The sequence below is a fragment of the Tamandua tetradactyla genome, chromosome 3, assembly GCF_023851605.1.
Source record: "Tamandua tetradactyla isolate mTamTet1 chromosome 3, mTamTet1.pri, whole genome shotgun sequence".
Classification (NCBI taxonomy): domain Eukaryota; kingdom Metazoa; phylum Chordata; class Mammalia; order Pilosa; family Myrmecophagidae; genus Tamandua; species Tamandua tetradactyla.
In genome coordinates this window covers 213,630,186-213,701,333 of record NC_135329.1, presented here as the reverse complement: position 1 = coordinate 213,701,333, position 71,148 = coordinate 213,630,186, and the positions used below count along the sequence as shown (strand labels likewise).

General features: G+C 52.0%; 1 protein-coding gene across 1 annotated transcript; it reads right to left on the bottom strand.

Moving 5' to 3' along the window:
• Positions 1 to 57,470: 57,470 nt before the first annotated feature.
• On the bottom strand, positions 57,471 to 68,569 carry ACKR3 (atypical chemokine receptor 3). Its single transcript, XM_077155537.1, has 2 exons — positions 68,439 to 68,569; positions 57,471 to 59,352 (listed from the first exon to the last, which is right to left on the bottom strand). The coding sequence occupies exon 2, from the start codon at positions 59,307 to 59,309 to the stop codon at positions 58,221 to 58,223; it is 1,089 nt and encodes a 362-aa protein (XP_077011652.1). The 5' UTR covers positions 59,310 to 59,352; positions 68,439 to 68,569; the 3' UTR covers positions 57,471 to 58,220.
• Between the last annotated feature and the right edge of the window lie 2,579 nt (positions 68,570 to 71,148).

Here is a 71,148-nt window from a genome sequence, read left to right as displayed (position 1 = left end):
TCTCTCTCAACTCTGTGTCCCTTGTGAAGATACTTGTCATTGAATTGAGGGCCCACCCAGTTAATCCAGAGTGATCTTGACATAATTACATTGGCAGAGACCCCTTTGCCCAGTGAGGTCCCATCCACAATATAGCAATTAGGATGTGGCATATGTTTTGGGAGCCACCCAATAGCCCATTCCATGTGCTTTGCATATATCTTAATAAAATGTGTCCTTCTACTTTCTCATGGGGGGAACATGGGGTGTGGTTTGAGCTCTCCGGGAAGACTAACTCTTGGAGTGTGAGTGAGGTGAACAGATGACCCCTGGAGGGGTGAGGTGGGCCTAGTGGTGTCATTCAGGAGACCAGGTGGCCAGAAGCTTGTCCCCCAGGGGCCTTGGGAGCCAGCGATGGCAAGGGCTGCAGTGGCAGTAGGATGACTGTCGCAGTTCATTGGACACCAGACAAGTCCTTCCCAACCATCACCTGAGAGAAGAGATGAGGTGTTTGCCTGAGACGCTGGGAGGGGACAGGCAGGTGCTGTTTTGACATCAAGACATGTTTTGACATCAAGACATGTTCTGACTTGATGAACGTATTCTGACTTCATGGATGAGTTCCGTCTTCATAGACATGATCTGGGGTAGTTCATTGTGTTCTGATGATGGAGTTCTTTATTCAAGCTTAAACTGATGCCAACAGTAGGAGAAGCAAAGTCTGCTATCCCAGAAGTCTTAGGATAACCAGTCTACAATGCACTAACGCTGCTTAGTTTCCTATTTTGAAATTTTGTGTATAATACACACAAAAAAAACATGTCAAAGACCAAGCCTCGGCTTTTCCTTGGAAAGGGCATGACTCAAAGAAACCCAGAGACCGATTGTGAAATCCGAATGAGCTATTATGACTCAGTGCTCAAAGGGGAAACCAGGCCTGTCCTGGGGTCTGAAAACAGACTTCTTTGTAGTCAAATCCATTCGTCATCTCACTCTTTTCCTTAGAGCACCAGGCATTCAGGTTCAAATGACCCTTCAGAAGGGGAAAGGTCAGAGGATGAGTGTGAAAATGTCCCTTCCCTTGGGCCGAGAGGCCTCATCAGGGATGAGTTGTGGTGAACAGAAGCTTCAGTGACTCAACCCCACTTAGAAGGAACACGCACCACCCAATCATTGAGTCAACTTCTTCAGTGTTGTTTTGCAGAACGAGGAGATGTTTTGTAAGCCACGCAATGGCCCCACCTCTGGAAAAAGCTTCTGGGACTTCATTCTGAGCTTGAGGTTCTCCAGCAGACACGTGTGTTAGGATAATCTGTGGATTTTCAAAGCACATGTGCTTAGGCCCCACCCCAGATCTGCTGAGCAAGAGTCCCATGGAAGCAGGATCTAAGAGTATTTTTGTTGTGTTGAGCTTTATTTTGTTTTAATGTTCCATGAGTGACTCAGACATTTACCGCCAACTAAGAACTATGAAATCCACTGGCCTTACGGAACCAGCAAGCACGCCACAGCCCAGGGAAGCAAAATGCCTGGCCCCAGGTCCAGGATGGGCTTGTTAAGACCCAGATCCCCCACCCCAGGTGTATACCCCTTTCACATACCCACAGCCTTTTGGGGGAGAATCAACCCAATTTATCTGAGAATGAAGAAGGCCTCGTCCTCACACACCCAATCCAACCTATGTGAGAAAGCAAAGAAATGATACTTAGCTTGGAAAAGAGAAAATCATGACCCCCTCATATGGAAGGGGGATTTATGAGCAGGAAACCCACCAGTTCAGAAAACTGTTGTGTCCTTCCCAGGAGGGCTTAGAGACTCCAGAGTAACCTTCTTTCATAGAGTTTAAGCATTTGAGAGGGACCAGTTACAGGAAAATTGAATAGAGCAGATCAGTCATTCACATGGTGCCCAGCCACAGGAGACTGCCCAGGGGAACCGGCCAGGAGTCCCCACATAAGCAGGCTGCAGCATGTGTCCAGACTCCTTCTTGAGTGGATGCGACACCCTTTCACTGGCCACGAAGCCTTCTCAGCTAGCACGGACTGAGGGAGCCCTCCCAACGCCAGCATGGGGAAGCTGCAGGGTAGATGCCTGGTCAAGAGAACAAGAGTATTCTCCTAGGAGTCCCAATGCCTCAAGCACAGCTTAGGAAAGGAGCAAGCATTTAATAATCCCATCCACTGTACGGATGGGATTATTACATTTCCCCAATTGTCCCAATGTGGTTTTAATAGTGATTTTATGTTTTGACCCAGGATCCAACTAAGCTGCTTTCACTGCATTAGGTTATTATTTTTTTTGTTTCTTTTATTTAAGATCAGTTTCCATCCCCCATCTTTTGTTTGCTCTTCATGGCATCAGAAAATTCTTAGGGAGTCGAGGCTAGTTGTCTTTAGAACATATGGCATTCTGGATTTGCCTGATTGTTCCCTCATTATTAACATTTTGGGAAAGAATACCACATAGATGAATTTGTTGCAGCCTATGATGATTCTTTTTGATGGGCAAATGTCCCAAGCTTGGCCGTTGGGAGCCCTTTCCAGCAAGCTTCTCTGTCTTTACGACATGTTCCTATCAGCCCTTCAGTACACCCTTGATTTTGAAATTAAATGTTATAAACTCATGGTGGACACTCCCTACTTGACATTGGTCAATTCTCTAAAGACCCTCCTTTCCTGTAGTGGGCCATGCTATTTAGAAACAAAGATTTGACTGCTGGGTGTACCCATGGCTACTGGGATGTCAGTGCTTTGGGGCATTTCAGAGGAAGAGTTAGGACAGAAGTAGGTATTCCATTCTGACAGCTCTCGTGGAAACCAACACCACAGGTTCTTCCTCATCTCCCCATGCCATCGTTTTCTCCCTCTCCACCACTAAGAGTCCTGGACCCCAGCAATAGCAACACATTTACCTATTTGATCTCTCCTACAAGACTCACAAAGGAATTTTGCAATTATAGAGCTATAACAGATATGCCATGATCAATAACAGACCAACTTTGGACAGTTCAAAGGTATTTGAATCAACTCTTTTCTTGTGTGGCTTAGCATCGTCAATTAAACATAGAGCTAAGTTCATTTATTTCCGCCTGTATACAATCAGAGAGTTTACTTTTTCTTGACCTTTCTGTTTTTAACTTTATATTTTGAATATTAAAAGATATGGTACAAAATCAAACTATACACAGTCGGACTCTAAGAAACCTTACTCCCATTGCTTTCGCTTTACTTCATTTTCACTTGATCCCTGTATGCCACTCTGTTTCTCAAATGCCAGTTTCTCTTTTTATGTGTCTCCTTTAGCAAAAATCTGAAACCCCCCCTCACACACATACTGCCTTCTTTCTTATATTCTTTGGCACCTTGAGTTATTACCTAACAATAAGGCCTGGAAATCCCTCATATCAGTTCTTTAAAGATCTTCCACATTATTTTTTTTACGTGCCTATTACTTCGTTGATTGTTAATTCACCCCATTTCCAAGCAAAAGCACTTCAGTCAGAATTCATCTCGGACAGAATTCCCACTCAGAAATCAGTTGACAAGGGCAGAATGGAGGTTGATGAAGTCGTAGAAAGGTGGGCTAGAGTTGGGACAAGGGAACTGGGGTGAGCCGGGGAGGGTGGCTGGCAGCGTCCCCAGACAGACTGCAGTACCGCGCGCCCTCCCGACGGAAGGACTGTCTCACAGGACAGACTGGAGAAGGGGTCCCGCGGTGCCCCAGCAGCAGACAGGCTCTGTGAGTGTCCCAAAGGGCTGCAGCAGTGAGTAGAGGGGCTTCCCAGGCTGTGCCAGGGACTCGGGCCCACTCAGCCAGATAACCAATGCTGAGAATGCAGCGGGAATCAATTTATAAAGTCAGTTTCGCAAATTCAAATTTTGGAGCATTTTTTGGAGGGCTCCATGTGGACGTGGCACAGTGACAAGACGGCAGCCACGGAGGCAGCCCTGTCCCCCAGAGCAGGGAGGCTGACCTCAGGACTGTGCGAGCCCTCGGAAGCTCCCACTACCGCGTATGAGGGAATTTCAGGGGGAGGCCTGGATAATCTCCATCAGGTTTCAAGTTTACGACTCAAAAAATAAACAAGGTTTGTGAACACTGATGCAGCCAAATGAACGGCTAAGCAGATGGTGATGTCCACTCTATTGTGTGTCACTGTGCAGTCAGACCGACTTTCATGGGTTTCAAACATTGCAAATATAAGTGCCCGTTGCATGCACTATTTTACAAAATCCTTATAACAAATGTTGACATTGCCCCTGTCCAAGAGGGGCTGGTAACTCAAAGGCCATGACACTGGTAAATGAAAAGGCTGGATTTGAACCCAAGCCTGCCTGTTCCAGCAACCACCTCTTGTAGGCTAGTATTAAACGGCCTCAAATGAGTCTGGCCACTGCTGGGGCACCACATCAGGCCTGTGTTTCTTATTAGAGACCCAATGGGAACCCACTCACCTGGTGTGCAAACCCACAACTCATGATTACCAAGGCCAGTTTGGCGCTGTCCTAGTTTGAAAAAGCTGCCAGAATGTGATATACCAGAAATGGAACAGCTTTTAAAAAGGGGAATTTATTAAGTTGCAATTTTACAGTTTTAAGGCTGTGAAAATGCCCAAATTAAGGCAAGGAAATGTCCAAATTAAGGTATCCAGGGAAAAATACCTTTGTTCAAGAAGGCCCATGAAGTTCAGGGTTTCTCTCTCAGTTGGAAAGTCATATGGTGACATCTGCTAGCTCTCTCTCCAGAAATCTTCAACGGCTTCCCTGGGGCTCTGTCTCTTCTGTTGGCTCTATTGGTTCTGTTGGTTCTCCAAAAAGGTTTCTTCTTAAAGAATTCAAGTAAGCAGCTCCATCTTGAATGGGTGGAGACACATCTCTATGGAAACCATCTAATCAAAACTTACCACTCACAATTGGGTGGGTCACATCTCCATGGGAATAATCAGAAAGTTTCCACCCAGCAATATTGAATGGCTTTTCTGGGGTGCACAACAGATTCAAACTGGCACAAATGCCCTTCCCCAAACTCTCCTGCCCTCCCAACTGTAGCTACCCAAGCCCACCTGCAGCCCCCTCCCACCCAGCTCCTTCCCCATGGGCTTCAGTATGCAGAGAAGGCAGGCTGGGGCCCCAGCAGGCTTGGCCCCAGGGCAGGGCTGCTACAAGCCCTGCTCTAGCCTGCTCAGTTCTCCAGCTCCTGGGCCATCACCTTTTATCACTCTGGCAAATGGGTCCCCCCACATGCATCTGCACTCCTAGTCCCTTGAAACTCCTCTTTTTGGTTCTCTGACCCTGTGTCCAACTCACCAGCCTGGAGGCTGCTCCTGCCTTCCAGGAAGCTGCCGCCAACTTCTCTACCCACATGCCTGGACTTCGGCCCCCATCCAAAACCCTGTCGTTATACCCACTCCCTCTCCAGGGATGGCTCTGCTGGGCCGTCCCACCCTCGACACGGTGGGGCTTCTTTCAAATGGAATTCCTCCCAGAGCCTGCAGCCAGGGCTGCTATTTCCAACAGCACCTGTGGAGTTGTCCCCACTACATCGTGTCTTTAAAAAAAAAGGCTGCAAAATGAGCTTTTCTTGCAGAAATGCATCACATCAGCCCTCATCAAATTGATTCCACAAGCCACACTAGAGTTGTTTTTTAAAGCGTATTATGAAACTCTATCTAAATTGTCTTCTCCACCTTGCAGTGGAGGAAGCGGCCCCTCCAAGGCTCCCCCACAGGCCCAGCGCTCCTCGTGAATACTGACGCGGACAGGTAAGAAGGTGCTTTGGATGCTGGAGCGTCCGATGGGAATACAATAAATAATGAACGGAGAGAATCCACCGATACGAAATTATTATAGCAAAAAGTCATAATTCCACTTCTATTTGGCTGCACTTCCTTGAAATTGGTCTTTTTTCCACAGCTTCTCTCTTGAGGGAAGTTATGAATATTTCTCAGTTTTTAATAAAGAGTCACCCCCTCCTAAGGGCCCCTTCTGTGCCAGATCGGGTGTTTGCCCTCCAGCTGAGCGGATGGGACATGCCATTAGGTCCTTTCTGAGAAAACTTGGATTCTGTGTGTGTGCCACCAGTCCTGTAACCCTACCTCTCCTGATAACACAGCCACTTAGAGAGCCCATGAGAAAACGCCTGGACGGCTCTTCCTGAGAGCCAGACCCTGTGGGAGCTCCTCACCGATCTTATCCCAGGGCGATGCGTCTCTGCTGCAGCCCCCGGCGCAGAAGCAGCCTGCCTGAGAGGCGCGTCTGCAGCCCTGGAGTTCTATGGGGGGTTGGCTGTTTACCGGAGCAATGTATTCTTTACATCTCAGACCAGCCTAGGCGAAAACATAAAATATGTATACCTAGAAGCTAACAGTATAGGAGGGGGCAAATGGGGTGCTTAACAGACACTGGGGTTCTTTTTGGGGTGACAGAAGTGTGGAATTAGAGAGTGGTGATATTGCACAAATTTGCGAACATGCTAAAACCACTGACCCATCCACTCTCAAAGGGTGACTTTTAAGGTACGTGAATTAGGTTTCAACACTGCAAAGACGTTAACGGGGTAAGAAGGGAAGAAAGCTCCGGTTCTTTCTCCTTCTCGTGTTCCCATTACTTCCGCCCTCCTTTCCCACTCTGGACAGGACTTCTTCCCATTTGCTGGGACTCAGACACAGAGAGAGGAAATAATAAAACCGAAGAAAGAGAGAAGCTAGAGCCTTAAAGTGTTGCGAGAGAAACCAGAGCAGGTGTCGCCCCTTCAGAGTGGAAAACAAGATGTAACTCGGTGAGAACACAACTGCTCTCCCGCCTCTCGCATTCCAGCCGCTCCTTCCAGCAGCGCTCACCAGCAGCCCCCCCCCCCCGCCCCCCCGGCCCTGGGCACTGGAATGAAGCTGGGGGCAGGGGTAGCCCACGCCAGGCGCACGATGAAGGCCACCTTGCACGAAGCCCCACAGTCTGCAGGGCGAGAAACAGAAGCCGATCCGTCACAATGAGACACTGGCAGGACAGCGCCGCAGCTCAGAGTGGAGGAAGTGATGGATCCCACTGGGGACTCAGGGAGCGCTGCCGGGAGTGGTAACACTTGCATGGGCCCCTGAAGGATGATTAGAAGTTCACCCGGAGACCAGGTGGCCCCAGTGGAGTCAGGAGTGGCGGCGGCGCGCTCGGGGAACATGCATTCTCAGTGCACACGGAGCCTGAGTGCCTGAGACCCGGGAGGGGACAGAGAGGGAGACAATTCCGTCCAGTCGCTCCCTGGCGTGGCAGACGCTGGAGCCATTTGTGGAGAGGGAGCAAGAGAGGAGACACAGGTGTGGGAGGAAGGGCCACGGGGTCCACATGGACAGGTTGAGATTGACATGAGGACGGGCGTCCCGGTGAAGGCGCCCTGTGGATGTGTGCACGTGGGGTCAGGCCGGGGCGGGGTGAGGGGCAGCCTAGATGGAGATGGGGCCAGGGCCGCAGCCTGCCCACAAGCATGGGAGCTCCGCAGGGGTGAGGTTAGCAGGGAAAGGGGGGAGGGAGAAAGAGAAGGGGATTAGGGACGGAATTGCCAAGGTGTGAGACAGAGACGAGAAGGCGGGGTGGGATAAGCAAGGGCAACGGGAGGGGGGGGGCGAGGAGCTCCCCCAGGAGAGCTCCCCAGCGGAGTGCTGAGCAGAGAAACCCAGGCTCCAGGGAGGCCCCTCAGATGTGATAAGGGAGGCTCTGCAGAAGGTGAACTCTGTCCCGAGGGCAGAAACCAGACTGCTTCATGCATTCCCTAAATATGTCAGGAATTCTCCTAGACAGACAGCTCGGTCTGGCACTTTCTAAGAGAAAGGGATGAGCCCAGACACATCCCACGACTGCCCAAGACTGGGCTGGGGCCAGGAATGGAAGGCAGCTCTCCTGACAGGCTTACCGGTTTGCTCTGCTCACTTCAGAGAGAGGATCCATTTCTGAGCCAAATTTGCACTTTGGATTCAGGCCACAGAGCATCCACGGAGCAGCCACGGAGCAGCCACCAATCGGCCAGGGAGCAGCGTGCCACTGTGCTAAGTCTCTGCAGTAATAGAGACGCTTCCTATAGCCTGAGTCCCATGTAGAAATAAGAATCCTCTCCAAACATACTCTCAGAGAACATATTCTCAGCAGGCTTGTTCTAATGGCAAGAGTTTGGTGACAAAAGGATGTGCTGAAAAAGAACCAATCGTCACATAAGAATGAGATTAGAGTGGCATCTGTACGTGGTTATAGAGATAACAGTTTAAACGGGGCACACACGTACACACACACACACACAAACACACACACCATAACCTCCCGGTCATTCCCCACTAAATGACCAATGGCATACGCTGTTCTATTCTGATCTGGACTCTCATTTCCTATTTCCCATTCATTGATCACAGACTGGCTGAGCTGAAATTGGCCGTTCTGTGTTTAAAGCCTTATCTCTATTTGTAAAGCTCGATTAGACTTTGCATCTGAAACTGCCCAGAGCCCCTTTTTAAGTCATTCTTTATTCACAGGTTTCTGCAAGTTCTGACTCTGCCAAAGAACCTCCAGAGTTCTTTCCTGCCGGGTGCCTGGAATGAGCTCTGCACCTCTCCCTTGCAGTGTCCCGGGAACCAGGGCCTTGTCTCCGCGTCTCTGCCCTGCCACGTGGACAGGCAGCCCCTTCCCCAGCGGGAGCCCGTCCAGGACCATGGCCGCATGCCACTGGCTGCAGCAGCTGGCAGGTTTCCTGTGACCTCACTGCACCCCGCAGCCCCTAGAACTGGGAAATTCTGATTCACTTGGTGCAGGGGGGTGGGGGCCAGGAAGAAGCCGCTGTTTAACCCTTCAGCAACCCCAGTTCATACAGTCGGGGGGGGGAGTGAGTCTGGGTCATGGAGACAAGAGGCCCCCAGGAAAGGCCTCTCGGACCCCAAATATGAACTTCCCTTGGAGTCCACCAGGCCACGCCACCAAGGTTGATACTACTTTAAAACAAATGCTAATATCAGGGCTGATTTCATCAGCTTATTAATTTATGTATACCCCAGTTCATCCCACAAAAGATTTGACATGTTTTACCTCCCCCTAAAAAAAGCATCCTTTTTAAAGATAACAAGATGGTGAAATAATCAGAAATGGCAAAAGAGGGAGACATGTACTGCCCCCGCGGACCTCACTGAGCATCTAAGTGAACAAGGTCCCCGCGGCAAGAAGCAGAGAGGGGCCAGGGCCGCTCCCGTCCATGCAACCCCAGGCACGGGAGCAGAGCATTTATTTGGGAGCGAAGAAGAGAGACAAAGAACTAAATGGCCAATGTGATCCAGAAGGTTCTGACTACGAGGCAAGGCACTGGCTCACTGTGCATTTTGCCATTTCGTCCCCATCCTCACAGAGAGAGACGGTACCATGGAGTCTCTGTTCTACAGATGGGGCAGGAGGAGCTAAATAGCTGATAAGGGTACACAGCTGCCAAGCAACGGAGCACAGAGCTGTACTGTGTGTGAATGTGAGTGTGCCTGTGTCCTAGAGAGAGCCAGAGAAAGAACACCTAGATTTCGGATGACCCAGCCTCACCCCAATGCAAAGTCTATTGCCTGGAGACGGCGTTGGTTTTGATGCTTCTAGAGCCAGGGAGTTGAGTAGAAAGTGTCCTGTAGAGCGCAGGCCACCATCCACAGCAGTGCCAACCACGGGCCGCCATCCTTCCCCACCGGCACCTGTGGCACTGCCACCAGCGGCAGTTGCCATCTCTAACCAGCACACGCGTTGACTTTTACCCACAGATAAGTCAGGCCCCTTCCCGTGCTAATTAACAAAGACTCACCGGCCTGGATCTCACCTTGAGTTTACGAGGGAGGCTTAATTTATGAGGATGGATCATAAATTCTCATTTAATGTGAATCAATCTACAGCTTGTGTGGAATATGTCAGCTGTCACCACGCATACCCCTGAGGCTTGGCTTCGCTGCGGAGCTGCTGGTGAGTGGAGCCTGATGTTCACGGCGAAGGTGCATGAACCAATCTCGAGAAAAATTACAGGAATCTAGGAGGAGACATCAGAGATTTCCAGCTCACTGGTCCACGGCCGAAGGAATTACAACGAACACGTGACCACGGCACGACAGATAAATCACAGTACACCTGCCACTTACTCACAGGGGGAGGGAAGTGGGAGAGAAAAGAAAATGTGGGAAGTTAATTAACCTGCCAAATTTATGAGCCTTCACCTGTATTTTAAAAGTAGAAAGAGGATGATGGAGAAACAAAGAAGGAGGACAATTTCTAGGGTGCACAAGGCAATCAGAAGCCGTCCCTCCTTTCCTCAGAGTAGAAATGAGGGCAAGATTAAGACTTGCCAAAAGTCGCCTGTTGGTCATTGTGGAGTTTCCGAATCCATGTGCTGCACCACGGCCCAGGACTCCGAATCCAGTGCTCATCACATTACCGAGAGGGAAGGTTTCTTATGGTGAGAGCTGCCACCTTCCATCTGACTTGAGTCACCGTCAGCTGAGGACTCTGCTTCCTTCCAAAACCTGTAGTTGCAGAATGTGTCAACTCAGACCTCAGCATTCTGTTGGCTTAGGGATGGTCAGCTGAGGTGTCCGCCAGGACTTCGGGCTTAATTAAACCGGTACAGCCTCTTCTGACAAGATGCTCAAGCAGGGGAAAGTGGAGAGCCCAGAAAGTGGTTTTCTAATTATTAGAGTCAGTCTTAATACTACAGAATGAATGCTCTGGAAATTAAAAGACACGGTAACCACCTTTATTCAGGTGCTCCATTGCTTGGCAGCTGTGTCCCCTCATCAGCCATTTGGCTCCTCCTGTCCCATCTGTAGATCAGGGACTCCATGGTACCGTCTCTCCAATGTGGCAGATGTGATTGCATGTTTGTAAGTTCCTCTCTGAGACTCTGCAGGTTTCTGTTTCTGACCAGCTCCTCTGCCCAGGGCATGGGTCTTCTTTCCTGGCCTCTGCTGATCCCTCCACCATCCCCACAGCCTGGGCCCCTGTCCTGATCTGATTCCCGGATGCAGGCGCAGGGCTCCAACTCCCTCAGTGCCCATGTCCGGGCGTCGTTAGGGTTAGAGTAAGTCTCCGGAAGGTCCCCTGTCCGCGCCCTTTCCCACTTTCCCACCAGGCCTGTCCCCCAGGTCACATCTGAGTAGCCACAGGCCGGCCAGACACCTTCGCAGCTTCTGGGTTGCAGAAGTCCGGTGTCTTGGTGTGACTGGAAGGCCTTCTTCGGCCGCATCTCCCTCTTGTCCTGTCCGCTCTGTGTCCAAGAAATGTGAAAGGGCTGAGTGCCCCCCACTGCGCACCTCTAGCCTGCATGCTTCCTCCTTTCCTGACCCCACTACTTACAACGCCTGAACCCCACCACCCGCCTGAACCCCACGGGCTGCCTGAACCCCACCATCTACCTTACCCCACCACCCACCTGAACCCCACCATCTACCTGAACCCCAACATCTACCTGAACCCCACCATCACCTGAACCCCACCATCACCTGAACCCTACCATCTACCTGAACCCCACCATCTACCTGAACCCCAACATCTACCTGAACCCCACCATCACCTGAACCCTACCATCTACCTGAACCCCACCATCTACCTGAACCCCAACATCTACCTGAACCCCACCATCACCTGAACCCTACCATCTACCTGAACCCCACCATCACCTGAACCCTACCATCTACCTGAACCCCACCATCTACCTGAACCCCAACATCTACCTGAACCCCACCATCACCTGAACCCTACCATCTACCTGAACCCCACCATCACCTGAACCCTACCATCTACCTGAACCCCACCATCTACCTGAACCCCAACATCTACCTGAACCCCACCATCACCTGAACCCTACCATCTACCTGAACCCCACCATCACCTGAACCCCAACATCTACCTGAACCCCACCATCACCTGAACCCTACCATCTACCTGAACCCCACCATCACCTGAACCCCACCACCACCTGAACCCCACCATCTACTGGAACCCCACCACCCACGTGGGCACCTTCTGTTGAGCCTCTGAGCCCCCGTTCAGGCATTTCCTCATCCAGGGCCGCCCCTGGTTGCTGCCTCCCTCGATCCCCTCTGCGCTGCCCTGTGCCTTGAGCCTTGGCTCCCGCACGGACCACAGGTCACATTCGGAGAAACTGCTTTCTGCACATCCCCGCCCCTTTCCACACCAGGTTGCAGCTCCCTGGCATTCCGGCTCATTCTTGTCAAATCCCCAGAGCCAACACCATCAGGCACACAGTGGGTCCTCAGCCCGATCTGTGGAATCCACCTCACCCCCGATGGTGGCGCAGCAGGCGAGTGTGATGGGTGCCACTGAACACTGTGCTTGGGAGCAGCGGAGATGGGAAACTTTACGTTGTAACAAAATGAAAAAGAGTGAGACTAAACAAAGAAGCAATGACAATTAAACGCAATACATGACCCTCAACAGGATCTAAAATAATGGAGAAGGGAGAGCCCCAAAGAAGATTATTGGGCCCCCTGAAAAACTGGGAATGCAGAGTGTAAGCTTTGTGTTGGTGTTAAATGGCTTGAACTTGGTACTTGGACTTAACGCGGTTACATAAGTGAATATCCTTGTTCTTAGGAACTACGCTTGGAAGTACTAAAGCAATATTAAGCAATAAAGTAGTAAAGGAGCATGATGCACGAGCCTACTCCCAAAGGTTTGGAAGTGATAGATAAATACAGACAGACAGATAGAGACAGATGAGAGACAGAATGATACAGCTAATGTGACAAAGGGCTACAGGTTGGTACATCTGGGTGGGGGGATATTATTTTTGCATTATGTTTACTGTTATAAGTTTGAAATTACTTAAAAATAAAAAACTTTTTTAAAACTCCCCCCACCCTCCTGTGAGACACCCCAGGTGACAACATGTACCCTTCTCTCGATGATGAGGATAGCACTTTCCCTCTGGGTCTTCCTCCAGAAATAAAACATAACCCCTGTAGTCATGAGAAAACCACACACAACCCCGAATCGAGGGCCATGCCACAGAACGTGGACCAGCTGGCTTCAGAACCCCACCTTGATCAAAATGAAAGCGGGGGGTGCTGGGGGCCACCTTTCCCACCGCGGCTGAAGCCCGTGGAGCAGCCGCCAGGGCCAGGCTTCTGCGAGGTCGGGACAACCCGCGCTGCGAGGACCCACCACGGTGCAAACAGCTGGGGGCTGCCGCCCTCCGCCCCTCACCCCAGGGCCCAGCTCCCTCCCGCGGGCACCGTGGCTGAGGTCATCGGTCAAAGGGCATCACCTGCTGCTGAGCCCGCCCGGGGGTCCCCCCGCCCCCCTGCCTGGAATGAAAGCAGAGCCCTGCCCTGATCCAAAGCCCCCTTCTGGGTCTGGCCCCTGCCCCAGCCTCCTACCCCATCTCCCTCCACGTAGGCAATGCCCGCTGGACAGCCCCTCCGGCCCTCAGCACCCCAGGCCCTGCCCTGCCGGCCTGCCCCTGCCCCCTCCGGACATGCCGAACATCCGTGCGCTGGGTTTCTGACCGCCCGTGCCCATTGTCTGGCTCATGTGTGACACCTCCTTTACCGGCCATGGTCCCCTGAGCTGCCAGCCCAGGACAGCAGGGATCGCGGGGCTTGGCGCCATGGCGAACAGGCACGGGAAGGACTCCCGTTCATCTTGGGTGCATGGGGAAGGAAGGAAGGAAGGATGGATGGATGCCGGCATCGCTGAGGACTGGCAGAAACCGAATTTACTGCAGAGCCTCCTTCCCAGTAAGACGGCAGGTGGAAGAACCCCCCTTGCAAGCTTGCGTGGATTAAATGAGACACGTCTGAGCCGTCTTGGACAGCATCTGCACAGAGGAGACCCTCATTACCCCTTAGCTTTTTCAAGATATGGTTAAGCCATCAATTGCATTGTTTAAATCCTTTTCAAAACCTACTCCGTCCGCTGCTATCCCTCACCAGGCACAAAAGGGCCTCGTGCTTTATCTGGACCGTAAGTCACACAAAAACAGCCCTTTTTCTTTTTAAAGTGTTAACTTCCTATCTTTTCCATGTATCCTGAGTTCTAAAGACATCAGTCTTGAAGCAAATGTTTCTTTTTCTGCGGGTAGAAAATAAAGCCTGAATTCTGACATTCCCTGAGGTAAAGGAATGAGGAGTTCAACGCATTTGCATGTATAAGCCGAAGTCCAAAGACCCAAAGGGGAAGGTGAATCTGAATAGAGAAATAAAGGAGAAAATAAGACAATGAAGCCCAGCCCCCAACCACATCTAGGCTTTCAAACCACCCCCAGTTAAATTTTAAAAGCGATCCTTTTTTAGTGATACTTAAAACACCAAAAAAAAAAAGACACAAAATGGTGGGAAAAGCATAGCTGATTGTAGCAAAGACAAATGTCTGTCAAGGAAACAAAGCTCAAAGTGGGAAAGGAAGACGGAAGCTTCCAGGACAATGCGGGTCCCAGCAAAGGCTTCAATAGGGACCGTGGGCCTGGCACCGCTGTGCCCAGGAATAAAAGTGGAACCACATAGCTCTTTGCCCTGAAAAAGAACATACAAACTTGGAGAAGTATGGCCCTGCTGGAGAGACATGTCACGGGCTTTTTGTTGGGGTGTGCCAGAATTCTTGATGAATCATCGAGACATGAGAGCAGCTTTGTGCCTTGTGATAAAGAAACATCTGGCCAGTCCCCTCTCTGCAAGCGCAGTGGCCTCCAGGAGTTAGGTAGGCATTGCTTCTTGCTGACTCCAAAGGGCCACTCTGAACGCAAGCTCATCATCCTGACAGCCCCCAGTCAAGCCTGAGCCGATGTAAGCTGAGCATAAGCATCAGGGAACAGACAGTGGGAGCCAGAAGAGATTTAGGATCCTTGAGTTCTAACCCTTCAGGCAGCAGATGGGGTCAGGGAGGCCCCAGATGTTACTGGACAAAGGCTGTGGATTCTCCTGCCCAACATGCTCAATAACCAATTCCTGAGACACGGGGGTTTCAGAGAGAGAACGAGTTTATTACTACATGCATAGTAGGAAAGCAGACGGCCTAGCGGCCCAAAATCTGTCTCCAGAACTGCAGTACTTTGGGTGGTTTCATTAGGGAAAAGATAAGCAGGGTTTAGAACAATGCGCACAGTGGCCCCAGATGTAATTAGAGATGGTCTAATTATTGAGCGTGCGCAGAAGGATTCCATGCTTAGTCACAGAACGTGTGTAAGAAAATGGCAGAATGAGATCTAGGAGACTTGCGGGGTCAAGTCTAAGCTACTGTGCATGCCGTTTTGGTTATTCCAGTCTCGGTCATCAAGACTATTTGGGACTTGGGGTGGGTTAGTTCCAGGCTGACCCAAGACCCTGCATTAACGAACATTAAGGGCTTCTTTAGGGATCACAAGACTCTAAAGTTGAGAAACTGGATAAGTGGGCTCAGACGAAGGTAAGTCACAAGGTACACTCACGGGGCACGAGATGAGGGCAAGAGAGTCATTATCACAGATCGAGGCAGCTGGATCGCAGTTTAGAGATTCCCGGTTATTTCCCTGTCGACTCCGATACGCCAGAAAGCCAAAAGGAATATTTCTATAACGATTCGGTAATTAAAATCATCCCTTAAATCCTGATTTCTCGGTTGCACACACGGCCTCGCTGGGGAGGCTGGGCCGGGCAGGCAGCGGCCCTGGGGGAAGCCTGCGTTCTGGGCTGAGTCCGCAGGTGGCCCGGGGCGCCCGGGGAGGTATTTCCTCGTCCCAGCACCTGGAAAGGTGACCTCATTTGGGAAAAAGGACTTGGCAGGTGTGATTAAATTAAGGCTGCCAAGACAAAGGGCTGGTCCTGGATTATCCAGGAGGGCCCTAAATCCAAAGACGTGCGTCCTTTAAAGAGGAGACGCGGGGAACGAGGCCCCAGAACGCCTGACATGTCCAGGGACCACAACGTGTCACAAGTCCACAAAGTGAACTGAAGCTTTTTGCTACCTTGACGGTTTCGAATGTTTTTGAAGAAACAGAAAACCTGCCTCTGCTCCAGAAAGCCTGACCTCGAATTGCAATAATGGGGTGCAGGGGCCTCTCGGTGCCTAGGTTCAGTCCAGCCCATCTGTGGAGCATGGTCAGGTCCTATGGTTCCCAGAGGGAAAACTAGCCCTGGGGCTGGGCCTCTGGACTCTCCCCCTAAGGCCACCACTTGTCCTGCCTCCCCCAGCCCTGCCTTCCCGGGGCCCTCTCGCCTGCTGCCTCCGCCCAGCTGTCCCCTCAGCCACCCACGGGGCCGTGGGAAGCCCAGCATCCCCACCCTGGACCGGAGCTGCAAGGGGCACTTCCTGAGTCCCATGACAGTGACAAATAGCCCCTGTGCAAAGGCCCAGAAGCTACGGAGGTAGGCACCCAGGGTCCTGAGAAAAGTGCCCGCACTGTCCCCATGGCGGGGTGGGGGGCCGGCAGGCACAACGAGGCGGGCGGCTTTGCTTTCTGAACGGTGGTTGGTGGGTTCGCTCGGGACTTAAGAGAAGCCCTTGATTCTAGAAGGGTTTTAAGCGGGAGGCTGAACCGTGGCGTGGAATACCAAAATGAGGGGTTTTAACCCCAGGACGGAGGCTGGAGCCAAGCTGCCCAGAGTTCAGCCTCACCCTTTCTTCTCCACAATGGCCCGTAACCAGGAGAAATGCCAGCTTGTTCCTCTCTCCCAAAGCCCTCCCCCATCATTGCCCTTCCCTTGTGGGTTTTTTAAAGTCTCTAAATCCTTGTGATAGCCCCTCTCGGCTTCCTTTCCTCTCCCTTCCCTTTGATTTTTATTATTATTGCCAGCTCCTTTCTTGGGCTTAATTATATGCTTACTCTAGGATGGTTGGTAAATTGGATTAAAAAGCTGGAAATTATTAAAGGGGAAATCAGTGTCGGGGAGCCTGTTCCCGTTGGTAGGTTTGAAAAATCGGTTCCTATTAGAACAAAGTGTTAGCACGCCATTGATGGGACCCAGAATTAGCAAGACAATAAAATGAAGGAAACTGAGTTTTGTCTTGCTGTCAGCACAGGGGACACTTGTGCCCAGGCCCCCGTCCGCTGGACAGCCGCTCTTCCCACCTGGCAGACACAAGTGTCACCTCCTCTTTGCAACTCCACCCAAGCGGAGAGGACACAGCAGGCTTGTGTTTGACCCCCAAAGATTTCTTGATGGGACTCAGCACAGGCTGCTACGGCCCCAGCCAGAACAAGTCCAACCCGAGTCAACTCAGCCCCTTCAAACACGGACCACCTCTGGCCACTCCTTTTCATTCCCTGACCAGTGCCTTCCATCAGCTTGAACTTGTCTGCCTTGCCCCCTCCTTCTTAAAGGTCAGCCCAGGACCCAGAGCCCTTCTCCAAACTCGATCTGTCCAGGACACAGCCCAGGGGAGCCAGCACCTTCCTTACTTTCGATCTGGATGGCTATTTCAGTCCCAGAGCCCAAGGACACTTGGGCAGCCACACTGTTGCCTTGACTCATTCTTTATTTACAGCCAGCTGACTCTTCCCAGACATTTTCAGATGTGCTTTTGCTAAACAAACCCTCTCCCAACCAACTGTCCCTTAGCAGTTGGGTTTTTCTGTTCTAAGTGCAAGACTTTAGAATAAACCCTATTGTCTATTTATATATCAGTTTCGATCTGTTTATTTTAAAAGCAGTCTTTTGAGTGTCTTATAATAAGCACACACACACACAAAACACACACACACACACAAAACACAGCCCAAATAAAGGCCAAGGAGAGAAGCTAAAAGTGTATAAAAGAAAGGCAGAGACCATTCCTCCAGTTCCCTGAAGTAAGATGGCTATCACATTTGAGTCAAGTTCACACAGCTTTCTAGAAGACAATGCAAAAAGGGAAGCAGGGTCAGTTCTCATTGACATGGGGTAGGAAATATGGGGTTGTTTAATCAAGAACAACTTTTTCCTGGCAGGAATTCAAAGAGGAATACATGTCACATACTTTTGTATATAAGTGGCTCCAGGTAACATAATTACGAAAATTAGCTCCCCCGGGGTTCTCCATGTTGGCGTTTCCTAAGACTGAGAAGAGAAGACGCCTGGCGCGCATGCTGGGGTGCAGGCAGCGCCAGCAGGACCTCACTTCAGTGTGTTCGGGTTGCTGCATAACCCAGGCCAGTAAGGGCTTCACGCAAATCGAGCGCTGTTTACGGCCTCGTGGCACTCAAGTGTCTGACCCCCACATGGTCCCAGTTTGCACACGATGGCACCGACGACAGCACTGAGCAGACGAGACTAAGGCAGGCTCCGGAGGGACGGCGCCAGGAGACGTTTGGTCCTGACGACTTTGCCTGGGGGGCACAGGGTTTGTGCCCCAGCTGCAGCATTCCCTGGCTGCCCAGCACCCCTGTTTTCAAGGATAAACCAGCACCAGGGGAAAGGGGTCCCCCAGGAAAGGAGGCACCATCGGGACCAGGTTCTCCTCTGGCCGGCTCCGGTGTCCCAGAGCCCAAGCCTGGCGGCCGGCTGTACCTCTGGCTGACCAGGGGCGCCAGCTGGGCCCGCCACGGGGCTGGCTCCAGGGCCCCCAACGCTGAGGGCCCCATGTGGATTGTCCTAGAGTATTGAAAAGTTTATCCTTTTTAATCCTTTTTCCCTAGTTTTCTTTCTGCTTCCATCATAGTTTTTCTATCTAGTTTATTTTTTCCCTTTTATCATTTGAAGTATTACTTTCTACCTACTTTATTGTTTTCTTTCTTGGTGTATGAAAAAGAAAAGCAGAAAGCATGGGTGCAGGGATGGCAGCTGGGGGGGGTGCTCCGTCCTCAGCAGGTGGGCTCAATCACTGCCCCCTGCCAGGTGTCCCTGGACAGCCCTTGTGTCCCCTCCACCTCCCATGCTCCCCCATGATCCCACCCTCAGGATGAAGCTTCCAGCTCCTTCAGGGTGACTCCCTGCAGGACGGAAGTCCTTCTGAGCCCACAGCCACCAGCCCAGCTGGCAGTGTGTTAGCTCTGCCAGGCATGGGTGCTCCCCACGCCCCTCCCTGCACCAACTGGGGCTCCAAGAAGGGCCCCGGCTGAAACCCTCCCTCTGCTTACAAAATCTCTGGGCTTCAGGCAGGCCATGGGAGGAGAGACACAGGCATCAGAGGCAGCCTGGGAAAAGCCGAGGTCTCTAAGGACTCTCCAAGCCAGCGAGTCCCTCTCTGTGTGGCTCTGCTCTGTGTCCAGCCCCCGCAGAGCAGAGAAGAGAAACACCGTCCCTCCTCCTGAGTAAGCAGTGATAAATAGGGGAAGCAAGATGGTCACATAACCAACAACCCAGCATAGGGGCCTAAAGGACTATAAAAAATTAAAATACGATTGGGTTCAAACAAGGGAAGCAATGCGGGGGCATCAACTCAACGTGGGCTCAGGCACTGGGATAGAGAGCAGAGGGGGTGGTGGGAGGAGCAGGACATGACGGGGAGGGCCAGGTTGGGGACGACACTGAGTCAAGCATCCATAGTTGGCTGCCAGCAAAGGATGCACCATTTTTAGAACAGGGTGAGGCCACTACCTTGGAACACCTCTTCCTCAACCCTGGATGCTTCACTGTTCTTACCCTTGAAAAAAAGGAGAGCATCCCCCACTGTCCCCGTTGGTCATTTCCATGCACCCCTCGGCCACTGCCCCACCCTCTGCACCTGTCCAGCTCAGGGGCTGTTCCCAGTCCCCCCACAGCCTGACCTACCCACAGCCGCTGACACCAGGGCAATGCGTCTCCTTCCCTGGGCTGCCCCCTCCTCTGCAATGCCTCTGCCTGCAGCCTCTCCCCTGACCTCTTGGACTGTCCCTCCATGGTCCCTTTCTCACCTCCCTCATCTGACACCAGCCCCCAGATCTCTCCCGCATCTCTTAGGGGCAGTGTCTGTCCCCTGCCTGGGTGAGGTGCAGAGGCTCCCACACTTCCCAGGGGGGCACCCACTCCTCTCCCTCGCCTCCCCAAATCCACATGCCCCAAGGCCGTCCCCGCCCTCCATCCCCTGGGCTCCACCCAGCCCGCAAAGACTTTGCCCAGCATCTGACACCCCCTCCCCCCGCCCTCCGGCCTCCCACCTTCCCGGACACCCATCTCCCAATCTTGCCGCCTTGCCCCCCAGTTGACCAGGCTGCCCCTTTGTTTACATCCCTGTGTTAGCTCCTGTTACCTGCCTCTCCTACGCCACCTGCCTCTGCCATCTCTGCCCTCCCACGGGCACCCTGTGCCAATACCTGAGCAAACCTCCCGGCCCAGAGTGGGTTCTGCCCTTTCCCTCCCGCTGGGCCCAATGCTCAACCCGTCCATTCCTTCTTTACCTGGAAAACAGCTCATCCTCTTTTAAGACCCAAACACATGCCCCTCCCCGGGGAGGCTTCCTGGGCCCCACCCACACCCAGACTGTCTCCCAGGCTACCCTGCATGCCTGCGGGCCTCCCCAGGCCCTGGTCTTCTGGACGCAGGGAGGATGTGGGCATGCCCGTCTGCCAGCTGCCACCTGAATGCGCCTCAGATGCAGACAGAGGCCGAGCCCTTCTCGTTATGGCTTCACGACACCCAGCACACGGGAGACCCCACTGGGTATTTGATGGATGGATGAATGAACCAACCAAACCCAACAGCCTGGGATTTCCCCACCAAGGACAAACCCAGAGCTTTACTCACCGCTTAGTTTGCACTTTCTCTGAGAAGTGAACACCGTTCTCTGAATTCTGAGAGACCCAGCCTCAGCGCACATCATGAGAGGCTGGCCTTCTCATGTTTTCCACCTGGGCAGAGGAATTTAAAGACCTCTGGGTTCAGTGGCGTCCTCTCGTGTGTGCAAACCCCGCAAACTTTCCGCAGGGAGATAGCATGGTCGCTCAAGCCGGCCGGCTGCGGCAGCCAAGTAAGGGGCCGCTGTGCATTTCATCCCCCGCTTACTGTGTGAGCAGATGTAATCAAGCGGGATGGGCTCAGCAGCTCGGTGCATAAACACCACGGAAAAGCTGTCCCCTGTCTGCTGGACACAGGAATGGAGAAGGTGATTAGGAAAAAGCTCATCCTGTGAGTTTCCATCTCTGGCCTTTAATCAGCTCCAGGTATCAGGTTATAGCTGGAAAGCAAAGACCTTTTGGTTCTGTCTCATAAGCAGGAAAAGTTGGAAGAGAAAGAAAGTTTTCTGCCTAAAAATAAATTTGCTTCTTGGAGTGGAACATCTTTCCTTTGCTTGTAGAAACAAACGCTGTCCTTTCAACATCTCACGTCATCTCCTTCAGAAAGCGGGACGAGCCCAGCAGCCTCAGACCTCGCCGCACTCTCATGTCTCCCACATGCCAAACTCCATCAGGTTTCCAGCTGACGTGCCTGCACCTTTCCTCTGGGCTCCGTGACACCCCCCACAAAGCCTGTAACTCCTCAGGTCACCCTCAGATGCTGAAAAGCGCAGGTGACGGGCTGGCCACACTTGGACCCCAACTCCTTTCTAGGGAAGCCCTGCCAGGCCAGACGCTCAGCTTCCCACAGGGATTAGGAGAGCTGGGGCTGAGAAGATGGACCCCACAAACTGTCGACCTAGCTCTCTGCAAAGGAAACTGCAGCACCCCCATAGATTTATTCATTCGTTCTCTTGTCCACTCCACAGATATTTGTTTCGCTGCCATTCCACGCCAGGTCCTAGGCACTGAGGAGGTCCCGTGGGACACTCAGGCCTGCCCCGCCCTTCCTCCCCACCGCCCACCCCCTCCTCCATCCGACTCTCCTCTCCCGTTTTCTGGGTCACCCTGCAGTCAAGCACCCTCTGACCTTCGTGATGTCATTCCTCGGCCTCCTTCATCAGCTCCAGTTTCTCCCATTCCCCAAGCACGGGCACCCCAATATTCTCCTCTGCCTTGTGGGAGGCTAAATACTGCCCCCACCCCCACCCCAGGTACGCCAAGGCCCCCGTCCCCCGAGCCGTGCGTGGTAACTTACATGGAGAGAGGGCCTCTGCAGATGCAGCTGTGACCTCGAGGTGGGACATCGTCCTGGGCTAAAGCCATCACCGGCTCCTGTGAGAGGGACAGGGCGAGCCCGAGGAGATGCCACGGCAGGGCCGAGGATGGTGGAAGAGGCCGAGCCAGGACTGCGGGGACGGCCGCTAGGGCATCCAGGAGGCACCAGCAGCCCCATGCTTTGGTCCATTCACCCTGGGGGACCTGATGTTGGACTTTTGGTCCCCTGCACAGTAAGAGAGCAAACTGGGGTCACTCAAACCACCGCACTTGTGATACTTCGTTGCAGGAACAGAAGGAAATGAACGCATGCCTCTGCCCTTGAGTGGGGACTTCATGGCACCATAGTACCCAGCCCTGGAAGGAACATTCTAGGCATCCAGTGCTCCAGATCTGGAAGATTCAATAATGCATTAATTGGGCACCCACCACGGAGCTCCTCTCTGAGTTAGGTGTGTGCCACCACTGGGGACAAAGAGGAGAAAACCACAGACTGGGTGCCTGGCCTTGTAAAGCTGGCCTTCCTGTTGGGAAGCTTCACTTGCATACACCCAGCAACGGGGAGCTCACTCTGATCCAGGGAAGCCTGTTTTATCCTAGCCTATTTCTAGGCACCTCTCTGGCTGCTAGAAAATCCCTTCCTTGAATAGACTAGGACCCTTTGGAAATTACTTCCAGCACCAGGCTGTGGGAAAGTGGGTTACCCAGAAATGAAGAGACTTTTCCAAGGCCCTTTCAGTACTTTCATTCCATTCCACTTCCCACATTTTCATTAACACAGCTACAGCCTTTGCCACACCTGCCATTGCTCAGACACATCTTCCTTGTACGATGCCACTGGTTTTTGAAGGCCGAGTAAATTTTCCTTATGAAACACCACCTTTTACACTATCATCTAGTACCCACCCACCTCTCTTACAGCATCCAGCATATTCACAGCCTCCCAGTTTGATGTCACCAGAAAAGTGCTTCTATTTTCTCTAACTCCTGAGTCCAGGCCTGCCCCTCCAAAGACCACTGGAGGCAGCACTACTAATCAAATGGGGACTCCCAACTCCTTGCCTTTCCTTCGAGGCGGAACTAGATGTGCTGCTAAGCGGACTGTGACCAACACAGCCACTCTCCAGTCTGTCTCGAGATGCACACCTGGGCACCAGGGGTGCGTTCCGCAGGCGTCAGGTGCCAGGCACAGCCCTCCCAGAGAAACCACAGGGGCACCGGGCAGAGAGCCTGCAAAGCACACCGGCCAAACCACAGCCAAAGTGCACACTGATCCCTGCAGCGGAAAATGGAGGTCGGTAAAGAGGGGCAAATAAGCCGCATATTTAGAAAGAGAAATTTGGAGGCTTGCTGGGGCCGGATGATGCAGAAGCAGACTCGTCCTCGCGAGCCCGCTGAGTCTTTCCCATACACTGGACTCCACCCGCCCCTGAGGGCAGCCCCCTGCATGAGGCAATGAGCACATCTCACAGTACAGAGCCGTGAAGTCCCAAGGGCCGTCCCACTGTCCAGAAATAACCACTAATAACGATTAGCTATTTCCAGATCCATTCTTAGGCATGGGCGTACACACAGCTATCAGGGACGCATGCAAGCAGGGAGAGAACTATGGTATTTGGTGTTGGGGCTTCTTTCCCTCTGCTTGCGTAGACCTCGCATGCTATGTATTGTTCTGCAATCTGCTTTTTGCACACAACCATCTGCCTGGGTTTCTGTTCATGTCTGCGCATGCGAGCTCACGGCACTCTTTTCCATGGAGACACAGCACTGTGGGGGACGACACACATCGGTGTGTCTGATCAGTCCCTTTGTGAGGGGCGTCTTGGCTGTTTCCACCTGTTTTCTGTCAATCCTGGTGTTCCCTGGAGCGGCCCGTTGTGACCCCCATTCTGGAGTCATCTATGGGTGGTGGCCTCCCCGGCCCCTGCCCGGGATCACCTCTCCCCAACCCCGTGCTCGGCTCCTCCAGTCCTTGAGAGCTCGGTTTGCTTTGTCCTGCCGATTTCGCATCCGCAGCACGTGGCCCAGTGCCGGGAAGACAGGAGGCGGCCGGTGAGCACAAGCGAATGCACTAGTGATGCAGCGCCTGCGAAGTGTGACAAACGTGGGGGCCTGTCCCCAAGCAGTGCCCGGCTCTCTGCTGCCGTCTTCTTTGGGGCAGCAGGAACAGCATCACGCCCCACGCCCAGGCCTCTCCTGAGCTGGGACCTTTGGGCTGTGTTGGTCACCCACCCAGGAAGCCCACCCTGGCCCGGCCAGCCCAGGGCCACTCAGGGGAGGACACACCCGGCCCGTGAGTGGGTGCACACAGGCCCTGGACCCAGCCCTTTGCACGCCTCATCTCCTCTTTCCGCGGGGCTCTGGGGAGGGCAGGGGTTACTCCCCCTCCCAGATGAGAAAACTGAGGTGGCCAGTGGTGAGTGGGGCGCAGGTCCTCCTCCGGTGCGTTCTCGGGGTGCTGGGATCCCCTTGCCCACCCACTGTCAAGGGGCCACCCCGGCCGACGGAGGGAATGTGACCCAGCCATCGGCCTGTGTCCAGAGGAAGTTTGGGGCAGTTTACACTGAGAAAGATGCACTAGATCCAAAAACCTCTGAACCAAGAATAAAAAGACAAGAATCAAGAACAGGGTGGGGAAAGCAAACATTTTTAGCATAAAATCTAAAGCTAGATCAATGCCCTCCTTCTAAGCACAAAACTCAGCTCCAAGCTTTCCGGCAGCTGGAATACAGAGAGGACAGGACAATTACACAGTGCTCGCTCTCGAACGAAGGGGCGCGTGGGAGGACAGAGACGGGCCTCACAGGCTGAACTGTGGGACAAACGTCCCGCCGGCACCCTCATGTCACAGGCACACGGCACGTGGCGGACTTGGAGACATCCAGGCAGCCACTTTTACAAAAACGGGCAGATTCCCCAAATCTGGCCATTTCATAAAATGCTGATCAGTGGTGTCTGGAGCTCTGTGTCGACCCAAACTAGCTCTCATATGAGAACCTCCTTCAGCTGAGCAGGGCCTTGAGACCACACAGCCCCTGGCCCTGACTGTCCCGGGGCGGGAGAAGGAGGTGTAGACGGCGCACAGCCCCCGGGCCCTGCAGGCTTGGGGATGCCTCTTCTGCTCTGGGGCCAACAGTTGCGCCGCCACCTCTGCACACACCTGTAACACGGGAAGCGCATTGTAAGTAAAATAAATAAGCCATCCTTTTTTGTTGAAGGGTGGGTGCTTTTGTTTCTAGTTTGGAAAAAAATACATTTACAGAAGAATCTTGGTGGTGTTGCCATGTAAACCGTGCCTCGGCCGAGGGGTGCTCATTGGGGACCTCGGAGCCGACGTCCTTGGAGGGACACCCAGGGGGGACCCAGCCGCAGCGACGGTGGCACGGATGTGAAGCCCACAGGGGTGCGGGGGGCACAGCCTCAGCCGGGGGTGCAGCGGGAAGAGCGTGGCCCTGGGGTCGGAGGGCGGGCGGTCATGCCAGCGGCCACCCTCTGGCCGTGGGCCCCACATGAACCCAGCCTCTTGGGTGTAAAGTGGGGAGGACAGCAGACAGGAAGGTGAGGCGAGTCCACGCCGACAGGGGAGGATCCAGCCCAAGGCTGGAAATGGCCCCCTAAGACAACTCTCGCCTCCGCGCCCCAGCTCAGGCTGCCCACCCACCTCCCAAACACACGCACGTGCACCCCACAGTGGAGATGCTGCCAGGGTCCCAGCAGGGGAGGGAAGTGGAAATAGTCTCCACTGATTCCTCCTCCATGAGCTCTGCGGGCCCCGAGAGAGTCCCACCCGCCCAGGCCATGGACCGTAGCTCAGGGGGCGGTGGGGGGGACCAGGGCCTCGCTGCTCCCCCTGCATCCCATGTTCTGAGGGTGTCGGCACAGCACAGGGAGCTGCCCCCATTGGCGCTGCCAGGGGCCCCTGGGGCATGGCGGGACGGCTCTGCACCCGGCGGGGGGCGGGGTGCATCGGCCGGCCTGGACCAGCCCCGGGCCAGCCACCCTGATGGTTGCAAAGGCCTAAGGACCCCTTCACGCCAGGGGTGTCGGGCAAGACCACCTGTTCCTGCCGTCCCACAGGCACGGGGTGGGGGAAGATGAGGAGCTGGTGGGGACACCACATCCCCGCGTCGCCCCCCAGAGCTTCAAAGTCTGCCAGGGCCTCGGAGAAGCTGCAGCTCAGAAGACCCACGTCTTCCGCGCCAGGTGCTGGCCGGAGAGCGCAGAGGCAGGGGGCAGCCAGAACCACCGGCTGCTGACAGCCCACCGAGAGCCTGGCTGAAGGACCGATGGACAAGTGGGGAATCCCAGGGTGAAGGACATTCGAGGCGGCACACCTGCCTACAAGCCCGGCCGCGAGTCTCATCAGGGACCCAGGTCAAACTCCCACTTGACCCTTCGCTGGAAGCCAAGGCTCGGATTTAGGAGCAATTAGAGGTTTTCTTGGCCCTTGTCATGACCTAAGAGACAGAGCGCCTGGGAGAGCTCTAAGGGATCTAGTTATTTCCCGGGCTCGCCAAGCTTGGCTGCAGGCGTTCCCCACGCAGGGCTGAGCTCCTGGGTGGAGGAAGCCGTGGAAAGGAGGTGGGCGGCAGCCCTTCAGGGTCTGTGCTGCTTACAGCAGAAACCAGCCCCATCCCCAAGCTCTCCTTGTAAAAGCTCTAAAAGGATTCCTGAACTTTAGTAAATAAAGATCAATCGTTTGTTGCCTTCTATTGGGGAGTGAATCTTGCTGCCCCCAACCCCCCAAAAAAGACATATTCGTGTCTTCATCTGTGCTCCTGGGGGGGTGAGCCTATTTGTAAACAGGACCTTTGAACATGTTCTTATCAGTTAAGGTGCAGATTCATCTATGATTAGGGTCTTTGAAGATCCAATTATAAGTCCAAATTGAACCAGGGTGGGCCTCTCACTCGTAGGACTTCAGTCTCTATAAGGCAGTGGAAATATGGATACAGAGGTCAGTAGAAACCAGAAATTAGAGAAAGTCACAGAGGCAGAGGCAAGGAGAAGGAGATGGCCATGTAACAGAGGCAGAGGCACAAGCCATGACCCCAAGATTTGCAGCAAGCCAGCACCCCAATGCTGCAGACTCCGGGAGAAACCGTGATCCAATGAGATCTTAGTTTTGGATGACTAGCTTTCCAAACAATGAGAGAATAAACTCCTGTTGTTTAAGCCAATGAATTGTGTGGTATTTGTCATAGCAGCTCTAGCAAACTAAGACACCTTCCAATGAATAAACCACTCACCTCAACCCCGTTCCAGTCCATTCATGCACTGAGCATGTCCTGAGAGCCCCACACCACGTGTAGGACACTGTGGCTGATGGGAAGGTGAATGAGGGATAGTCCCCACCTTGGGGAACTTACAACCCAACAAAGAAGGACCAACGCACTGGGCCACCACAATTGGACGCACAGTTAAGTAGCAGTAAGGTTTAATCCAGTCCAGGCTCTAAGACCAGACTCTAACATGCTCAACAGACAGTGGCCAAATTGGCTGGGGTCCCCTATTTGACTGAGCTGGAGGCCCTACAACTTCAGCCTAGTCACTCCAAAGCATAGCATCCAACGTGCTTCTTTTCAGGGTCCCCACAACTGATCAGTGGTGGCCTCCAGGAATACCAGGTTTTGAGCCAAGCCTGCTGGACTCGGTGGGCTCCAGGTCCACAATGGATAAGAAATGTCCACCGTGAACACCCAGGTATTGGTGATGCCACATACTCTCGTTCCTGACCTACAGGTATTTCTGCTCAGCTGGCTTCATTTGCCCCAACTGGGATTGACCCAACTTCATAAGAGCCCTCTACCTCAATATCAGCTCCCTTCCAGCTTCCCAGGGCAGTATCCCGCTCTGGAGACTCAGCTTTGAGTCTGAGCTTGCAGTAGGAGGCCCACCTGCTCCCAGGGTTCAGCGAGCAGAATAAATTTGAGCCTAATTGACTAGCTCACGCTGCCCGCCACCTAGGAGCGAGCTGGGAGGTTTGGGCTGATTCTGAACAGTTGCTGGGGCCAAACGCAATTCACTCCATAATTAGGAGCAGTTGAAGTGCAATTCTACCTGGCAGTCGGAGCGCTAGGTGGGATTTCCTTCAAAGGGTGTGACATCCCGGTGCACTCCATTGTGTTTGAACCAAGCCCAGGGCCAAAGGCCCCTATCAACTTGACATGGTTTAAGAAGATGTTGTACGGAGCCAATGCCCCTGAGGGTGTCTTCCTTGAAACCTCCCCCAGCCTGCTCCGGGACCTAACCCTCTCACCCCACCCGGGTGGTGCATTTCACAGGGCACTTTCCCACCCGCCCCACCCCCCAGTGAGGTCCACCAGCCAGCGGCAGCTGCTTCTGTCCCTCTCCGGCCAAAGCACGATTTTCCTCCTGCTTCCTTCACTGCCACGAAACACACAACCCAGAGCTTCACTTGTCACGGGCTGTAGCTGCTGCTCCCTTTTATCCTGGTGACCTCACAAGCCCCTTGACCCGGCCGTCCTAAATCTGCCTCTTTAAGCCCACGGGTGGTCTAGGGTTGATGAGGAGGCAGAGATCCCCTCCTGTTCCTTTGACAGGACATGAAATCTGTCCCCGGGCAGTCATTTCTAAAATAAGTGCACGCAGCACATAGACATTTTCAAACAGCCCTGCACACACGTGAGTCTCTGCTCCTGGTTCAAGCTGCAGGGGTGCTGGGGTGCTGGGGTACTGGGGCACCCTCATGGGGCAGGAACCGCTTCCCCACTCATTGGTGAGACTGCATGCCCTGACCCCAAAGCCACTAAAAGGCCTGGCTCGGAGGCACTGCAGGGTCTTTATCGGTGTCTTCCCCACCAGCCAGCCCCAAACCACTGCTCGCTCATTAGTCCCACATCTCAGCAAAGGGAAAACCAGCCTGCTGCCCTATAAGGACAGCAGGGCCTTGGAGGTAAACAGGCCCCTGCCCAAATACCAGGCCTGTCCCTACCTGCCAGGCTGGCCGCGTGCATCACAGGGGCGGGGCACCGTGGCTGAGAATCCGAAAGCCTTGCCCTGGGGCGGGACTCCGGCTGGCCTTTGGGACCAGGCTCTGTAGGACCTGGGGACAGAAAAGAGAAGCGCCTCCCCCACCCCTCTAGAGTCAGCCCCAACCCTGCAGGTCTGCTTCTCCTTTAGTGGAACCTCACTAAGGAGCTGTCGTCTGAAAGCTTTGTTTCCTTTTAAAACTCCAGCCCCACATTAATAAACCGGGCACAATTTTTATTTATTATTCATCAATTTTCTTTTCCTTCTTTTCAAAATTTCTAAAATTTATAAGCATTCTGTATCCCCCAAACAATCCCTTTCCCCTTTCCCCAGACCCTGGTAAACTAATCTACATTCTGTCTATGAATATGCTGTTCTAGATATTTCATACGAGTGGATCACACAGTGCTTGTCCCCAGGTGCCTTGACTTAACCGACTCAACATAATATTGTAAGGTTCAACCAGCTTGGTGCATGCATTTTTGCCTTTTTACAGCTGAGTACTAGTCCATTGTGTGATGGATCTATTGTGTTTACAGGTTCACCTGCTAATGGACACTTGGTGGCTTCTGCCTCTTGACAGCTGTGAATGGTGCTGGTGCTAGCGCTGGCATACGATGTGTGTTTGAGTCTCTGCTTTCAATCCTTTGGGGTATAAGCCCAGAATTGTGATTGCCAGGTCACCCGGTCATTCTACACTTAGCTTCCTGGGGAACCTCCACGCTACTCTCCACGGTGGCTGCACCAGCCAGCAATGCACAAGGACATCATTTTTCTTATTTCCCCATTCTTTCTACAATAAATCCAAACTGGGTTACAAACATATACAATTTGATTTGTTCAAATAAGGAAAAAGGATCAAGCAAAAGTGAAAGGCCAACCAAGTATGTCAACTGGCAGGATTGGCGGTAATTTGACCCTCAGTCTTGCATTTCAAGATGTCCAGTTTGAGCCACTGTATTTCATCCTTGCCCCACACACACAGCGTTGTACATTTCCACCGAATTATCTTGCAAAAATGGGGCAGAGTGCAGAATCCGTAGCTGAACTGGAAAATAATGTTGATGCCACCCATAGGTAAGAAATAACAGAGTTCTAAAATATGTTGCTGATGGGAAGTACAGAGAACTAAAAGCATACCTAAGAGGTAAGATTTCTCCTATGGAACTCCTGTAAACTCCTTGAAGGGACAAAGAGTTTTAGAGACTATGGACTATTATTCAGGGGGAAAATCAAATAACATTAGGGGAAAAAGCAAGATCAATGACACAAAGCACCAGGCAAGGATGGCCCTCTCCTACAACAGGCAATAAAGTCACCAAAAGTATGTTCAATGTGCTCCAAATGAGGACCGAGCTCCCTAGTAATCAAGGTAAAAAGGGAAACATGGTCAGTTATAATCCCTTCTCTTCCCTTCCTTATTGTTTGAACATTCACAAAATGGCAGTATCCTTACCACCTCCCATTACTAAAACTATACCAATTCCCTGGAAGATTAAGCCTTTCATCAGCTAAAAATAAATGAAATTTTTCACATGGAGATTTATGTAGGAAAACTGCACTTTTAGAGAAAATTTATAAGGATATTCCCTTGAATGATTTAACAGCACTCTTCAGAGAATGTAAAGAATTACAGGTAAGGCTCATCTTAGTGAAGATAGTACAATTCCTCATTCTCTCTCTAAGCCCAGCTCTGCGGGTAAGATCATTGCCCTCCCCTTTAGGTGGGGTATGACATCAGGGGTGAAATTCTCCCTGGCAACATGGCACCTGATTCCCAGGATAAGCCTGGCCCTGGCATTGTAGAATCAGCAACCTCTTCCTGACCAAAATGGGGGAAAGAAATGAAACAAAATAAGGTATCAGTGGCTGAGAGAGTTCAATTAAAGTCAAAAGGCTATTCTGGAGGCTACTCTTATGTAAGCTTCAGCTAGATATTGCTGATTGCGACAGCTTACCAAACCCCAATGAATACCATTCTTGCTAACTCTAAAGAACACTTAGGACTCCATCTGAGATTCTGTAAAAATTTCACACACTAAGATCACTTTCCAGAAACGTACAATCTCCAGATAGGTTCCTAGGCCAGATAAGTCCTTAAGTCCAGAGAGCCCAGCCTCTCCAGAACATCCCTAGCTCCATCCCCCTCTCCCTTATTATCAACAGCCCTTTCCAACATGAAAATTTAGAATGGCCAAATATCCCTAAAGATTGGGAGAAAGATCAAAGGAGAAGGAGTAGTTATACAGAGAAGGTAGGATTTAACGAATGATATGACTGCAGAATCATTCTACTGGCATTTCACTTTAGTCCTGAGTGCCTTGGAGCAGCTAGAAGGAAAATTCTGAAATTGTGGAACAGTAACCCATGTCAAACTTTCAAAGCTGTTCTATAACTACTTGTTACAATGCACTTCAAAATTATCGGGGTTTTTTTGTATACATGTTATATTTCACAGTAAAAAAAAAAGTTAAAAAAAAAAGGGCAATTCTAAGAGAGAGTCCTACGTTCCACGAATGTGGTAAAAGTCAGTAGCCTTCTCGGATCTAGCTAGATATAAGATAATATTGGGTTAGTTAGGGGGAACTCACTGTGCGAAGAGCACCAAACGAGGCATGTGCAATGACAGCCCTTACCTAGTGACACGGAGCGAACTTGAGAACGCCAGTTACCGTCGCAGGCGCCCTGCACTGATCACGTGCCCAGGCAGCGGACTGGAGGCAGGGGGGGCACCAGGGGCACCGGCGGAGGGGCCTCAGGAACAGCGTCTGCCAGGGCAGGGGCGGGGCTGGGCAGAGGGAGGAGTGGAAAGCCGATGGCGCTAGGGGCTGGGAATGGCCTTTAGAGCTGTCCCAAATTGAGACAAAGGACCGAGTCTTCACATCTGAGCACAACACTCCCCAATTTGTGGATGCTCCCTGAAGGGGGGGCTGCCTCTCCCCAGCTGCCTCTCTCGACGCTGGGGAGAGGCAGCCCCCCGAGGCTGAGGGCAGCTCCCCAGGAGGTACCTGGCTGTGGACTGTCCTAGCCAGAGGGTGGTCCCCGGACGAGGTCTGAATGGCAGGTTACGGCACCCCCAGCAGCTTCCACATCCATGTCTGTGGGACAGACAGCAGTGCAGACAGACAGCAGTGCACATTACCCCCACTTCCTGCATATCCTGACAGGCAAACAAGGGAGAGTTTAGGAGTCTGAGAGGGCTGCTGTGACCAGGTACCACGAAATGGGAATGGACTGTCTCAGCATCTGGGGGCCAGAAGTCAGAACTGAGGTACCAGCAGGGCCATCCTTCCTCGGAAGTCTGTAGGTCCTGCTGGTGGCTTGCTGGAAATCCAAGGCATTGTTTGCCTTGTGGCTCAGCTCAACCTCTACCTTGTGGCTCAGCTCAGTCATGTGGGTATCTTCTCTTGCCTGTTTGTCTGTGTCCAAATGTCCTCTTCTCTTAAGAACACTGGGCTAGTTGGATTGAGGTCCAATCTAATCCAGTTTAGCCTTCTCTTAACCAAAATCATCTCCAAAGATTCTAGTTGCAAATCAAATCAAATCCACAAGACTGGAGGTCAGGATTAAATGTATCATATTGATGGACACAGTTCAATCCATAACAGGCTGATACATGCAAAAGTGCTTTAAACATCTTTTCATGCTTATAAATGGATAAAAAGATGCTCAATCTCAATCATAATTATAGGATTAAAAACCAGACTTAGAAACAGATGCCTCTTTCCCCTGACAGACGGTTGAGCATTGGCAAGTCTGCTAATCAAGTGGTGGAGCTGGGCGCTTATTTTCTGCACTCATTTTCTAATTGTAGGAGAGTAAATAAATGCAACCTCTTAGAAGAGCAAGTTAGCAAAATCTACCCAAAATTTAAATGCACATACCATTTGATCATCAATTTCACTTCTTAGAAAGTATCCTACAAATAACCTTGCTCATATATCCTGTGATGCATATATAATGTTTAGTGCAGCATTGATTATGATAGAAGAACATCCTGGAAACAACTTAAACACACATAATCAGAAATTCGTTACATAAAACTGTGGTGCAATGGGCCTCATGGAATGCTATGTAGCAATAAAGAAGATTGAGATAAGTCTACAGAGCTAATAAAGAAAGTTCTCCAAAGGTATGTCAAATAGAAGGCTCAAAATACTGAGTATATGATGTGCTCATGGGTGAGTACTCACGTGTATATGCATATAGGTAAGTACATTTTTAAATATACATCCATACACGTATAGTCTATATATTTAAATGAGAGAGAGCAAGAGCATGTAAATGGAGAAAGGAGAATGTCTACAAAAAATCATAAAGAGCTAGGAGTGTTCCTATCTGGAGAAGAGTATTGAAGCAGAAGGAAGCCTCGTCAGTAAATATATTTTTGGTGCTTGTTCCAATTAGTACTGCTATGTAACAAATTATCCCAAAACTAAGTGAATGGCTTAAAACAACTAACAACCATTTTATTTTACTCATGATTTTAGGGGTCAGAAACTGAGAAAGAGCCCATCTGGCCAGTTCTCACATGGGGCCTCCCGTGTAGCTGCCTGGCGGGGGCTGCAGTCGTCGGAAGGTTGGACTGGGATGGAGTTCAAGACACCTTTCACTCCCAGAACCAACAGTTGATTCTTGCTGTCAGCAGCTATCCATGGCCTCTGCCCCCTGGCCAGGAGAGCAGAACTTCTTACATGGAGGCTCACTTCCCCAAGAGCAAGCATCCCAAGAGAACTTGGCAGAAGCTGTATGATCTACCTCAAAAGTCATAGAGATGTCACATGTGCCATTGTCTATTGACCAAAGCAGTTCCAAGTCAGCGTGTATTCAAGAGGACGGGCTGGACCACAAGTCAAGGGCAGGGCAGCTCACCTTGCAGGTCAGAAGACCTCACTGCAAACATCTTTGGAAAATACCATCTTCTACAGTACTGTGAGTACTTTTGCCATTGCCTGCATTTTCATCTCCATGAAAGGGCTTGCTCAAACAAGTGGTATGGAGAGGTAACCTTATATTATCTGTCTGTATACAAGATGAAATTAATAGGGAGTCATTAGGTGATTCTTCAGGATGGAACCTAATCATAAGGTAACCTTCTTGATCAATACAGAGCCAATGTACAGTTAGAGACTGATAGGTCAATGAGCCACAGAGATGAGCTGCTCCAATGGTTTCTGCACGAAGCTCTCTAGCAGTGCCTTGAGGAGCTCCTTAAGTAGAGGTGGGGAAAGAGAGTCACATTCCTCTGACTTCTACCTTAACCACAACAATTTCCATTTTTCCATTTTGGCTGTGTCTAATTTCACTAAAATATCATGGATCGAAAAAGTCTTGTACCCCATTGGGCTGACACAATCTACCTTACCTAGTTCGCAGATGAGAAGACTGAGGCCCCCTCCCTGGACCTGCCTAAAGTCCCCATAACTGCCTTAAAACTGAACTAAGCCCCTCCAGTCTTACTTGGGATCCATTACAAAACATCGTTCTGCCACCACCAATTTGAGCTTCCCTACATTTCTGTAACTAAAAATGATTCTTCTGCTCAACTCCAGCTGTAGCACTGGGTGATTAAACGTTTATAATCTACACAATAGAGGAAATTGTATTACAACATGGTAGAATTATACCTTGCAGACCTGATACTTTTTTCACAAGACTTGATGAGAAGAAGAGATATTGCATCTTTTGAGATTGTTCCAGAAAGAAAAGTGTAAAACAACCCTAAAGATACAGTACAGCCCCTTAAGGTAGGCTGGATTCTTGGAGACCTTTCATTTCTGCCAGAGAACATGGTAAATAATGTCAAGAACTTAAAATGTCAGTAGCGTATATCAGTGGAGCCTAGAAGAAATGGTTAAACCCTATTTTATTTTGTTTTGCTTTAATCTCTTGTTTAGCTTATAGAAATGTCAGGACACATAAGTTGTGAGACCAGCAGGCCCCAGGAATGGCCAGAACAGGCTCATGGCCTTGGGATTTTTGGATGTCTCATCTGGTACTCATTAGATGGAAATATTACCAAGCTTCTAGGAAAATAGAAAAAAGGAGCAGTACTCATTGGAAAGGTGAAGGTATTTGAGTGTCGGCAACCAGGCCCTACCCCTAGAGACAAGGCTTGCTTGAAAGAAATGTTATTACAACAACAAATCTGCTTCTCTGGTGGTTACCATTTCCATGTGTGTTGACATCAAGCTTCACTTTCAGAAATGACACGGGATATGTAATAGTTCTTCCCGTGGGCCTGGCACGTACTGCTCGCTCTGTGCCCTGGCTGCCCTGCGGCCCCAGCTCCAAGGATAAATAGGGCTCCTTAGGCAGGCCAGATGGGTCACTGGCCTCAGCTGGGATCCCCCCAGGTGAGAGAAGGCAGAGCTGGATGTAGATAACCATTCCTTGAACTCTTGGCTCAACGTACCATCCAGGATATCAGCCTCATAATCCCCAACCACCTGAATATCTCTCTACTCAAGTGGAGGGTGAGCTCAAGATCTTAGAGGACCAAAGGAAGTCTGTTCTTCGAGGAAAAGTACCAGGGATCCAGGGCTTAGAGCTATTTTCCTAAGAAAGAGATCAAAGCAGAGTCCAGGCTGTGAGCTCCACAAGGCAGGAGCCAGGTCTGTTTGATTCACACTCTATGCAGGTACCTGCTCTAGGTGCATGAGGACCCATGAATGAGGGAGGACAGAGACCCACGTCTTGTGTGGTCAGACATGAATACACAGAAGCCAGGTGGACAGCACGGAGCCAGGTGGGCAGCACGGAGCCAGGTGGACAGCACGGAGCCAGGTGGACAGCATGGAGCCCACATGCCCAAGGAGGAGAAAACCAGAGGTCTGAGGTTTGCAAGGGGACACCATGCCAAGCTTGGCCAACACCCCTTACACCCCTTCAGAAGCCTGGGGAGCCTCTGAGGCCATCTCAAAAGGGACCCGAGATAAGAACCAAGCTGGTGACTAGAAAGGCTTCCCTGGACAGCCAGTCCCAGAAAAGATGTCCTCAGTACAGCCAGGGCAAGGAGGGAGCCCCAGAGGAACATTCTCTACTCCATGGACCAGAGGCGGGTGGTGACATCACCAATTGTCCATGATGAGGCCAAGGACTGATGAATCTGGGTAAGGATGGAAAGTCTTAGCACAACTTTAGGGCAAAGCATGTTCCTGTAGTCATCAGACACCTGTTATGCATGAACTACAAGGTCAAGGACCACGGCACAACCTGGAGATACCAGAGGGAGCAGTATCTCTGCTGCTGGTAGAACTCCTTATGGTGTTAGGGTCTCACAGGGGAGAGGCAAGTAAACTGTGATATGAACAGGGTGACCAGAAGGTCCTTTGGCAAAGAGTGATAGGAGAGTGTTCTTTCTCAGCAAAAGTAGTTGCAGAAGATACTAAAGCAAGGAAGGTAAGCTTGTCCCTGTGAGTAAAAAGGCAACATCTAGGATTTTAATTGTTCAGAACTGCGTTTTGGAAAGCTCACCTTGGGGCGTTGTGGAGGCAGGCATCTTAATCTGCCAGGGCTGCTGTAACCAAGACCACAGACCTAAGGGCTTAACAACAGGAATTCACTGTGTTATGGTTCTGGGGACCATAAGCTAAAAATCAAGGTGTTACAGGGCCGGGGTCCCTCTGAAGTCTGTAGAGCTCTGGCAGTGGCTTGTCTGTAACCCATACCTCAATTTCTGTTTTGTTTTGTTTTGTTTTGTTTTGGGTAAAGATCATGCACACTCCATAAGAAACCAAAGGCTGTTTTTACAAAAAGAGCCTATGGCTGAAAATATGATATATCCCACAAGATCCCAACAGAAAAGCTCAGGCACATTCAGCTGAGATTGCAGAGAGAATTTAATGAGTTGCCGAGGAGAGAATGGTGGGCGACTTTAGAGAACCAAAAGGGATGCTGAGGCACCCAAGGGCAGAGTCATCAATCGTGCCAGACCTGAAAGTCAAGAGGAAGGAATGGTGATGCCTACTTCCAGCAAGGATCAGAACCACAGGAAGGAAGATTGCCCACCAGAAGGAAAGATTGCCCGCCAGAAGCTGGACACCAGGGGACACAGTGCCACAAGAGCTATGGCCACCAAGGTGGGGTGGAGGGGAGGAAGTAACCTGAGGCCTCTCTTCTTCCAGCTTCTGACCTCTCCCTGGAGGTCCAAGGATCCAACCACACCAAAGGCCAGAGCAAGGAAGCACAGTGATGGTTAAGTCTGTAGGTGGCACAGCCTGAGGGACAGTACAGGGCAGAGAAGATAAGGGACTTGGCGGGTCAACAGGCAAGCCAACACATCTAGAAAGAATGGCAATGGAGCACAGTCGCTGATAAGGCCAGAGGGGCAGAAGCGAGGGACCGGTGAAGAGGCCTTGTTCGGAAGAAAGAAGAGGGGGAGGGTAGAGTGTGCTGTGGAGGTCGGGAAGGAAAGCAAGGGGTTGCCCCCCCTTCTCCTTGGCTTTCCCCATGATGTAAGAGGCAAGGCCATTTGCTGCCAGGGTGTGGCTGGAGTAGGAGCTAGAGGAGACAGGGGAGAGCTGGTGGCATCTGGCAGGAAGGGAGAAGGAAGTTTCTGAAGTTCTTCCCAGATGAAAAAAAAGGCATCCACTCTATTGTCTCAGGTCTATGGAGTTAAGGGGCTTTTTCTCCAGCAGCAACCAGCTGGGGTGGGAAGGGATGAGGGGCTTTCGGGATGAACCCAAGGCTGAGGGTTTGCAGTGTAGACATTTGAGATCAGCACCGTCCAGTGGGACTGACTGCAGTGGAAGAACCAACCGTCCCTCTGCTTTGTCCAGGAGAGCTCCCGGCTATGACCACTTACTGAGCACTTTAAATGTGGCTGGACCACCTGGAGACCTGATTGTTTTCGAATTAATTTTAATTTAAATAACTGCACATGGCTCTTAGCTACTCTGCTGGGAGGAAAATAAGGCCATTTTTAGCCAAAAACGCCCTCAGGCAGCCAGAACCAACCAGGTCAGAGACGGGAAAATGGGGGGCTCACTCGGGGAAAAGAACAGTCTGGAATCACTGGAGTCTGTCTTTGCTAAACTAAACCACTCAAGAGGGAAATTGGCCACTTGCCTAGAATTCCGGGGTGGGGGTGAGGTGACACCTGGGCATTTTTAGGGGTGAAAGTTGCATTGAGGCATGAATTCTCGAAAGTATGGTTATTTTCTACCATGATGGTTGTTTTCTCAATTGAAAGAGGTCACGGTGCCCTCCAAGAGTCTGGAGCTCCTATTTGAAGCAAGTGGCTTTCTGAAATTTTTAAAGGCTTCCCAGACGTGCTGAAGAGATGTGTCCTGGAGAAGTTGCAGACATAGTGCTTTCCTGGTGCTTTATGGTATCATTGGATCCTTCTTCGAACGTTTTAGAGAAATCCCTCAGGGGGGATAAGATGCCTGTTGATTAATTAAGCTCAGTAACTGGCCATTTGCCCTCTCATAGGCCTTTTTAAGCTCCAGATATCCCATAAAGGAGATTCTAAACGAATTGCAATGTCTTCCCCGTAATTGCTCCTTGATTTTCTTGATGATGGAACACATATTTGGAAACTTGGTAGATGCCCCCAGGCCGTGCCCCTCACCCTACAAATCTGTGAGCTCCTTAGATGGGGAGCCGAGTTCCCCATACATGTTCCAGATAAGCAAGCTGGGGAGGGTCTCACAGCTGCCCCCAAGCAGAGAGGACACGCAGGCCTCCAGGCCCTCAGCTCAGTCCTCTCCCCACCAAGCAAATTGTCTCTTCAACACCTTTTACCTAGAACACAATAAAAAACAATTTAAATAACCCCTTTCTCAAATTTCTGTAAAATTCTCTCCACAATTCCATGCTCAGATGCAAGGAAAGAAGCATGGTCTTGTAAACAGTCATAGACGAGAATTCTAAACCAGAGGAAACATAAATGTTGGAAAAGCTAACTCAAGCTAGTAATGGAAAGATCCGCCCCCTGATACCTATAAAAATGCTGCTGATAGTCCCTTTAAGAAAGTTCCAGAAACTCCAGGCCGCCGAGCCTGGGAACCCGGGACACACATGCAGGGGGACACTCCGCTCCCCAAACGTCAATCACCAAATCCTCGTAAATCTCAGATCGCGAGGGGGCCAGGTGGCCTGCATGTGTTTCTGATGATAAAATTAACAGGATTATTGAAAACCTACCTTCTACGTTATTTTTCTTGGATCAATGGAAAAATGCTAACTTAATCCTTTGTTTAGCCCAGCCGTGGGTTTTGCTCCCAGCCCAGGGGTCACGTGGGCCTGGGGGCCACAGGGTCAGGGATGCCTTCATGGAAAACCGCTCTCCTGTTGATTTTCAATGCATAATTCATTGCCGCACTCAAGGTCTTTTCCCCCATTTATTCAAACCTAATCGACAAAAAAGTCATTCATTGCAAGCTTATTAAATGCTGTCACGTCAGAAGTAAGAGTTTTCATTTTAATGTAGTGGTTATGATGCCATTTGGGGGTTTTGAAAAACAGCTTTTTTCCCCAAAATCTATGAAGTTGGCCTTAACTCTTGAGGTTGCAGTGTTATCTCAGTAAAGTGAGGAGCCCCAGATGAGGTCTGCAAGGGAGCGAGCTGCGTGCCCAGACAACAGGTGACCCAAACAGCCATATTTCTCTCCAGCCAAACATCACGTGAGGTTTCTCTTACTAAAGCAACATTCCAAAACCTCCTTTGGCTCCTGCTGGCAAAAATCAATTATGGCATCAGCATGAAGAGTAGCGCTTAATGATTAATGCCGTCATCCTAGATGGAGTATTTGGTAGCAGAGCTGAAGTTCTCTGTGAGCTGAGGAGCGAGACAGACAAATGTCAGTAACTGCAGCTCATGAGTTTTGTCCTCAAGGGGAAAAAAAAATTCCAGTGATAGTCATGTTTACCTCTCCTTCTGCAATGTTCATGCTGCATCATGGGGTGGAGGTGGAAGTTGGGATACCAACCTGAGGTTTGTTTGGAAGCTACACCCCTTGTCCATTTGAAGTAACGTCTCCATCATACATCACTCCCAGCACAGGGAAAGACACAGCTGGGCCAGCTCCAGCTTTCATTGTGATGGCTCATAATAGTTACACATCTCTCCAATCCTGAGGGCCGCCGGCAGGCCCCACTCTGCACAGAAGCACTTCAGGTAATTGGAGAGAAGCCTCATGTCCCCCAGTGCTGCCACTTCTGCATCTGGGCATGATTTATGATGTTTGGTTTCCATCAAGAAATCTGCAGATAGTTGATTTCAAGAACCCAAGCTGCCTTGAGGATAGACGTTTTAGGTCTTGATCAAATCTGTGGGATTTTTGTGACAGTGCATCAATTGACCAGCTGGACCTGATTGTGCAAAGTCTCTTTTTTCCTATGAAGGGCACAGGTCTCATTCATTCATTCCTTAATTTGGCAAGGGTGTATCAGCCCTACTATGTGCCAAGCAGTGTGTGAAAACCCAATGACAGAGATGAGTAAGCAGTGTGTGAGAACTCAAAGGCAGAGATGAGTAGGACGCAGTCTCTGTTTATCGATTCTGTAGGCCAGTTCTCAACTGCTTTCAGTTGACACATCGAGGACAGGCTGGAGAACGCTCACGTGAAACAAGACACAGGTGGCAGGGTGCTCAGACGGACACGTCTCCTGAACTGAGCCCTCCTTGTCTGCCACACCTGAGAGCTGCCAACAAGTGCTGGGATGTCTGCGGGCTGTGCTCAGCAAGAGGCCAAATGGAAGCAGATTCTGATTCTGGTCCCTCGAGGAATTCTGCCTCCTCCAGGAAGCCCTCAAGGGCTGTCAGCAAGCTTGAGCCCATCCCTTTGTGACTCTGTTGCTCCAAAACCTGAGTGACTTGACTTTAGAAAATGATTTATCAGGCCCTGGCTAGGGCAGAGGTTTACATGAGTTGAGTCATCACAGGTGGGGTAGAAACTTGCTTTTCATTTTCCCCACTGTTACCAATTTTCAGAAATATGTGCATTCTTCGGATGTGATGCATATAACCAGACAGTAGAATTTTAGACACTAATGGCAGAGGGCTTCCCATTTGAAATGTAAGAACAAACAAATTCTGGTAAACATTTATTAAAAGGATGAAGATATGGAAAGAAGTTTTCTTTGAGATAGACAAGATGGCTTTGCAGTGCAATCAGTGCATCGGGATAAAATTTTATCCGCCAAGTTTGCCAATCTGAAGTTGAGTTAATTGATTGGTTCACTTTATAACTGCCCCCCAACCTTGCTGGCAGGGTCCTGGGGTGGACACAGAGCATTCCCAGCAGTGTAATAGCCTACTTATCAAGGCTTTCTCACACCTCACTTCGATTGTCTTATTTTAATAATGTCAAACAGCAGAGCCAGGCTGGAAAAGGAGAGCAGAGAGCCGGGGTAGGGGTGGGGGGCACAGACCGCCATCGGTACCACAGGTCCTGGCACAGGGCGGTGTGCCCAATGCTGTCTGAGGCCTCTGTCCATTTTCTCAGCACCCTTTGGGATGGACACTACTAGGATGTCCCTATTCTAGCAGAGCCCAGGCTCAAAATGCTAAGTCACTGTCCAGAGTGAGAATTAAAATTCAGGTCCATCAGATTCCAAAGCTTCATTGCCGTCCCTGCACTGGAATGTCCTAGGGAGAGAATAGAGCCCACATTTGGCAGGCGAAAGGAGCCGGCTGTTTTTGGGCAGAGAGGAGTAGCTTCAGGAGCCAGGCTCTGAGCTTGGTGGCCCCCCAGCCCCCGGGGAAGTTTAGCGTGAAAGCCTGGCTCGCTGGCATCTGCCCTGTATATGGGAGCCAGCGGGAGCCAGCAAGGCCTGGTCTACTGGGGTTCTGGAGTTCATCCTGAAGCCATCCTGGCTTCACCCCACATCCCAAGGTGGAGTAAATCACGCTTCATTTGGAGCCAAAGCCAGAACTGACCCAACGAGCATTATCTTCCCAGCCTTGGCCAGTTTCTCGGAGCCGAACTAAAATCCAAATGGGTCCACTCTGTCTGCATGTTCCCTAAATGAAGGAATTCTTGCCAAAAAGAGCAGCCATCTCCTGAATTTACTGGGTTGCTTGTTAAGTCAATGAGCCTCTGTTGCCAGGTGCCAGGCTGATCTCTGGAGGTACCGAGGCACCTCCCCAAGGAGACGTTCTCTTGGAATATGGTGACATGAGAAACTAAGTACAAGAAAGCAAACAAAAAAAAAACCTCCTACGTCTGCTGAGGCTTCACATCGATGGGAGTTTTCTGTACCAAATAACCAAAAGTAGATGCTGTACATTGGAGAATCACTTGTTACAGAAATAAGTACCTTTTAAAGTAAAGCAGAGCTTTGTGATTAGAAATGCAACAGAAAGCTGCGTCTCTTAAGGGTCTTCTCAAAGCAAAGCAACCTCTGTTAAGCTTCCCCTAAAAACAATATCTCATTTCAGGCATTTAGGGATTCAATACCAAAAACCAAGCCACATGGTTTAGGTTTGCTAGTCTTCCCAGTCGAGCAGTTTTTTAGTACGGGGATCCAGCTTTCCAAGAGTAAGTTTTCTATCCATAAAGCAATCAATATTATTTTTATGCACTGTCAGGAAAAAGAATCAATTGTCAGTTTAACAACCTTAGGGTAATCTCCTAAGATCAAATCCAGAGATCAAAAAGGAATGGGGGAAGGGGAATGGACTGTGCAGCAAAATGTTGATATATGTTGCCCAATGTTAAATCTTCCTTTTCATCTTTACTTCATTTTAAGTGAAACACCAAAGGCCACGCTTCCTGTGTTCAGCTGAGCTGGTCGGCATGCAATCTTCTCTGGCCTTTGAATGACTTCTGGCTTTGGAGAATGCTGTAAACTAAACCTGTATTTCGTCAGCTGTGGCCACTCTTGAGACAAAGGCTCCCAGAAACAGGAAAATTATTTTGTAAATTGGGTTTGGGTTCCTAGGAGCATTAAGCTTTGCTCTAGCAGCTGGGCCGACTCTGCCAGGATCCGCTGGGCTCTTGCTGTGGGGTCCGCATAGACTGATGCTTTTATCTGGAAGGAGCCTAGGGGAGTGGCTACAGAGACAACCCATCGTCTTGGTTCAAATTCGAGCCTCTCTCCCTTACACTCGGTGTGCTAGAGTGTCAGGGGGTGATGACAGCACCTCCCCACCAAAGCCAGCTGAGGAAAAATGGGTGGGGCTTGGGGAGGTCTCCTTTCCTCTCCCTCTCTGTCAGGGACCCACTACAGCCAGCCTCTGCTCAGGGCGCTGGGGGCTTTCCAGGGGTCTCCCGTGGACTGGCTCTCGTGGAGTGGCTGCAGTGATCAACCCATTCAGAGCTTGAGTCAGAGCTGCTGGCAGCTCCTGGCTTTGTAAACGAAGAACACAGTAGCTTTTCTGTTTTTGCTTTTAATTCCGTGGGCCTGATGCTACTTTAGAAGTCAGAGCACAGAGATACGTTTGTTTTTAAAATCAGAGCCGTGAAACTCCACGTACTGGCCTGTATCTGAGCTCACAGGGCTCGGAGCAGGAAACCAGTGGGCACTGTCCAATTCTGAGGACGTCTCCTGGTGAGTGACTATCCATAGACTCTAACTCCCTATCCGTCATAGTTTCTGAGTGTATCTACCAGCCTTCGAGTAGGAGACAATTGTTTAATAAGTTTTAATCAATCATGCTTCCTGCTCTCCAGGGGACGATGTCGTACAAAGAGCTTGGGGCTTGGTTTGTTCATTCATGTGTTCCTGGAATAGCTATGCCTTGAGTACCCTGCACAGGGATAATTTGGTTCCTAGCTCAGGGAGATGACCTTTTAGTTGAGAAAAAACAGGGCAAAAGAAGGCAGGTCAAAACCCTATAGGAGCCCCAAGAAACACTAAAATGCCACTAAAAATGCTTCTTCAGGTACCTGGGTACACGTCCAACCAGGCAGGTCATTCAAACCACCTAGAAAGTTTTCAAAAGTATGGATTGTGGGCTCACCCTGTACCTTCTAAACCAAAATACCCCCAACTGGACCCCTGGGTGTCTACTCTACATGCCTTCCCCACATTCAATATGAGCCCTGCAGCCTGAACTAGCCCTGTGGGCCCGGAAGTCATGTGTCCATGAGGAAGTCACGTGTCCATGAGGAAGTCACATGTCCATGGGCAGCAAAGCCCAAGGGGTTCTTCATCCCACACCTTCGCGGGGCCTTGGCTGTGTCCAGCATGCACTGGGGAGTCCCCACAATGCAATGTGGCCTCCTTAAACCTATTTTGCCCCAGAGCCCCCAAGGCCAAGGTGCATCCTGGGATGACGCAGGGCTGGACACATGGAGAATGACCGCAGGGGCCAGAGGGGCAGGCAGCCCGTCCCCCTTCTACCCGAGTCCTTGGAATCACCCACGGTTGCTCCGTGCTGAACTCTGTTACCAATGCTGGCGTGGGCTGGCCAACCTCAGCCAAGACACGTGCACTGGCCAGGCCTCAGTTTCCCCGTAGAGTCCACGCTAGCCTGCACCCGCAGTCTGAGACTTCACAGACTACCCCCAAGGGCAGTGGGCCCAGACTTCAGGCTTGCTCTGAAGGAAGCTGGCTCTACTTGTGGTTGGTGTGGCCCACCATGGACAAGCCCAGAAGAGAAATAGATGAGGTCCACAGGGCAGCGAGCCCGAGCAGCCTGGAGATGGCAAGTCCATGAGCCCTCACCTGCCCAGCCCCGCCGTGGGGCGTGCATTCCCGCTCCCAGGGGGGCCGTTTTCTTCTCCTGCCCTAATTGAGACAGTGGCAAGGGGGCTCCAGGCCTTCCCGTAGGCCGAGGCTCAGGCCCCACCAGCAGCCTGAGGGCCCCAGAGGGGAAGTTCTGGGCCATGGGATTCTACCTGGGCAGCCCTGCAGAAATAGGGTGGCCTTTTACCCAGGTACTGGAATTTGTTACGAAGGAAGAAAAGCAAAGAAAAGCCTGCAGCGGTGAAGCGCAGGCACGGGGGCGGGGAGGGGGTGGTACAGAGACTGCCCCAGGGCCCTCGGTGGGGTGTCGCCCCCAGTTATCACCCCAAGTCGCCCCTGCTCCAATTCATTAAGAGGGGGGGTGGCATATGAACCCCTGATGTGCAACTCACAGCAAAGAACCACGTGAGCGAGTTCACAGGCAGTGAGGTGGGGGGACGTTTATCCGCCCCACCCCTCACCCCGCCATTCTGAACTGATGAACCGCTCTGCTCTCCGGGATTAACTCAGGAGGAGACCTCGTGGGAACGACACCTTCGGCCCACCTGTTCCTTACAGTGGGCAGAAGGGAAGGAAGAAGGGAGAAAGAGAACACGGGATGGAACACAATTATCTGCGCTCTGGACCAGGCACTCGCAGAGACAGCGGCTGCTGTTTTCCAGGTGAGTAAAAGGCTTGTGGAGATTAGTAACTTGAACATCGCTCAAGGAGGAAGAGACAGGGTGGGAGGGAACGCTACCTCCAGGAGTCAGAGAGAGGACACTGGAGCAAGAGCCACACAAAACATTTCACTGGTGAAAGTGTCGAAGTTACCCCAATCCCAAAACAGTGCATCATCCCCCAAAACTTTGAGCTGGGAACCAATCACGTGGACACTTAGCCGTGCAGGTGTGCACACAGCAGGGCTACCAGCTCCGCAGGTTAGGAAAAAAATCTCTGTCTTATGGCAGCATCTGGCCCGGGACTCTCCGGAGACTCTGGCTCGTGCAGGAAGGATGAGTTGGATGGACAGAGACAAGCTAATAACGTCTCTTAGTGTCCTGGGGCTGCCGAAACGAAGGACTGCAAACTGAGTGGCTGAAAATAACAGATGTTTGTCCTCTTCACTTCTGGAGGCCTGAGTCGGAAATCAAGCTGTCAGCAGGGCGGCTCCCTCTGAGCCCAGAATCTCTTCCCTGCCTCTCTCCTGGCTCCTCGGGACAGGACGCCCAGTAATCCTTCCGTGCCCTCTGTTGGTTTCAGGCATCACTCAGTCTGCCTCCATCGCCACATGGCCGTCTTCTCTCTGTGTCCTTCTGTGTCTCCTCTCCCCTTCTTACAGGGACACTGGTCACGTGGAATAAGTCTCATCTATCCCAGTGTGACCTCATTTTAACTTGCTAATTCCACCCTACATCCAAGTAAGGTTGCACACTGATCTCTTTGGAAGGACACAACTCAACCCATAACAGGAAGAGTACAACAAGTAAAACATGATAAGCGATGTAACTAAAGGCAACAGCCCTGATGGTGGAAATGACAGATGGCTGTGGGTCATGCTGGAAAGATAAATCCATGCAACAGCTTGACCTTTCGTTGAAAGCAGCAGATTCACTGCACCAGTTTATCTCCCCCTGCCTCTGTCTCAGTCAGGAGCAATGAGGACACAGAACAAACACCAATATTTGAACAAGGAAAGTTTAATGTAAGAATTATTAACAATAGTGAAGAATACCTGGCATACTTACCCAAAACCTCACTATAATGACAGTGTATGTGTGTTATAAATTTTTAATGAAATCAGAAAGCCTGAAGAAGGAGGACCCAACAAGAAAACCTGTTTGTGTCATAAAAAGTCCCAAAAAGTCTCAGAAATCTGAGCTATCAGGTGCCAGCAAGAGGGCAGGACGTGGCCCAGTGGCATGCTAGTGCCAGCTCAGACAGGATTCCAGGAGCCAATTGTTACCTTTTCGAGTTTTTATGAGATGGTTATTGCTTTAGGTTTCTGGCTGCCAAAGCAAATACCCTGCATTGGGTTGGCTTAATCAGTGGGAATGTATTGGCTCATGGCTCTGAGGCTAGAAGAAGCCCAAATCAAGATGTTATCAAGGCAGGGCTTTCTCCAGAAGACTGTGGCTCTTTGGGGCTGCCTGACGGACATCCTGGGTCCTTGGCTTTTCTGTCCCACGGCCATGCACATGGTGCCTCTCCTGGCTTCTCTGGGTCCTGTTGACTTCTGGCCACTTCCGTGGCTTCTCTCCGGGGCTCAGTTACCTGGAATAAAGCTCCACCTGATGAAGTGGGGCCACTCCTTAACTGAAGTGACACCTGGATGAGATCTTATTTACGATGGATTGGATTAACCCACGAGAATGGAATATGTTTTTCTGGGTACAGACCTCCAAGCCACCACAATTATAAAGCATAGGCATTATAAAACTTCAATCATATACACTTACAATTAAATACATTAAAAACAAAGGTAAAAGTTACTCAACACCATCACTTCCTAATTGTTCTCTTACACATCCTGCTCTCGACGCTCTCGGGGTGAGTCACCTCTGTCATATACCCAGGGTGGGACACTGCTTGGCAGTGGAGGCCACACACGTGGCTTCCGACCTGCCTTCAGACGTGCCACGTTGCTAACCCACATTGCCCGGGATGGGAATATTCTCACTGCAGAAATCAGCAAACGTTACAAAGCACGGCTGTTTCACCCCAGAGAGCCAGTTGTTACCAGCACACCATGGACGCAAACTAAATCCATTACGATCCTGAAAACCTGGTATGCAACAACGAGGCCCTCCTATCTCACCCCCACTTCACCCAGCCAGGAGATTTGATGGTTGCGTTCTGGTGTCAGGTTGATCGAGTGATGAGGCCCAGTGGTCTAGTCAAGGAAGCACTGACCTGACGGTTGCTGCAATGCTATTTCGTGGCTGGTTGGTCAACGGGAAGGCTGGTGTAGTAAATCATCAGTCAGCTGATTGCATCTGTGGTTGATTACATCTGTGATCAACTAAAACACGTCTTCCACAAATGAGATAATTCAATCAGTCGAAGACTTAAGGAAGAAGGGAGAGTCTTTCACTGCTTCTCCAACCAGCAAGCCTCTCCTGTGAAGCTTGTCCAGACCCTTCGTCGGAGCTGCCAACTTCACAGCCTGCCCTATAGATTCTGGACTGTTCCATTCCCATGGTTGTATGAGACACCTTAAAAAATCTCATATGTACAGATCTCTCCTGTTGGTTCTGTTTCTCTAGAGAACCTTGACTAACACAGGAGCCTGCCATCCCCATGCTGACAGAAGACCAAGTTTATCCTGTGGGGAAACCGAATCAGTCTCTGGGCTTGGGGGCACCAAACACAGCAGATGGTGGGGGCAAGGAAAAAGACTAACCTAGAACAATTTAGTGAAAATATGCACTGAATATTTTCCCCCGGCCCCCTGGTACCTGTCTCCAGCTCCCTTCCTGGCATGCCACCTGTCAGGTTCCTACTTCCAGGATAGATGGGCAGACATCTCCCTGGAAAGAGACCAGCCTGAGAAGAAAGTCCCTCCTGGGATCTTTCAGGGCTGCCCTGGGGAGCCATCTGTGTTCCCATGAGGCAGCTCTCAGGTGACGCTCACTCATCCCCAAGTCCAACCTCACCACTCTGCTTCCAGTCCCTTTCTGCCTCTCCTTGAGAAATGTGACGAGATTGCCAAAGATCTGTAGATACCTGAGAAAAAAATCTCTAATATAAAAGAGAGAAACCAAAACTAGCCAAAAGGAAATCAGAAAGAAAAGGAAGGCTTGGGCAGAGCTGGGACGGGAACATGGCAGCAGGGCTGTCGGTCTGCCCCGTTAGTGGACTAGAGGGTTCCTGCAGTAGGTTGAATGGGGGTTTCCTCAAGAGGCATGTCCACCCAGAACCCACTAACAGATGGGGTCTTTGCAATTAAGGATCTCAGATACGGCTACACTAAGTTTAGGGTGGGCTCTAAGTCTAATGACAGGTGTCTTTGTAAGAAAGGAAGGCACTGAGACATAGAGAGAAGAGGCCCATGGGAAGGTGGAGGTAGAGACTGGAGTGGCGCACCCACAAGCCAAGGACTGCCAAGGGTAGCCCGCAGTCCCCAGAAGCTGGGGGAAGGCGAGGAAGAGCTTCTGTCTTGAGCCTGCCAACCCCTTCGCGCTGGACTTCAGCTCCAGAAAGACGAGGAAATGCATTTCTGTTGCTTGAGTGCACCAAGTCAGTGGTAATTTGTTCCAGCCACAACAAGAAATGAATATGCCTCATGTCCTCCCAGCAAGAGGCCGCAGGCAAGAGTGGTGAAGCCCACGGGCTTGAGGCTTGGCCGGCTGCCTTCAGACTGCAAGCAGCAGAGCTGGGTGGTCCCCACTGCATTGTCTCCCCCAATCCCCTGGGTTCCTCATCTCTAAATTAGTCCCTTGTACATTGCACTTGGCCTCATCCAGCCAGGATGGGACATGGCAGCACACGGATGTCTGTCTTCAACTCCACACTTGAATTTCGGAGCCTATATGAGGGGCAGGCATCTGGTAGGGATGCCATAAATGTTCCTATTTCATTTATTACTCCTATCTAAGGTCGGTTCTCCCCAAAGCAGGCCCTGCCTAAACCAAGGATTGAGGTTCAAGGGCCCTGGTAAAGGAAAAGGGAGGAGACCCAGCAAGTGTGCGATCTGATGGGGACTGGGTGTGAATCACAGCCCGCAGCTTGGGCTGCCTCGAGGGAAGGCCCTGGTCTTTTCTATTCCTGCTTCTGGTGGTCACTGATGACCCCAGCCCTCTCCATGTACATTCGTATCCATGGGCAATGGGCAACGGTATTAAGAGCTTCCCAACAAGGCTTCAGGAGTCAGGTGCTCACAGCAGGTAGAGGTGAGAAGGTGAGTAGGTGGGGAGGGAGCAGAGAGCCAGCAAAGGGTCTCAAGGTGTCTGGGAGAGGAGCTTCTTCTACCATCTCTGGCTGTGCCAGACAGTGTTGGGCATGGAGTAGATTACTGAAAATACGTAGCATTTAAAAGCTGGGGTGGTCTCTCTCGCTCTCTGCCCAACTCTGCAAATAAGGTCACTACCCTCCCCCCCCCATGTAGGACATGACATCCCTGGTAACATGGGACATGACTCCCAGGGATAAGCCTGGCCCTGGCACCGTGGGATCGACAAGGCTTTCCTGACCAAAAGGAGGAAAAGAAATGTAACAGCATAAGGTATCAGCGGTTAAGAGAGTTCATATAAAGTCAAGAAGCTACTCTCAGACAATCTTCACCTAGATTTTGCTAATTGCTATGGTTTACCAAACGTCATTCCCACTAGCCCTAAAGGCCATCTAGAGTTCTATCTGAGATTGTACTAAAGTGTAAAGCACTAAGATTACTTTCCAGAAATCTACAACCTCTAGATGGGTTCCTAGGCCAGATAAGTCCTGAAATCCAGAGGGTCCAGCCTCTCCAAGACTATCAACCAGCTCCATTCCCTTATCCCATATTATCGACACTCCTTTCAATATGAAAAAAGTCAGAACGGACATGGCCTAAATACTCCTAAAGATTGGGAGAAGGATCAAAAGAGAAAGAGGAGTTATAACAGAGAAGAAAGGATTTAACAACTGAGTTAAATATATTGAATGCAAATACAATGAACCATTATATTGGTATTTCTTTTTAGTCTTGAGTGTCTTGGAGGAGCTAGAAGGAAAAATCTGAAATTGTGGAACTGTAACCCATGCCAAACTCTGAAATCTGTTCTAAAAGTACTTGTTACAATGTACTTTGAAATTTATTGTTTTTTTTGTTTATTTGTCATATTTCACAACAAAAAAATGTCAGCAACAACAACAAAAAAGCAGGTGCCAGGGCAGGAAATGAGATGGAACACTGTCCTTGGCCTGCAGCTGGGGGTCTGGGGCGCCCACAGTTGGCAAGGCCAGCATTTGCGACAGGGCCCCCGTGACCCTCCCCAGGAGCAGAGCCACGCAGGCAGCAAACAGAGGTGAGGTAAAGAGAAGGTGGCCCCAGGGGACCACACCTTCCCTGCGGCCAAATGGCCCCCACTGTCTCTGGCCCTTCTGGGTTCGCAGGTTCTCCCATGGGCTCCTTTCCGGCGAGGCTCAGAGGAGTCGTTCTGCGATCCCCACACTGGCCCACTCTGGCGCTGGGCTGTAAATGGATCCCTGCCATGGGCGGGAAAGTAAACCTGGGGTGTCCAAGGCCCCGGCCCCTGCCCCCCAGGGTCCAGCCCCTGCCCCTGACTGCCCTGTGGCCCGCAGGGCTCCTTGGTGCCCGATTGTCCTTGTGATCAGCAAAGAGTTTCCTAATGCCTGGAGGGAAGAAGGAAAAGCTCCCAGGCAGGACGGCCCTTCCCGCCGAGCCGCGTCCCCCGTGTAGGGCACCCCACCAATCAGCCCCCACCTCTGCATTAGTCTGGGAAGAGGGTCCGGCCATTGAGCCTGGAGGCTGCTCGGTCACCCCCTCTGGCATCTATTCTCAGAGTGGGGATGGCCATTGCCGCCTTCCATTCCCTCCTAGAAACACGGTGCCCTCACAGAACAATCAACTGCTTAAGTGTCCAACTCCTGGGCACTTCCAGGTGCCTTCTCAGGGGCTGCTCCAAGCCTGTGGTCACCCATTTTGACCCCTGGCCCTCCCTGGCCATGACACAAGGACCCGTTCTCTGTAAGCTTCTCAGCGCCTCTATTTTAAGGTTCGCTCCCCCCTCTCGGCTCTGAGTGCTTCCAGCCAAGGACACCAGAAATCTTCTCACCCTGTTGTCGTATCGCAATGTCTCCCTGTCCAGTGTCCATCTGCTCTGTCAGGTTGTGAGCATCTAAAGCAGAAAACCAGGTCTGGCTGCCTTTGACATTTCAAAGTCAGGTCCAGAGCCGGGCACACGGTGGGCACTCAGGAAAGTCAATCCCGCCAGCAACTGAATGAGCGGCTGCAGGTATGGGTGGAAACTTTCACAGGAACGAGCAGAGAACAGCTTCCAGGAAAGATGTCCACCAACCTCGCAGCCCTAACCCTGCCACTGTCCAGCTGGGGGACTGACGAGTCTTCATTTACACTCCAGGCTCTACAAGAAATTCAAATTCTCATTACAGCACACAAGGACCCTGAGAAATGCACCGGTGGGGAAAGCTTTAATGCACTCTTCCTATTGATTACAGCTCCGCAAAAGGGAATGAAAAGTAGCTTCAAACACTTTCATGTGAAAGGCTAAAAGGAAGCAAATTCAGCACGGTATGGAGAAGCCCGAGGCGCTTTCAGCCGTACCCCAGCCCGTGACATGACATGTTGCCGTGCCAACATACATTCTGAGTCACCCAAGCAGATTTAATGCCAGTGTCACAATGACTTTTTCTTTGCCTTTTCTTCTAAAAATTACTGAAGAGAAGATTCTGACCTACCTAGGAAATTATTCTAATCAGTTTAGTTCCGGAAATAACTATGGAAATTCAGATTTTTCCATTCTGCTGCATTATATTGTCACAAATGGCCGATGAAACTATTTCTCCCCACCCCTCCTCCCCCCCGCCAACCCTTCGGGGGAGATGACATGATTGGCAGCGGGATTCTCAATCCCACATGAAAAAGCCTGAGTACATAAGCATATGAAAAGCCAACAAAAATGAAGCTTTGGGAAATAAAAACTCCCAGACTGTGAGTCACTCTACACATCACACAGATAGTCATGTCCTCCTCCGTCCCCTGCCATGGTCATGTGTCTGCGGCTTGAGACGCAGGACTCTGGGAAACCGAGAGGGGACCTGGGGCAGGTGAGTGCCCGCCCAGTGCAGACTGCAAACGAGCTGTACACAGTGGGCGCATCTGGGGCGCGTCTATTTCAATACTTACGGCAGAGCAAGAAGCGCAGTGGGGGCGCGGGGGGTCGGGGGGCGGGAAGAGGAAGCGGGCAGGGGGCTTGAACACCACCTCCGGCCAGCGGCCATCAGTGTGGCCATCGGCCTGGCCATCGGCGTGGGCCTCGGCAGGTTTCAGAACGCGTCCTCCACTCCCGCAGCCACGCTTCGCTTGGTCTCGGCAGCACTCCCATCAGAGGTCAAGCAGCATCTGGACGAGTGGGGAAGCTGAGGCCCACGTTGCTGAGAGCAGACCCTCTGCCCCCGGTCTGGGGGCCAGGCTCTGGCCGCTCTGCCCGCTCACTAGGTTTGCTCTCTGGGGCCCTTTAAGGCAAATGTTTTCCATTTTAAGTGGAAAGTAAAAACCTCTCAAATGCATTTAGAATATTGACAAAAGTTTGATTGATGCGTACATTTGCCGAGAGGGCATCTTTTATGCAGAACGTCCAGGCAGCAAATCTATGGGATTGAAACAGAGCCAGGCACAGGGGAGACGCCGGCCGGAGCCCGCGAGCTGTGAGCATGAGTCCTGCAGGGCTGAAGGGCCAGCTGGGAGGAGCGGTGGCGGGGGGGAGGGGGTGCCTCCGAGCACCTGCCTGGTGTCTTTGCACCCAGCCCCGGGGTGGCAAGCCCCTCCTGGGAACGACTGTGGGAAGGCGGTGAACGGCGTCTGGAAGTCTTGCTTCTAAGTAGTTGGTTTCATCCTAAACCAGGGTTTCCCAGCTTCCACTCTGCAGACACTTGGAACCAGGTAATGCCTCGCCAGCGGGGCTGGCGGGGAGGGTCCTGTGCTCTGTAGAAAGCTCAGCAGTGTCCTTTGCAAAGCCTCTGCCCACCAGATGCCAGTGACACCTCGCACCTCCGCAGCTGGGACAACCCAAAATGTCTCCAGACTCTGCGCATGTCCCCTGGGGGTACGATCAACCCCTCCCCCCGTGAGAAGCGCCACCGAGGCCAACGTGCCTTGTTCCTTTTTAGCCACTGCCCAGGGGTAGATACTCTCTGACCTTATTTCTCTGGAATGCGTTGCTTCTTCCAAAGAAAAGGCACATACACCCCATACCCAGGGCTCTGCAGGACTGGGAGGTACTATTAGCACTGGCTCCCCGTGAAAGTGGGGGACCCCTGGGGCACTCAGAGGGTGGGCTGCAGCACTCTCTGTGATGCAGACCCTCAGAGGACCAGAAGGAAACTGGGCCCATGAGGTGCGTGTTAGTTACCGCAGGCAGCCCCAAGTTCAAGTGTGCATGTGTGTATGTGCATGTGTGTGTACGTGCACATGTGCATGTGTGTGCGTGTGTGTGCGTGCACGTGCATGCACATGCGCGTGTGTGCACACGTGTGCGCGCACATGCATGTGAGTGTATAATAACCACGTTAGGTAAGTAAAGTCGCCACTGAATTTTACAGGAGACTCAGGCCATCCTCAGTCACCTAGAAAGCAAATAAATCACACAAATCCAAACTGTGTACAGCAAGTAATTTAATTTCCTATCAGACCTCACCCAAATTGGAGTCCACATTAAGCAATGGCAAAATGTTGGAAGCGCAGCGGGTACGGCTTAAATGTGTGGCATCGCGGATGGAGGGCAGCTTTTCTTGCAAGATGCATGATTAAGAGGAAAAGGGGACTGAAGCGTTTTATGATTCCGGGTGGAGCTTTGAAAGCATTTAGTCCACCGCATGTACTTCTGTCGAGCCACCCCGGGATTCAGGGGAGAAGCCTGTGCTCTAAAAGGGAGACTGAGACCCTCACTGGACGCCCCAGTGGTCACCCAGGAGCACGGGGACCCTCACTGGACGCCCCAGTGGTCCCCGGGAGCACGGGGACCCTCACTGGGTGCCCCAGAGCACGGGGACCCTCACTGGACGCCCCAGCGGTTCCCGGGAGCATAGGGACCCTCACTGGATGCCCCATCGGTCACCCAGGAGCACGGGGACCCTCACTGGACGCCCATCGTCCCCCCCTGACTCTTTCTGCAGGCCCTGAGCACCGAGGAGCTCAATGCCCAGTCACGCCTCCTCCCCCTGCAAAGCTTCCCCGAGTTCTGAGAAAGCCTCGGCTCCGCCCGGCCGGTGTTCTGGGTGGAGAAGTCCTCCAAGGGTCTGACAAAGCAGCCCCCCACCCCCCGCGAGCAGCTTCCCCCGAGGCCCAGAGAAAGGCTGGTTGCGGGTGATTTAAGTCTTGGCGTTTCACATGAGCCCGGGCTGGGCACGGGTGGCACTGCCGGATGGGGCTGCCTGCCGCCCACCGAGCCTGTGGGGTCTCACCTGTGAAACCAGGAGCAGGGTGTTGCAGTGGGGGACAGAGCTGAACTGGGGGCTCCAGGCAGCACATCTGGGAAGGGAAGGCTGCTTGTCTGCACACTCCCAGGTCCCACCCGAGATCTTGGGGCTCTGGACAGCCATCCCGGGGTCCAAACGGGATCACTTGCTAAGCGACCATCACCTCACGAAGCTGGCATCTGCAAGATCCGTCCATGGGGAAAGCACCCCAAAAGAATGCACCTCAAATGGGAGAACTGCAGGCTCCCTGGCCTGTGGCTTTGAGGGGCCCCCTGCCGCCCTGCTCCCCGCTCCCCCACCCCTCAACCCACAGCTCCTGGGGTGGAGAGAATGTTGTGGTTTTTTTTTTTTAATGTCAACTGATAATTTCCAGGGGGAAAATTTATCTGTAGACCTCGGCCTATTGCCCTTCATCCAAGCTGCAGCTGCTGGGCACACACCGCCTTTGCCCCAGGAACACCACTAAAGCCAAAATCGAAGAAAAATCTTTTGATCTGCAAAAGTCCTAGAGGCTAAGGGGATTTGGAGCTTAAACCAGCAGGGGTTAAATAGGAACAAGTCTCCAAGCCACAGGCAGGGCAAAGAAGGGGCTTCTAGAAGAAGCTGAGAGAACTGCATCACTGGTGTGTCCCCCAAAAGGGACCCTGTGCCATTTTGAAAGGATTATATCCCCTAGGAAAGCCCTGTTTTAATCCTGATTCATCCTGTAGAAGCAACAATTCCTTTTAATCCCTATTCAGCACTGTAGGTTGGGAACTTGATTAGATCATCCCCACAGACATGCGACACACCCTATTGTGGGTATCAACGTTTCATTAGAGGGAGATGTGACTCCACCCATTCCAGGTGGGTCTCGGTTCCTTCACTGGAATCTTTTAAAACAGGAAGCATTTTGGAAAAAGCTTCAGAGCCACGAGAGCCCACACAGCCTGAGACCTTTGGAGATGAAGAAGGAAAATGCCCCCAGGGGAGCAACGTGAAATAAGAAGCTCAGAGAGAAAGTAGCAGATGTGGCCATGTTTGCCACGTGCCTTTCCACTTGAGAAGGAGACCCTGAACTTCATCAGCCTTCTTGAACCAAGGTATCTTTCCCTGGATGCCTCAGATTGGACATTTCTATAGACTTGCTTTAATTTGGACATTTTCATGGTCATACAACAGTCAACAAGCCACTTAATAAATTCCCCTGTTTAAAAGCCGTTCTGTTTCTGGTGTATCACATTCTGGCAGCTTACAGATTAGAACAGACCCCACGCTGGAGGCTGCAGACAGCCAGAGGTCTGTGGGGTGGGGGCAGGAGAGGCGCTGAGCCGTGGTCCCCTGCCCAGGGAGCCCACGGGAGAGGGGAAATCACCCCAATGCAAACGGAGCTGCAAGGCGAGCATAGGTCCATCCCCACGTCCAGCCTCCCTCCCGCCCTCCACACCTGGGCCCAGAAGAAGCAGCTGCCTGGTCCCAAGGGCTGGCTCGTGGCATGAGAGCAGAGGAGCCTGGGAGGGTCCCTCCAGTTCCCGGTACCCTAAGGTCCAGGGTGCCGTGGCCCCGCAGAAAGAGTCCCTTGAACAGGGTGACAGGAGGCCTGTGGAGGGCGGAGGGCAGCTGCCGGCATGGACAGACAGTGGAGAACAGTGTCTCTACCCCCAGAGCCTCCACTCCACCCAGGGAAAAGGGGACCCGGCAACTCGGAGTTTCTTGTGACCAGTCCTCACAACGGACACAAGTTGAACTATTTCCATTTGTTTCATTTATCACAGCCGAGTCTGCGAGCCGCAGTTACGCCCCGCCCCACCCTCTCCACCGTGAACTCACTGCCTGGGTGCAGGACGTGTCCTTCTGAGCACGGACCTCTGCAAAACTCAGGTCAGCTCATGACCCACTTCTGTTGTCAAAGGACACACATGTCCTGACTCATGCTGCCACCCTATCCTTAGTCCCCTTGGCGTCCTCCTCGCTGTTGCTGTGCCATTATCTCACTATCTCCATTGCTCTCTCCTGCCTGGAGTCCTATCTGGAGGGAGGAATGGAGTGTAGCAGCCGCGAGCCGGGGCTTCCACTCAGGGCCCAGTGTGGTGACCTAGACGCTCTGTGTGCAGGCAGCTCGGTGCTGGTTACAGCTCAGGGCGTTGGGGACGAGGGCCCGGGGATTGCACCTGGCGACGGGTGTACCCCTCCCCAGGCGCAGGTCCCCTCAGTAGGGCTGGGACTGCAGGGGCACCGCGGGGCCCCTCCCTGACCTCCTGCGCAGACCAGCCCCCAGGCCACCATCGTTCTCACTGCACCAGGTCCTGGCGGCACAGGATCAGGGCGGGGGCCTCTGCTCTTTCAAACTACCAATAGAGAAGTTTTATTCGGCACAAGGGTTCCTTCTGGGTGTGTTTTTAAAATGAAGACTTGTGGGGGGGTGGTGGTGCTTGAGAGAGAAAGGAGCAGCCAGAAGTCAGCCGAAGGCCAAGCAGAGAAAGCTCAGTGGGGGAAAGGGCTCAGATGAGGACCTGGCACCATCCGGGGGTGGGCAGCAGGCGGCACCTTTCCCCAGCCAGCCTGGCCTGGGCACCTGCAGGCCGCGCTCCGCTGCCCCTCTCCCCTCCCCCAAACCCATTATTGCCTGGAAAGCGTTTTATAAGAAACACCAATTCCGTGTGTCCAAGGGTTTTTTCCTTTTACGTCATTTCATGCAAGTTAACCCCTTCAGCTCTGTTTAAAACCTGTAGGTGGGATGACTCACACATGGCACACAGATTGACATATTATCATCAGGCACGCCCCCTACACACCAGGTCACACTTTTAAAACTGAGACTCAGATGTCTTTTTTGGAAAAAAAAAACCAACTTTATTAAAAAAAATAACTTACAAATCGAGAGAACTCTCTGAACTATGACAGTTGTGCACAGCATCGCAACCTAGAACAGTCTCATTTTTTGAAGGTAATTTGACAACACTGTCCATGTCGCAAACTGCACTACACAACAGTTTGCGTCCAAACCCCCACGCCAGTACAAATCAGCACCCAAAATAAAACTATCGTAAATAGAACATTTCAGCCAAGACTGGCATATATTCATATATATATTTATATATTTATTTATTTATTTATCATTTCAAAACCGCTAACAATTAATGTCATCTTAGTCAAAACTCAGGGCGAGCTAACCTTGCAACTACAACACTCTGAATAGAAGTCAGCATTATACTTCCCAGTCAATATTTAAAATATATTTAACTTTCAAATACATTTATAAGGTACGCCAATAGTGAGAAAATAAAGTCTTAGGATTTAAATACAAATTACCATATTAAAAAAAAAAAATCTGCAGGGAACTCAGCAAGTCCTATTTTACAGAAGCCCAGGAGAGCCCATCCCGCAGCGGGGTTTGACATGTGGAGCTCCAATGCAGGACACAAAACGGTCGGGACACAAGGCCCGGGAAAAGGCAGGACACCCCAGGACTCAGGCTGCCCTCGTCCAGCCACCCGAGCGTCAAGACCGAAGCCGAGAAGGCTGCGGGCCAGCGGCCTCTTATACACAAGGCTCGGTGGACAGGGTCACTTGGCGCTCTGCTCCAGAGCAGAATACTCTGTCTCGGACACTCGGGAGGCGTCGATGAGCTTGGTGAGCCCCGTCTTGGCCGAGTACTTGAAGATGAAGGCCTTCATCAGCTCATACCTGTAGTTGCGGTTGATGAAGCTGTAGAGCACGGGGTTGACGCAGCAGTGCACCAGAGACAGGCACTGCGTGACGTGGAGGGCTGTGAAGAGGAAGTTCTCCAGCTGGCAGGTGAAGGGGAGGTAGTGGAGAATGGAGAAGACATCCAGAAGCACCACCACGTGGTAGGGGAGCCAGCAGACGAGGAAGACGACCACGTAGGAGAAGATGATCCTCCGACTGCTGTGCTTCTCTTGGTCTCCCGAGGCCGAGATGGCCCTGGCGAGCAGGAAGTAGAAGACGGCGATGACGGAGAAGGGGATGACGAAGCCCAAGACCACCGAGACGAGCTCCATGCCGATAAGCCACTCCTTGACGCTGTGCTCAGGGTAGATGGACCGGCAGTAGGTCTCGTTGCTGGAGGCCAACGTGACGGTCTTCAGGTAGTAGGTGTCAGGCAGGGACACGCAGAAGGCGAGGACCCACACGAGAACGCAGACGAGGCGGCGCACGGCCTTCTTCCTGCTGCTGGCCGTGTTGGCGAAGTAGGTGATGGACAGGTAGCGGTCCACGCTCATGCACGCGAGGAAGAAGATGCTGCCGAAGAGGTTGATAGAGAAGACCAGGTGTGTGACCTTGCACGTCAGCTCCCCCATGGGCCACTGGTTATGCTGCACCAGGCTGACCACCCACACTGGGATGGTAAGGACCACCCAGAGGTCGGCGATGGCCAGATTTAAGATGTAGCAGTGGGTGTCGTAGCCCGTGGTCTTGGCCTGGATGTTCACCCAGACCACCACGGAGTTGGCCACCATGCCGATGACAAAGATGAAGATGTAGAGGAAGGAGAGTGTGTAGAGCAGGACACTCTTGCTGGGCATATTGGGGCAGAGCATCGTGTCCACTGTGATGCACTCGCTGCTGTTGCATGGCCAGCTGAGGTCCGAGAAGTTCCCCGGTTCCGAGTAGTCAAAGAGATGCAAATCCATGGCTTCCGAGGGCCAGCGGGGCGATCACTTTCCTGCACACAAACTGAACCAACAAAAAACAGATGGGAAAAATGTTTTATCAGGGACATTTCAAGTTTCTGGGCAATTACTTTCCCACCTGCCTCCCTCGGCATCGCCACCCCCACCCCCATTTGCTCAGCTGTTCCACTAAAGCTCTGCGGTGTCTTTGCAGAGAAAGAGAGAAGAGCGCAACCGAAACAACGCTGCACGACTCAACAAAGCAGCCAACCAAGGTCATGCCGCCCTCCAAGACAGGAACAATGTTTGCTTTCTTGCATCTTTTCGAGGCTGTCTTCTTAAGACATCGTCAGCCGGCTGTGCCCTGCGGTGGGAAAGCAACACAGGACTGGGGCCAAAAAAATGACAGGCAGCCTAAAAACGGCCCAATTTCAGCAGGGGGACATTATAGCCATTTTATCTGCATCTCCAAAGAATGGTGGAGCTGGAGCTGAGCTGTTCTAGGCACTGCTATGTTCCAGGGTCCTGCCTGGGGTCTCCATAAAAGCATTTTCAATTCTCTTCCAAATTTGCATTGAAAACATGACTAAGTGCTTTTTACCTTTCTGCAAAATTCAAGTGTTATGTGAACCTGGGTCTCAGTCCAGGCTCCGGTCGCAGGAATGAAGAGGGCTGAAAATATGGTGAGAATGTGGGAAGCCCAGCAACTTAGCTGCGCCCCAAACCTGCAGACCTGGGATTTGCCGTGCAGCTTTCAACCCTGGGGAAGCTACCAGCTGTCACAGGCGCTGGGCACCCCCGCCTGGGTCTCCCTGACTTTTATTTGTTCAACTGTTTCAAAGGCAACTTGTGCCAAGACCCGATGCACAAAAAACCACCACCTGCTGCGCTTCTGGAGGAAGCTGACACTTTTCCCAAGTGTTTCCCTGCCAGCCCGACGCGAGGCCGATGGTCCACTGTCAGCACGGCAGTGCCCGCCGAGCACTCAGACACAAGGTGCTGCCACAGCGGGAAGAGATTTCTCCCCAAATCTGCTGACCACGAGAGCATCCAGGCGCCGTCCTCCACTGCCACTTGTTCCCTTGAAGCCCTGGATGCTTTCTGTGGCCAGCAGGTAATCCCCCCGGGCCCAGGCCTCCCAGCCAGAAGCCCTAGAGCTTCAGGGCTGGGGGCAGCAGGGCTGGCCAGGGTGGAGGGGGGCTCACAGAGACTTACATCCAGACTGGGGGGGAGGGGGACGGGGAAGGGAAGGGGGGCAGAAAACAACGAATTATCTCGAGGGGGGGTACTGACAGCCATCTAGGGTGGCTGGGTGGCCAGATGGCCAGGTGACCGCTCTTCCTTGCCAGCTGTCCCAGGAAACGACGGGCCCAGAGTGCCACCCACGTGCCAAGCTCATTTAGCATGGCCTCCAAGTACTGATGAGAACTGCCCAGGAAATGGGGGTCAGTGGGTCAGCCTGCTGGCGGACGGACAGCGCTGGGAAGAGCTGGGAAGAGCACCCGGCGTTCCTGGGATTGGATTCCGGGCTCCTCTGTGCGTGAGTGTTTAACTGCGGGGCAGCTACTCAAGGCCCCCAGCTCAAAGTCACCTGGCAATGAAAGGACCCAGTGTGGAACCTGGCACATAGCAGCTGCTTAATAAAACTCCACCCCCTCCGTGCCCCCTTCCCCGGCAGGGAGGCAAGAGCCACGGGGCTTCTCCAACCAGGTTTTCAGGGGCGAACCCCAAGACCCGCAGGTTGGTGAGTTTCTTGCCAGGACAGTACACACAGCATCTCGAGGAGCAAGACGTGCTGCATCCTCCCCAAATCCCCAGAAGATGCCCTGCCCCTGAGCCCCCACCCCCCACCCTGAGTCTGCAGTCTCCGCCCCCTCCCCTTTGGACTCTAAGCCACCCCACGGTTCTACCGCAGAGACCCATCTTTCCCCGCTTCCTTACAGCATTCTGCACTTGCTTAGCTGATAAAGCACTTTCCATACATTAGCTCATCTGACCCCAGGACCCCCAGAGAACCGAGAGGCACAAACAGAGGGCCTACCCCAGCCCCGGAGGGCAGAGGTGGAGCGGGGACCAGGCAGGACACAGCTCCCTGGCACCTACTCAGCCTCCTTCCCGGGTCCTGCTGGCACAGCCCAGCAAAGCCTGCACAGAAACGGCCGTAAATCCGGGGCTGGGGCTGCTCACAGGCACGGGACAGAGGGGTGGCCCCGAGTCTCCCTGAGCCTGAGTCCCTCCGCTTCCCTCAGCTCCTGGATAAGGTACTCAGGCCTCAGGGCCTGTCGGGGCCAGCACCTCGCCCTGCGGCCTGGCTGGTGCTTAGCCCAAGGGGAGAGAAAAGCCACCAGCCTCTCACGCCTCGCCCCTCTGGGACAGCATCAGGCCAAGCTGTGCTTCAGGCCCCTGCACCTTCCCTATGACCCAGACTCCTACAGCCGCACTCCAGGGGTGCCGCCCGCCTCCAGCCCCCTCCGAGCCCAAAGCGGCATTGGAAATGGCTCAAGACCTTGGCCGAGTCCGTTCCCTTCCACTGCCTCAGGGCAACGGACACGGGATTCAGTCACTCGGGGCCTCTGAGCCAAAGGCCTCATTTCCGAGGTCACCACCCTGCCCAGCGGTCCTCCAGGGCTCCACAGCGGGCCTTTCAGCAGGGGCTGGAGGTGTCGCTGCCACAGGGACTCCAGGGGAGAAAGCAGAGGCTGGGAGGCTCCTCTGGGCAGCACAATGTCTGCGGGCCCCTCCGATCTCCCATCACCAACCGCTGGTCACCGCTGGGCCCCAGGAGCACGGGCAGTGCACAGCCCCGGGCTGGAGGCTCGGCTCCGGCGGGGCTCACCCTGCACTGCCGGCCCTTCTGGGGGCCTGAATGGGCTTCTCCCCTCCCCCCCAGGAGGCTCCAGTAGCCAAAGGAAGGAAGGCGAGGCAGGAGAGAAAGCAGAGTAAACACAGCGCAGTAATCAGATGCTCTGCAAATTTAAATGCAGACGTAGAGAAGAGGGGGGTGGGGGCAGCAAATAGTAGCTTAACCTTTTGTCATTTTGGAATTTTTCAGGCATTAGGTTTTGGAAACAAGAGCTGTTCCCAGAGAAGAGAATATTATTTGACAAAGACAATCGCCTTATTCAAACCGGGAAACTGTCTCGTTGCATTGAACATGGTCGGCAACCAAAGCCCTGGCTGCCCCAGCTTGCATCTAGGGGGCCTGGGGGTGCACCAGGGGTACTTTCATTTCAAGCTGTTGTGTGTAAAAATCGTGGGTCCACTGCTGCAGTAAAGAATCTTCTGAATTACCCGCTCGCTGAGTCCCCGATAGGAACAAAGGGATAATAAGAAGGCGAATGACGTACATTTCCACCCGCCTGGTGACAAAGCCCCAGCAGAAATCTGGAGGTGGAGGGAGTGAGAGAGTCCCACTCTAATGAACTCCTCGAGGCCATTTAAACTCCCCCATGCCCTGCACAGGAATCTCTGCTCCCCTAAAGCAAAGGCAGGGGATGACCTCATCTACGGCATAAAGAGCTGATTGCATTCCTGTAAAATTAGGGATGGGCAGCCCGAGTGCTGGGTAAGCTCCATAACGCCTCTCCCCGGCTCAGCCACTCAGCTGGTCCTTGCTGGGAAGCAGGGACGGCTGAGGAGCATGCGGGCACTAGAAGGAGACTTCTTTATCTCAGCTGGACTGGTCACCTCTGCTGGAATAAACCAGCAATTCTGTTCCTGATGGCGTGAGGCTGGAGCTGAGGTTGTAAGGTGTCTGCACCAAGATTTCCAGATGGAAGGACAAGGGGCTCTGAATAAGAGGCTTTTCGACTTCTAGGATTTGACAAGTTCACAAATTTCTCCTCTTGCAATATTCACATGTGCCCCAAAGATGTACATGTAAGAACATTTGTTGAGGCTAGTATTCCTACTCATACTAGGAAAAATTGCAAACAACATAAATATGTGTCAGTAGAGAATGGTTCGATGAGCTATGGTGCATGCATGTCTGGAACATGACAGCTGTAAAAAGAGAGAGAGCTGCTTTCATGCACACTCATGCAAATATAACATAATCCCACTAATTCAAAGAAAGCAAAAGCTATGTGTGTTGTCCTATGCAGATGTATGTGCATTAAGGCAGAGACAACTGTCTGCAACAAATACAAAACATTGGGCCGGAAAAGTTGGATGGGGGGACAAAGGGAGACTTGTCCTTTTGACTCCATGTGCCTCTGTGGCATTTGGAATCTGGCATCGCGAATTATACACATTTTAAAACACCCCGCATAGAAGGAGGAATGACCCACAGAAAAATAAAATCGGTTCGTGTCCCATTCCTCTGACCACAGAAAAGCACTGAACATCACTTTTTACGCCCTCTTCCTAACACGTGCTGTGATTTACCTCATTTAGCCCTTTCTCTGGCCACCTGGAAACTAGCCGCCTGCACACACGCCCCCCTGCAGTGGGCGGACGCCCGGCCCAGCGGCTGGCAGTGGACACCGCCCGGCCCTCCCAACTCTCAAACGGCTGCGTCCCTTCCCTTTGTCAAGTGGAGGGGACTTTTCTGGGAGATGCGACTCTCATTTCTGTGGTTTATTATTCATCAACCAAGTATCCTTGACAACGACCCAGCTGCAAGAGAAAACCTAAAGCGCTCAGCTGCATCCAAATGGTTTGCCGGCAGTAAAGCCAGCACTAGAAATGGCAAGTTTAAAGTCTCTGAGGAGTGGTGGTTCGGCCTGCATAAACAGTGCTCGTTGCACTGGGACACAAAGTCCGTCCCTGTTGGAGAGGTCAGTTTCTGCGACCGCCGGCCAAGCATTCAGGTACCTGCCTGGTGTGTAAAAGCCGCCTTCGGCGTGTCTGCAATTCCCGCCTATGTGCCAGGAAGACTCTCCCAAAAAACGGATGCTCTGTGCCCCCCTCCGCCAAAATAATGGCTCCCTGCTGGCCCCCTCTTCTCCCCACCACACACTCTTCAGCTCCGTTCTCTGTGCCTGGACTGTTCATGGGGTCCCCCCCCTTCTTCCTCAAGCCCCCACACCCTGCCTCCTTCCTCTTGGTGCAGCCTCAGCAAGTAAAAAGTGGCTTCAGTGAATGAATAGTTCACTGGGCTCCATGCCTTGGTGATGGGAAGCCGGCTCCGGGAAGGGAAAAAAGCACCTCTTTTCCCTTCCCGGAGCGTGATGGGGTCTCTCTGTGGGGGAGCGCATTCTGGGGCCTGTGGGGTGAAGCCCCGAGGGCCCGCACCGCGCCCCAGTCCAGGTGACAGGCGGCAGTGGGCCTGGAGCAGGGCAGCCGGCCCTGCACAGGGGCTGAGCATCTGCGCACCAGGAGCCGACGGGCCCTTCAGAGTATTCCAGGGGGCTCTGCTGAAGGAGCACTGGAGACAAGAGCCTGGCCTCCAGGGGGCCGAGCAGTTAGGACCGGGCCCAGCCATATGGGACCCCAGGAGGCCCTGGCACGGAAGGTGCTTAGGGGCGAAAAGAGGGTGGCAGTGCTGCCGGCAGCAAGCTTTACACAATCACCCTGAGAGGAGGCACATAAGATAAGTGGCCGAAGCCTGGGCCCCCCCACAACTGCGGAAACTGAGGGGCCCCGTGGGGGCCTCCCAACAGGGAGCAAACACCCATCCGCTTTCTTAGGAGGGGTCTCAGCCCAAATTACAGATGCTCAGCTGGAAGGTGCCTCTTCACTAGCCTTCTGCAGTTTCTGGGTCCCCCCCCCCCAAACAGGAGTTCATGGAGAAATTCGGAGGTGTCCCAAGACGAGTGCTGGCTCCCCGCTTGGCCCCTCTCACGGGGTGCACCCCTGGAAACCAGGACAGGGTCAGGGCCAGGCTCGCCTCAGGTCTGTAGCCAGGAACTGTGTCCTTCTCAGCCTTGCAGCTGCACCAGAGGCCTTTCCTGGAGTCACTGCGAAAGCACCCACCTCTTCTGCTTGACTGGCCTGGATTTATGCTGTGCCTGCAATTTAGATGAGGAGAACCCACACTCCCTCTCAAAAGCTCTTTATTTGGCAATGCACACCAGAGTCCGTCCTGCATTAAATCCATGAGAAAGCCAACCAAGCAGTGGCCCTGGTGGAGACGCGGGATGCTGGGTGGGCAGCGCAGGGTCCCTGCAGCCCCCTGCCAGGGCTGAGAGCCAGACGGGGGCGGGGGGGGGGGGGCGGTGTCCTCCTGAGCCAGGCAAACAGGAGACCATGCGGCCGACCCCCTATTCCTCAGTGGATGCATTTTGTGCAAACGGGAAGCTGCCAGGACAAGGGGGGAACTCAACAAATAATAAAGTGCCGGGCAGGAAATGCCACACCCTTACTGAGACTGGGCCACCTACAGCCGGGGTCCTCCGCCAGCCTCGCATTAGCATACACGCAGCCTGCTCCCTTAACTGCTGGGGGCATGAAATCCACATCCAGAAACCCGAGCTGCCCCATTGTGCTCGGCCCACCCGAGGAGGCCCGGCGGGGCGGGGCGGATTCCAGGACCACAAAGGCTGTCTTCTGGACCGCGGGTAACCAGACCCTAATCCCCAGCCGGTTTAGGACGGGACGGGACGAGGCAGGCGGGAAAGGGCTGGGGCAGCGGCCGCGCCATCCCACTCGCAGCCGGACACAGCGCAGCCCCCGTGCACTATGCGACCGGGGATCCCTTTAGAATAAAATCTCAGTGTTTTAAAAAAATCAAGGAAAAGCCACAAGGATATCAGTGACAATAAGGAAATTAGAAGGTGCGAGCTATGTGGCCCAGAGAACATTCCAGAGGCGCCCACCGCCACGCCTGTTATCCTTTACACCTTAGCCACGGCCAGCTCAAGGCCCCTTAGTGTCTCAAACCACTCCCACCCCCCCAACCCCGACTTTGGGCCTTTTGAGCAAAACCTGGGGTCTGCTTCCACACCCCACTGTGGCCCAGCAAATGTTCCACTATAAATTACACAATCCTCCATGACTTTAGTTACTAGTGAAGTAGTAACTTTTCCCCCCAATTCTAAACGAGAGTATGCTTATATAGCAAAAGAATCACATATCCTCTGCTGAAAACCATCAAATATTCAAAATCTGGGCGCCTCTGCCTGCCCTGCCCTGCATCCTTTCCTTGCTGGCTTGCTCTCATTTTAGTGGAAAACGTGCCCTGGGCTACACCTTTCCTAGACTTTATAAACACTTGACACAGACGGCAGCGTGTGACGGAATCGCTCCTAAGAGTAAAACTGAGTTCCTTGGTTGCCTGGCTGGAAAGCACAAATGCCATTCAAGCGCTACAAAACCATTGAGAAAAGCCTAAATCTTGGAGGTTTTTTGCTTTTCCCTCGGTCACTCTTGGGCTTTTTAATGTAATTGTCGGCCCGCCAGCCTCAGGTTTGGGGCAACTTGAACCAACTTCCTTCTTGTCTACTTGAAAACAGGAGCCTCTCTGCCTCGAATTATCACACAAAAAGCCACTGTTCCTGATTAAGTCGGGGTTTTTTGTGTGTGTGTGTTTTTTTTTCTATCCAGAAAGCCTTCCCTTTGCCTGTTCTGGGCCTGATTAGAAACCGTAACCCTCAACTCCCTGAGGTCTCGTTGTTCCTGGGGATAAACTCACCTCCAGTCCTGACCCAGTTAAACGCCGATAGGCTGCCTGGGATACACTTTCTCAAAGTCTTCGAAACTATTGACTGCAACGCATGTCTCTTTAAAAAAAAAAATCAGATTGGCCCGAAAAACCCAGCCAGTCTTCAGTTTTCTGCGTTTCAACCCCCTACCCTGCAGCAGCCCGCCCCCCCACGCCCACTCCCCACCCCCACGGCTGCAGCCTGGTGTGCACAACAGTTGCAATGCACATTCAAGTGTTTATGGCAAAGACAGGGGAAAAAAGAGCAAATTGTTTCCAAGCTAGAGCTCTTAAAAGCAACTCTGCTTTGGAGAAAGTTTTGTTACCTGAGCAAAGCGCATATGCTATTGAAAGAAAAACAAGCAGCTGATCAATTTAAAATCTGTAGGAAGGTAAGTATAGAAGCCAGCAGCCTCCACTTTCTTTTCTAAGCTATTTGACAGTCACATTTTTCTGGAATGAAGGGACACAGAACAGCATCTTAGATTTGAAAAAAAAGGAAAAGGGTTGCCACATCAAAACTCTGCAGAATGAAATTTCAGGGTACGTCACCACACCAAATACCTTCAAAGGGCTGTAAAGCATTTGAGGAGGTCCTCTCCCACATTTGTAAAACGTAACCATCCTTTTGTGAGTAAACAAATGAAAGGAAGGGAGGGAGGGAAGGAGGAAGGTAGGAAAGCAAGCAGGCCTCTAACTTGCACAATTTCTCCTCCTTGGAAGTTCCAAAGTCTTGACTAATGGTCATTCCTGACCTCATTCCAAAGCTCTGACTCTCAGTCACCCTTTGGGTCTTTATGCGTGCTTAGAAAACTGAACAAAAGTCATATTTTACCTGAAGTGTACAGTGAACTAGCAATATCCTAGACTTTCTGTGTGCCTTTTTCTAGGTGAACAATAAATACTCCAATGAGAGCAGCAAGGACGCAGAGACAAGAAGACCAGGCTGCATTTAACACTCACACAGCTTCGGGACTGCAGGCGCTGGTACTCCCCCAAAGCACTGAACTCAAATATATTCTGGAGACACAAAGATTTTCAGCACAGTTTTTTTTGCTTCACTTAAGGATGCCTCTTAATTAATTGTTCATCTTTCTGGAATTACAGAATTACCCTCCATTCTATTTCCCGATCAGTATTCCAAAAGCAAGGCAGCGGGGCCAGCCAATCCCCATGCCCACTCCGAGCACGCAGGAGGGGGACAGCCTGTTCTTGCAAAGTTCCTGGCTTACTTGAGCTTCCCTACCCGGAGCAGCAAACACCAGGTTCCTGAATTCAGCGAATACGGAGCGCTCCCTGCACCAGCACCCTCAGGCTATACTGCCCTTTGCTTTCTGCAGAGCAGGGCGAAGCTCCCCGAGGCGCAGACGCACGCTGCAGCGCAGGCATGCCGCCGCAGACTCTGCTCAGAGACCCGCAGACTTCGAGCCCCACCTCTGCGATGTTTCAAAAGGCCTCTGAAAAAGACCGTTCCGCTCCAGAGCAGAAACCCCTCCTGCCTTCCTCTCCCACACCACCCCTCCTTTCCCGGCAGGGCTGCGGGACAGGGACGAGCGCCCTTTCCTTACCTCGGGGCTCCGACTTGCCTGGCTCCGGAGCTCGGCGCCGTCCTGGGGAACTGTGAGCTGGCCGGGCTGCGGACGTGCGTTATATACACTCAGGAAGGCGCCTCTAGATGGCAGCTCCGCTCCCCTCATCCCCGCCCTCCCCTCCGCCCCTCCCCACACGCGTGCACGCACGCACACACACTCACACACACACCCCGTAAGCCTTGGCCTGTGTGTTTCCGGCAAAAGCTGTCCACACACAAGTGCACTCTTGGGAAACCCCAGCCTTCCTTCATTTATAAAGTCAAAGGAAGCCACACCGGCCGGAGTGGGGGCGGGGAAAGCAGGGGGGGTGGGAGGGGAACGTTCGCAGAACTGCAAAGAAGCCCTAGCACTTTGCAAAATCATCAAATATTTATCTGGCCTTCAGGTATATCTGTAATAATCCCAATTAACACCAAGAGCTCCCTGGACTGCTTCCTGGCTTTAGGGAAGACTTTGCTCCCAAGAGAAATAGCTCTGAACTTCTGAACTTCAGTTTGCATTATTAAGCCTGGGTTTTCTCTTATAATCCCTCCAGAACAGAAGTAACAGTTTTGGGGTGAGCAGTGCATTGGTACCATATCAGCTATCCCAAAGAGGGAAAAGGAGCCCTTGTAATAGCTTTTATTTAAATAATTTCATTTGTAAAGGACCTCAGACATCTAATCAAAATGTTCTAAACCTCTGGCCCAGTGCCAGGCACACATTAAGGGTTTGAAAAATGTCTTTTGATAATGTCTTCTTTCTGAGGTTAGCAAACATTTCTCTTTAAGTGAAATCAGCATTCTTCTCTCTGAGGGTATTGCTGAAAATTCTGCCCATGGGGAAATTCAAGCTAAGAAAGTGTTACACGTCATTTTCAACTCCTAATGCACCATTTAGAAAATCAACCATAAAACAAACTCTTACTTTTTTTAATGAAACTTTTACTTTTAAGACCACGCTTATTGTAGCTTTTCTCCCCCCAGAGTAATGTGCAATATAGAAAAATAAATATTTATATGTATAAAAGCTTTGCTTGTGCTCTGCTTTTAGATTGTGCTGGATTCTGTAAGGACAGTAGAGTATGTGGGTAGAGGCACTAGCCGTTTTCGCACATTCTCCCAATAACACTTTTTGAGATTTTTTAATACTTCTACTCAAAATAACAGCAGGCAGCCAGATGTGAAACTGGAGGACTATAAGCAAGCTGGAAAGCCTTTTGGAGAAAAGCCCTCACGATGGAAATATTTTGTTTGCACCAAAGCTTCCCATGTTTCTCCTCACTGCAGAGGGCAGTAGAGACCCCTCCCAAAGGGGAGGCGTGGGCACGCAGCTGGGGTCCCGAGGCCTCGGCCGGAGCTGACCTGCTGGGGCCAGACGTCCGCACCCTCTCCCGGCCCACTCCGGTTCACTGTCATCAAAGAACTGGCCCGATGATCCTTGGTGTTACGTCGGCACCCAGAGACACACGTCGCACCCAGAGACACACGTCGCACCCAGAGACACACGTCGCACCCAGAGACACACGTCCAAACTCCCAAGGTAAGTGCTGCTTCAGGAAAACTGCAGCCGGCCCCAGTGACAAGCCGCCAGGACACGGTCACCAAAATACTTTCATAGCTTTTTCTGGTTCCTGTTTTCTTTTTGCGGGTGAGCTTGTACCTGAGCCTGATGTAAATGTATCTGCCGCCTGAGCAGAGACCGCCTCTGTAGGACCCAAGCTCAGCCTCCTCTTTGGAGAAAGCAGGCGTGGTTCCCAGATGAAAGCAAAGAGAGATTTGAATCTGCTCTCAACTAAGTGTATGCTCTTTAAAAGAAAAGACACCGATGAGAATCTGCACAGGATGCAGTTGCTAAGGGGGAGGAAGGAAAATGCAAAGCAGCTGCTTTTTTTTTTTTTTAAAGCTTCTAGGGCTCTGCCACCGGGCTGGGCAGGGGCCCGGGCCTCCACGAAGTGCTCGTACTGCCCCACGCAGGAGACCCCAACACCCCCCCCAGGATGCCAAGACTAGGGCGCGGGGACTTCTGGTCTCTCCTTGCAGCCTCCTGGACTGGGGGCTGCTCCTCTTACCTGGAGGTCTGCTCGGCCGCCGCCCCACCTGGCCCCGATGCAGCCTGCCTGGGTTGCAACCCCAGGAGCAGGCACAGCGGCACAGTGGGGTTAACTGCTGGGCTCCACCCTGGTAGCGGGGAGCTAGGCGCTCCCCCTGGGGTGGGAGGAGGCCTGAAGCTCATGGCAGTCTGGCACTGATTCGAGAGTTCTCCCTGTGTCAGCCTCTGTCCCAGAAACCAGCCCTGGGGGAAAATTAGAGGGAAGCAAGCACTGCTTTGCAGGGAAAGATGGTGTTGCTCTAGGACCTGAGATTTTTCTTTGCAAGTTGCGAAGTTTGCTGCAGACCACGTCCCTGTCCAGCTTTTGGAAGGACTGCGTTTGCAGGGGAGGGTCACACACAAGGGGTCGTTTTGGTGGGAATGGGTTTGGTTACCCAGATAAGAAACTCTGCCAAGGCGGCCACTGGGCTCTGGCTTCTAGTGCTGCTGGGCAGAAATGGAAACCAAAGTTCCTGGAGGCATTCTCCTAGTGCAGGGATAAGGAAGGGGTTTCGGCCAAGCACCCCTCTTCTTCCCGGCCATCGGTCTGCATTTGGGCTTCTCCCTCCCCCGCCCCCCAAAAGCAGGCCATCCTCTCCAGCTCTGCTTTCCCCTG

Coding starts and splice junctions, on each gene's coding strand:
- ACKR3 (XM_077155537.1), bottom strand. CDS start 59,309: ATGGATTTGCATCTCTTTGACTACTCGGAACCGGGGAACTTCTCGGAC.